General features: G+C 42.1%; 3 protein-coding genes and 1 long non-coding RNA gene across 4 annotated transcripts; 3 read left to right on the top strand and 1 right to left on the bottom strand.

Moving 5' to 3' along the window:
• Positions 1-13361: 13361 nt before the first annotated feature.
• Positions 13362-24915, top strand: LOC108172854 (uncharacterized). The gene is made up of 3 exons (XR_003771194.2): positions 13362-13617; positions 13817-13950; positions 24587-24915. It is a non-coding gene; the product is annotated as an uncharacterized lncRNA (long non-coding RNA).
• Positions 24916-41005: 16090 nt separating this feature from the next.
• On the bottom strand, positions 41006-41473 carry LOC114821367 (uncharacterized). The gene has a single exon (XM_029093446.2). The coding sequence runs from the start codon at positions 41471-41473 to the stop codon at positions 41006-41008; it is 468 nt and encodes a 155-aa protein (XP_028949279.2).
• Positions 41474-53107: 11634 nt separating this feature from the next.
• LOC139196642 (uncharacterized) lies at positions 53108-57181 on the top strand. The gene is made up of 3 exons (XM_070823026.1): positions 53108-53242; positions 54270-57014; positions 57118-57181. The coding sequence occupies exons 2-3, from the start codon at positions 54280-54282 to the stop codon at positions 57179-57181; spliced, it is 2799 nt and encodes a 932-aa protein (XP_070679127.1). The 5' UTR covers positions 53108-53242; positions 54270-54279.
• Positions 57182-57810: 629 nt separating this feature from the next.
• Positions 57811-58293, top strand: LOC139196641 (uncharacterized). The gene is made up of 2 exons (XM_070823025.1): positions 57811-58096; positions 58160-58293. The coding sequence occupies exons 1-2, from the start codon at positions 57811-57813 to the stop codon at positions 58291-58293; spliced, it is 420 nt and encodes a 139-aa protein (XP_070679126.1).
• Positions 58294-72089: the final 13796 nt, after the last annotated feature.

Below are 72089 nucleotides of genomic sequence, written 5' to 3'. Positions count from 1 at the left end.
TCCCTATAAGCCCTAGAACACACAACATAATGCTTCCCATAGAGTAGTTGTATTCGGCTAGGAGTTTATAGAAGATCTTGGTGTTGCCGTGCCCTGCCTGTTTTCGTGTTCAACTTCCATGGCCGCCGTTGGAATCAGGTCAGTGACTCCTTCGATTGTGTTTTAATTGTATAACCTTATAAGGCTAACAATTGGTATTAGAGCCACTGGTTATATAATTAAAACTTATTAGGTTTAATGTTATATAATATTCTCTTGAACTGCGTGTTTAATCCAAATTCTTATTGCATATACTCGGCAACATCACCATGCGATTTGAATAAGTTCAATTGTTAATTATGATCAGGTTGCTTAATTATTCAGTTTTAATCAAGAATATTTTTCACTAATATTATGGTTGCAGTCAAGGGAAATTTATTAAGAACTATGCTAATTGATACCTTGATTATTATCAGCAAGACAAGTTGCCTGATTATAGCACGAATCCATAATATTGTATGCGGTGTATTATATATAACCACATAGCTTTGCTTGCCAATTGGAAATTGAACTACGCTTAGAGGTGCTTTTGATCAAGCATGAATTAAATTATGGAATTGAAGCATAGAATTTATATAATATTCTTATAGTATTGAAGCATGAAATTTAAAAACCATATAGGAATTGGAATCCTATAATCAAATAGGAACGTAAAGAAGCATATATGTAAGGCGTGGTATTATATTATGTATTTTACAGTGGAAACCATGGCACTAAGAAGAATAACAGTTTTGTTCTATTTCAATCTTCATGCTAGTGTTTTGGTTGAATTGATTTACCATGTGCCACTGATGATCTCAATTTTTGTAAGCATGCTATATTTGTTCTGACCTTACTGAAGAGGTCCCTCCGATTAGCAAGCAGAACGAAGTCATCTACCAAAGCAAAATGGTTTGTTTCATTGACTTTGATTTCCATAATGGTTTATAGTATTTTGGTTGATATATATTTGGGTTGATCCCTGAAAGCTTAAATTGGTAATAAGATAAGATATAATTGCATGAGTGATGTACTAATTATTGTAGAGTATGTACATACATTGATTACCATGTATTGATGCAAAATATATAAGCACACAAATTAAACCCTCTTTTTATCAATTGTAGTAAAATATGTAAGTAGGGATCGTTCTAGGCCGAGGATTAGGAGGGATTGCTAAATCACTTGGAAACTGACTTGAAAACGTAAAAACAAAGTTTAAAACACTAACTAGACTCAAAGAATGCAAAACTATACTTTAAAACACTAACACAAACCAAAAGACTCAAAACAGCCCCTAAACACTCAAAACTACCTTAAACACACAATCTGGGCAGTTTTGGGACTCTAACACAAACTTGGACGAATTTTGGTTTTCTAATGAACTAAAACACTTAAAAACATAATCTAAGACAAATTCTAATTAATATGACTCAAAGAAATAAGATGGGGTTGATTTTGGACGAAAATAATTAAATTAAGACAAGAACAAAGTAAACAAATTCTTAGACAAATTTAAGTGAATCAAAACAGATTGTAAAATGAATTTGAATGAAACTTATGGATGGAAGGCTAGCTAGGAGGTTCTTCTCCACACATGTCACACTTGCATACAAAACGATTTCCAGTTGCTTTTCGATAAGCTATGAATACTCAACGCCCCAAATTAACCGTGAATTGCACTAATTAACCCTCAGTTTTTCCACAAGTTATTGGGTTGGATGATTGCATACGACAACCCAAAACATTCCCTACAAGTTCCCTACATGAATTGCATAATAGAGATACAAGCAAGAATCATTAAGTTCTATGAAAAACATAAGCATTGACGAGGCACTCGTTACTATGATTTGCATGAAACTTATGCCAAGAATTTACTTAACGTGATTGTGACTAGCAACCTTCACTACTTGTGAATATAAGTTCATAACGATTAGGTGAAACTCCCTTATATTCTAGCGTTAAATTCATCCATGAAAATTAAGCGTGCACTCTCAACCAACATACACAAATCATTTTTTATACGATCGGATAAGTAAATTGAATTCACAACTTATGAATCACAACTGGATGTAATCAAATCATATTGCAAGTATGAACATGGTTTCGAATCACCCCCTAACTAAGAGGGATTTAGTTCCTCATACTCACAAAGCAAAGATACATAAAATTAGACATTAAAATTAAAGGAAAGAAAACACCTAAAATGCTCCAACTTGGGTAGCAAGTGCATCCAAGAATTCTCCTTTGCTTGCTTGCGGCAGATTGCTTTGTGGACGGATTTTTGGGTAGTTTTATGATGTAGAATGGATGGGGAATGGTATGGAAAGGTTTAGGGTAAGTGTGGAGGAGTGTTTGAGGGTTGGAGGGTGGTGGAGAGCTAGGCAAAGAGGGTGGAAGAAGGTGGAGTGGCTGTTATGTTTTCTAGGCACTAGAATGGTGTTTTTGGGGTGTTTTGCTACCTAGGGTGAGTATGGACGAATTTCTGTGATGAATGGTGAATATGAGAGTGTGAACCCTTTGCCAAGGGGTGTAAATATGTATATATAGGCCCCAAAAAACCTTAGAGAATCAGGTTAGGCTAGGGAGAATGCATGGCAAAGAGTGTATGTGGTGTGCAATGGTCCAAGGGTGAAAATGAAGTGATGATGCAAAGTGTGAAGGGTAAAATGGAGTGGTCTTGAAGCTAGGGAGCATGAATGATTGTGTACATTGCATAGAGATGGAAAGGGAGGTGAAAATGTGTCAATAAATGGGTCAAAGGTGCAGCAACATGTGGTACACAAGGCATGGGATTCCAAATGTGAATGATGGAGCATCAATTGGTGCATGTTATGGTTGTGAAAGTTGTCTAAAATTTTGTGGGTGAAGGGAACAAGAGGTATCAAGCAATTAAGTGTAATAATTAAATGAATTGAAGCATGAAATCAGAAATTATGTAGGGGACAAGAGTGATCAAGCATGGCATGGGAATCCAAAGGGAATTCTATGTTGTTTTGCATGGCAATGAAGGCAAGTTGGGGTGACAAATTTTTGGGCTGAGTTCTTCATCTTTTGGAGCATAATTCTTCACATTCTTGGCCTCTTTAGTTCTCAAATTCATCCATCCACTTTAGCCCAAATATGTGACATGCATTCCAAGCTCCATTTTGCTCCAAAATGCTCCAAAATGCATCTTCTTGCCTACTTTGTCCATAAAATCTGAAAACACACGAAAATGACTTTAAACATTAAAATAACTAAGGAAACACGACATAAATGCACAAGAACAAGCCAACTAAGTCGCATAAATATGCTCCTATCATGTATCGGTTAAGTATGTCATAAATATGGATCCAATTATTATATATTTTGGCAATACGTATCTAAATGGGCATATGCTTATTGAATAAGAACTAATATTATTTTCCATGAATTGCATTCTATATGAATTGCTACGAGTGATACGTTAATGTGACAAGAAACAATTGTATAAGTGCCAGCAATTGTTGGATCAAGCAAGTATATATAATTTTCTAAAGCCAATTATGTATCTACAGTTCGCATAGCATGTATATGTATTTACATTTGTTCTAACCTTGCATTGGAGAATTTCTTAAGATTCCTCAGTGGAACAAGTCCAATGAAGAGGTTCGTATTACATCGGTATATGAAATTCTGGTATGATCTTTCCTTTTGGTCTTCCTGATAAATTATATAAGGAATGGTTATGTTTATACCATATTTAGGGCCTCGTATTTAGATCTCGTACAAATACTCAGGGGACTTAAATGTAATTATGGGATAAAGGAAGGGGCAAATATGTAATAAGTGAGGAGTCCTTATTCTATAAAAGGACCCCTCACCCTCACAATTGGGGAGGCCTCACTCTCACTCTGAGAGGCCAATTCCTAGGCCTGAGATCCCCTCTCTCACCCTCAGAAGCTCTCAGAAGCTCTCACCCTCTCCCTCTCTATTCCCTCAAATAAATACACAATCAGTGTGGACGTAGCCCAAACCTTGGGGTGAACCACGATAACTCTTGTGTCATTTACATTTTATGCAGATTCACGGTCGAATTTACGTTGTACCAAGACCATCCGGTTTTGTGCATCAACATTTGGCGCCGTCTGTGGGAAACGACACGAAAAGCTGTGTCGGTTCTCTTTCATTTTTTCACCTCGGCCGTGGATCTGCAAAATTTGACAAAACCCAGAAAGAAAAAAAACCACAACAAAGTCTCCCCGAAATCCAAAACACCTACGGATCTCCATTCCCATTTACCAAACAAATCAAAACACTCAAATCTCATTTCAACATTTGGTGTATAGTTGTATTCAAACGCAAACAAAATCTCCCCAAAGAGCCTCCCTCTACCGTAGAAGCAGATCTCCAAATTTACCATTTATAACCAAAAAAAAAAAAAAAAAAAACTATACCACTTTAAATCTGCTCCAGAGTGAAATTACTCAGATGCCACCCAACCTGCCCAAATCCTCAGTATTGAACCATCGTGTCCACATCGCCACCTCGGCGACGTCGAACACGGCGTCGTCACAGTACCAAAACCAAAAAGGAGGAGGATCTGCTTTCTCTTGTGAATGATGGAGCGGCGCCCGTGCCCACCGTGTGGTCGGTGGACCATATGGTCGATGGTGCAGCGCTTCGACAACCCGCAGGCGTACAAACATTTTGTCAAGAGTTGCCACGTCATCGAGGGCAGCGGTGATGTGGGGACGCTGCAGGAGGTGCAGGTGAAATACACGGAGTAGTCACCGAGTCAACCAAGATCCTCTCGGGTCGGATCGACGACCTCTAGTCATTTCGGGTCTGATCGACGACAGCGGCTTGGGCTGCACCAGTTCACCCACAAGTTCTCTGACCTGAAGGTCATGCGCAACGCACGTGACCTCTTCCTCTCTATCCCGAGACCCGACCTTTTCCTCTTCAACATCGTCATCCGAGGCTCTACCGCCAATGCCGCACCTTCCTCTGCGATTTCTCTCTACACTCATTTGCGGAAGAATACTAATGTTGATGGGTTTTGAGAGAGACATATCGCTTTGCTGATGGGTTTTGAGAGAGACAGGTCGCTTGGCTGCACGCCTATGCGATCCTGCTGCAGGCCCATATTCTTGTGAGAACAAGAATCTTATCTTTACCCTTATTCATCTCTCTCCGCCCAGCCGCTCCATCATCTTCCTAGATATCCAGAGACAGAGAGAGAAAGAGATGGAGTCTGACGTCCCACTCATCGAAATTACGGAAGAAGACGACTCGCTGCTCCAATTGACCCACGGTGACGCCGTTTTCAAGCAACATCGACAACAAAAAATAACCCATTAACGAGATCGATCGATTTACACAAAGAATGAGTCCAACCGCTGCTTCTGCTGCAGCGGCCATGAATGCATCAATTGATACTAGCAGTGGCGCTAGCGCTGTGGCTAATGCTAACGCAAGCCTTCATCCCAGTGCTGAATCCAGCAAGGGCGTCAATGGCCTGGACAAGCTCGTCCTCCATGATCCACGAGGCAGTTCCAGGAAGGTTAAAGTTTAATCTTGGGGTTCTAGCTGCGCCGCTCGCCCCGGTTAATCAAACGACGCGAAGACAGAGCTCGACGAGTCAACAATGTCCGTGACTCGAGCCTTCTGGGATCTTCCGAGTCGGTCCAGGGAATCGGCTTATGTTCCCAGTGCATCAAACTCTTTCTCCTCTCTCTCTCTCTGTGCAAACGCTGATGGCTGAGAAACCCAGATCGCGGATCCGTGACTTTCTATTTCGTATAGATTATTTCGCCCTGCAGCTTTACAGGCACGAGCTTGCTGAAGATCGGCGAGATGCTCTGTGCGGCGTGCATGCCAGTAATTGGCCTGATCAAAGAAAGGCCTTTGTGTTATTATTAAAAATTGCAATGGTCCTGAACTTATCTGCAGAATGATGTGACGCCTGCTTTGGGCCTGCCTCCTGTTTGCAAGGCCCCTGCCAATATCTCCAGATGTCTTGAATCTCTGCATTTGGATCCTAAATCACCGGAAGCTCAAGTTTTCTATCAACTAAAAGGTGCAGTTGAATCACATGACAACAGTGTCTAATCTGGGCAAAGTGTTGGGTAGTACCACTGCACATGATTTGCAGGTGCAAGTGCAGGTGCAGGACATCAGGAAAAAGAGGGAGTGCAGCAACATTAGTGAGGAACAGAAGAAGTGGAAGCTCCACTCCACCTTCCATCATACCCAACAGCAAAAGAAGAGACAGAAGGAATAACAAGAAAGTGGAACGGGTTTGGTGGGAAATATCCCACACCCCATTGTCGACCAAGGAAAAAAAAAGTGTTAGTGGAATGGTAAACAATTCCACAAAGAAGTGGAAGACTATTCTGCACCTAAAAAGAAATGGAGGGCACGACAAAAGAAGAAGAAAATGGAGGAAAGGAATAAAGAAAGAAAAAGGTGTTAGTGGAATTGTAAACAAATCCACAAAGAAGTGGAAGACACGGCAAAAGAAAAAGAAAATGGATGTCTGGAAAAAAACAGAAACAAAAGCAAAAGGAAAAGAGAAAAGCAAAAGATCTTCCTATTATTATGATTCCTTATGTCTGCCAGATAAAGAAACAGAGAGGGTGCAACAGAAAAACACTGCAAAAGCATGGAATAAATACCCCATCAGAATGATGTAATTTATTTTCCTTTTATTTTGGAAACATTTGTATAAACTCCATCAGAGGGTAATATGTATAAACCCCATCAGAGGGTAAAAAAAAAAAAAAAAAAAAAAAAAAAAAAAAAAAAAAAAAAAAAAAGGGCAAAGCCCAAAGTAAATGGGCTGGAATGTTGTGTAGAGGGCGAAAACCCATAAGCCCAAAATAGCTCCAACCAGGCGATCAAAAGTACGCCAAGTACTCCAAATTATACATGAGCATTACTCATGTCATTCATACATAGACATTCATGAGCATCACTCATGATAATCATACATAAACATTCATGACCATCATTCATGTCAACATTCATGAGCATCACTCATGTTAACATTCATGAGCATCACTCATGACAACATCCATGAGCATCACTCATGTCAATCAACATAAACATGCATGAGCATCACTCATGTCAAATCAGCTTCAAAGACTTCATTTACAAAGCTCTAGCTTCAAAAGCTTCATTCACAAGAGCTCTAGCTTCAAAGACTTCATTTACAGAGCTCTAGCTTCAAAAGCTTCATCTACAAGAGCTCTAGCTTCAAAGACTTCATTTACAGAGCTCTAGCATCAAAAGCTTCATTTACAAAAGCTCTAGCTTCAAAAGCTTCATTTACAAGAGCTCTAGCTTCAAAAGACTTCATTTACAGAGCTCTAGCTTCAAAGCTTCACTTGCAAAGCTTCACCTACAAAGCTTCACCTACAAAGCTTCAGTGCAGGGTATACAAATACCGCCTCTGAACAACCGCCACTTCGGCCCATACATGGATTCAATTTGAAGTCTCCAGCCAACAGACTCTATTGACCGAAGACTTGGGGGACTACATTATGTACCATATATTGGGCCTCAACTGGGCCTCATAAAAAATACTTGGGAGACTCTAGCCCATCACTTATGTATTGAGGAGCGAGCCCTTATTCTATAAAAGGGACTCCTTCACTTTTAGAGAGCACTCATGAAAAATACTTGGGGGACTCTAGCCCATCACTTATGTATTGAGGAGTGAGCCCTTATTCTATAAAAGGGAATCCCTCACTTTCATTAGAGAGCACCCATTATTTATGTACTGAGGAGTGAACCCTTATTTTATAAAAGGGACTCCCTCACCTTCATTAGAGAGAAACGCCGCCAGCTGAGCAACCGCCTCGCCGCGAGCATCAACTCTAGCCCATCATTTATGTATTGAGGAACGAGCCCTTATTCTATAAAAGGGACTCCCTCACCTTCAAACGCCACAAGCCAAGCCAACCAAGGCAACATAAGCTACAAGCAAAGCGGCCTCACAACATGTGCTACTTCTAGTTGAGCATCATTTCAGATTGGGCACCGCCTCATATCAAGCACCAGTTCAAGACGACATCTAGTTACTTCGGCCCACACATGGACTGAATTTCAAGTCTCCAGCCAAAAGACTCTCTTGACTGAAGACTTGGGGGACTACTGTTTATACCATATTTAGGGCCTCGTATTTAGATCTCGTACAAATACTCAGGGGACTTAAATGTAATTATGGGATAAAGGAAGGGGCAAATATGTAATAAGTGAGGAGTCCTTATTCTATAAAAGGACCCCTCACCCTCACAATTGGGGAGGCCTCACTCTCACTCTGAGAGGCCAATTCCTAGGCCTGAGATCCCCTCTCTCACCCTCAGAAGCTCTCAGAAGCTCTCACCCTCTCCCTCACTATTCCCTCAAATAAATACACAATCAGTGTGAACGTAGCCCAAACCTTGGGGTGAACCACGATAACTCTTGTGTCATTTACATTTTATGCAGATTCACGGTCGAATTTACGTTGTACCAAGACCATCCGGTTTTGTGCATCAACAGGTTATGTTGGATTCATGAAGTGTTATATTGTTCTTGCAAAATCCAACCATCTCGTGACGTCTTTCTGATTGTAGGAGACATAATTAGTCATATCCTATAATTTATCAATACTATTGGGATATGTTATGCCTATGATTGTAACAACATATATTACAATAGTGTTGCAGGGAAGCATACGCTAAGTTTTATACATGTCAACTATATACATGTATGTTAATGAATTTGATAAAATTCCCATACATGAAAGTAAGTCATACAGATTTTGGCAACATTTGTTAAGCAAATGGCGTGTATAGTGTTGCTTGTATGGCTAATTTGGTTCGAGCATGAGATTACATATTTTCAATATTGTCGTGGGTTTTGGACTATAGTGAATTGTAGTTTTGTTTCCACTAATTTTCACAAGATGAGAATGAACTTTTATGCCATTAATAGCACAAGAAATATGCATGACTAATCAATCAGGTTTGTCTACAATTTGCTTTCTTATCTCAATAGTCATTTAAATTATACATGACTAGTTAACTATAAAAATTGATGTATAATTTGTGGATTGACTGAGAATGACAGAAAGCATCCAGTGACAAGAACAAGGGTATTATACAAATGAATAAGGTTTGTAGTAGTTATGTGACAGTTCTCATTTGTATTTTTATTCTTATATGAGAATTTTGGTTGGTCATGTGATTATATATATGTTTACAAAGAAGTGGTGAACATATGAAGGCATGAGGTATGTAATCCATTCAAAGTATGTGGCTTAATTGACAAGCATGAATTTTCAAACATGTATTATTATTTGTGGTTTTTCCTATGCCTAAAGAATTTAAACAGTGCTTTGATTAGTAGTTTTTATATGCCATAAGGGGAGAAGAAAAGAAACTTTTCAAGGCTAATGTAGGGCATATATTGGAAATGTTTTCTATGGAAGAAAATAATTTTGGGTCCTTTTATTTAATTTGGTATTTACAAGGCTAATGCACGATTTTGATGCTAATGTTTTAGGAGCCTTGTACTACAGAAAGAAAGGTACAAAAGAAAAGGAACCTGTTTTGACTTAAGCAAACATTTGAGTGATTTAGCTTTTAAATTAAAGGAATGTATTGTTCTCTCACATTACATAAAGTATTTCTAATTGACTCTGTAATGATAAGTATTCACATTCTTGTGGTGAAAACTTGTTCTATATGTGATTAATCTCCTTCAAGTCTGCTGTCAGGTTTTTGGGATTAATTTAATATCAAAGGGAGTCATGAAGGAATTAGTGTCATTTGTTGGCAAGACTCGAAGCTCGAATCATGTTATCATAATTTTGTCACTTACAGTTAATTAATCCATGTGACTTCTTGTATTGTTTCAGGGCGGAGTTGACCAATGCCTTTTCAACTAAGCGAGATGCAACGGTTTAGTTGACGATGGGACTATGTTTTTGAGTTACTTCGGTCAACTTTGCATCTTAATTAGAATAAAAGGGATAATCTTCTTGCCTACATGTGTGGATTACTTCTTTTAGTTTAATTCAGATGGCATAGTATGGGTTTTATTTCACCGAAGTTGTGAAAATCTTCATCTTGCCTACAGGTGTTGAAGTTTTTTTCATGAAGGTACTTTTGTGACATAAAATCTAGTACTAGAAACTAGTTAATTTTCTTGCCTACAGGTGTAAATTAATTTAGTTTCATGAAGTTTATTGGGATAAAGTTCCATGCCATTAGTGACAAATATTTCCACAATGAGCCCCATAAAAGGTTATGGGTTGAAGGCATGGAACTCGGTTGCATCATGACGTATTTTGTATCTCTTCATGAGACTTGTTGATGCAAAGTATTGGACCCATGAAGGTTAATCAAGGATTGCTAAGGTACTCATTGTTTAAATCTTATGCTTGTAAATCTTTTCAATTTGAACTATGATGTCGGTTTAGAGGATGAAATTTGACTACTAAAGTTTCCTTTGGACATTGAAATTGAAATGATATGCAATTGAATTTGTTATGGATGCATAAATTCATGATAGATAACATAATTGTTTCTGGCCGATTACGTGTCTTGATTTAAATTGGGTAAATTACACGTCTAATGGTCACCAAATGACATGAATTTTGCATATGTTCAACATATAGATGTCTACTATGTGTCTGAAAATTTTCGTAATTTTTTGCCATGTATTTTAATTATGGTGAATTTACTAGTAACCCATGCTCGTATAGGCAGTCTTACTGGCAGATTGTGTTGGTCTTTTTGAGACGTGACTTTAGACTACTATTTTGACCCAAAACGACTCTATATTTTATTTTTTGAAGATTAGTATGTCTATTTTGATCAGTATAACTTTGGTAGCAATCAAGCTTGTAAATTAATTATGATAAATTATAAAGTAAGTGTAACTCATTGCTGAAATTCTGTTTGAGAACTTTATGTTGGTTGAGATGTCTATTTTATTATGTCTAAAATATAGAGAAATTTTCTTTAGGTACATCTCTGAAAGAATATATTAATGACTGTTTGCCCAAGTGGGAGAATTAGTGAACGAAAATTGAGTTTCACACTCATTAACTTATTTGCAAGTATAAACTCTGAAAACTTAGTGGGAGTTTTTGAGCATTAAGCGGATTTGCATGAATTTATTAAAGCATTATTCTATCTTCCATGTATTTGTGTTACTCGAATAATAATAATATGTTTAAGTTGCACAAATGGCTACTTAGTATATGCGTACATTTTTCTGTTACTTGCAATCATTTGGATTTCTTGGTTGATCATTCGTTTTGAGGCTCATAAGGACTTAGCATAAATGTGGACTTATTAATACATATAAGATGGTTGTTGGATGCATGTTTTTGTGTAACAGTGATGAATGCTTTCATGCTTAATTGTACCTTTCATTGAGGTAATATGCATTCATTGACTAAGTAAGGCTATTCCCAAAGGCATATTTTAAAAAATATGATTAAAGTATTGATTTGCAAATTAAGTGATGATGTTACAGATCAGTGGGAGTATGAGTTTCGTGTTAGTAATGCCTTACATTTGCAGATGACCTATAAGGTATGTATAGAATCCATGTATTCATTTTAATCTCCAGTTGGATTCATTAAGTCACATTTTTCGTGTGCTAGTCAATTATTTGATGAAATATATATCAGATGTCAAGTTGTTATCAAATTGCATATTAATTGTCATGACATGGTTTATGTACTACCTCAGTTGTGAGGATTTCCATCTTGCCTGCAGGTGTTGGAAATCACTATGAAAGTAACTGGTTTGGTGCATAGATCAGTGTCAAAAACATATTAATTCATCTTGCTCACAAGTGTTGAATTAATTTGTTTTATGAAGTTTTTGGGATATTTTACTTGAACATGTGCCTATTTGGTATTTTCAGTTGTGCCCGTTGGCTACAAACATTGTTTGTATTATTACTGATCTAATGAAAGTGATGCATGATTGTTTTTGAGATGTATTCAGACCTACAGGTTATGGGGGCTTCATTAGATGAAGGATATCTGCATTGGCAGATTTAAGGCTTCGAAGAAGCATAAAGTGTAACTTGTGAGTTACAATAAGGTGGACCTGAGATGATATAAAGTAAGACATTTTGGTTAATTTAAATTTTAATTTGAAGTTTCATCTCTTGATCATAATTTGTGTTTCATGTGAATGAGGATCTTAGCATGTGTGATTATGAAGGTTCTGGGTTGTGTCAACCCTACAACCTTGTTAGTTCCATGTTAAGAAATGCATTTGACAGAAATTGCATTAAGGACGAGATGTAATCACTCTTACATGGCCACTAAAGTGACATTAGTCTCCAATCTCAAGTATAAACATGAATATCACATTTTGTAGACCAAGTGGGAAAATGTTGGATTTATCCAATATAAATCAACCTTTAAGTGGTCTACTACATGTAATAGGAATGTAATATTGGAGAATAATGTTAATTGTGATTTGATCTCTTAAAGATATCAGTCCTATATAAGGTGTCTTATATTGGAAATAGGATTGATGGAATCCTTAATTGAATATGGTTATGATACTTGACTTGGAGGCTAATAAAGTAAGTTTAGGTTTCCTTTATGGATGGAAACCCTAGCTTTTAGCCTATATAAAAACACCGGTCCCTATAAGCCCTAGAACACACAACATAATGCTTCCCATAGAGTAGTTGTATTCCGCTAGGAGTTTATAGAAGATCTTGGTGTTGCCATGCCCTGCCTGTTTTTGTGTTCGACTTCCATGGCCGCCGTTGGAATCAGGTCAGTGACTCCTTTGATTGTGTTTTAATTGTATAATCTTATAAGGCTAACAAGAGAGGCTTATAGTTTGGTCCTAGGTTTCTATGAGCTCTCGGCAAAATCAATACACAATTAGGATAGAAGAAAAACCTGAGTTTCAAGAAATCAGTCATATTGTATGGTGATTGCTCTCAGTTTTGTTCTGTTTCTATTTCAATTGCTGCATACAGTGTGTAGGTGGGCAATATACTCCTTTGGTGTGTGAAAAAAAATAGAATGAATTCTGCTTATGAAAAAAACCAGAAATTTTGGTTCATTCGAAAATAGGATATAACCTTGTTTGTAGGAAATTTAAAACAACCAAGTGCTTGAATTTTGATGCTCTTGTACTCTATACTTTTTAACACTTCAACTTTCTGAGATTAATCTGCATTCTCTTTTGCTTGCACTATGTTGGCTCCAAAGCATGCAGATTTCAGTGAAAGAAGATAAATAGAAAAAGGAGTCTGTATTGTTATCGGTTAACCGCATGCATTCAGATTACTCATCCTTTAAGCCTGAGAAACGACAAGTGGAGAAAACTGTTCAAACTGTTTTAGCCACTGTCAGTGAAAGTTGGTCACTGCAAATGCTTGAAGTGGCTGAGATCTATAAATCAAGTGTACATGTCAATCTCATATTATAGCTTCTGTTGGGGTTGACACAGGAAAGCTTTATTGTGCTTCAGATGCCACGATATTGTGTTTACATATGTTGAAAAAGAGAACCTGGTTAAGCCGACAGATAAATCCATTGTGGTGTTGGATCCAATATTATGTGATGTACTATTCAAGGGAGCCATAAAAAAAAAGGTACAACGTACGCAACATAAATTCATAAGGGAGACTTAGGTGCAGCAATTGTAAACAGGATGCATGCCATCACGTTTTGACAAACTTTCTTCAATAGTGATAAATTCACGTTGCCAATTTTTGTTGTCTGGAAATAGTTTGTGATGTTTCAAGAATTCTTTCCTAGGTTTTCTTATGAACGAATGTTTCTCTTTTCCAGTAAGAAGGGGCATGAGGTTCAAGTTCAAGGTGGCGTGATTGTTGATCTCGCATAGCATATGAATGAACAATATGAGATCCCAAAGAAATACATAGAGGTTCTTGAGAAAACCAGGAGATGAGAGGTTGAGAGAGGTTAGTTATACTTGATTCTTCTTGATGGTAGTAAGAGATGTAGGGCAAAGCATTCTTATTAATATCTTGATTCAGTCTCTAGAAGCCTGTTAGTTATGCTTGTGCTTTTGTTATAATTAGGAGATAGTGGAAAGGAAAATGGAGATGGTAACAAAAAGAGGAGAAAATATAATAATACAAAAAAGTAGTTTTTAATGTAAAAAAATAAAAAGGAATTGTAGATTTTAAATTTAATTTTATCTATTCTTCTTCCTTCTCATTTTATCTATTTTCTTCCCTTTTCGTCCTCACTTCTTTGTGTCTACTTTCATCTTTCTCACATTTCCCCTTGATTAATAAGTAATTTATTGATGCGCCCTTTGAATTGTGATCGGTAGACCCATCTCCCCTTTGCCTTTATTGCTTTGTTGGTATAACCTATATATCATACGTGATGTGTGATTTGGTCTTTTGTTTTTCTGTTGTATGATTATTTGGAGTATGTGTTGTCCATCTAAATGTGATGCCACCTACGGTTTAGTACACGTATAAATTTGATATGCATTATCCTATGATAATGATGAAGTGCTCAATCAGTGATCCTTGTTATTACACGAACCAAAAACAGTTGACAATGATTTGTATTGGTACTGGTCAGCTATCATTTGTCCTAGGCATTGAATGAACTCATGGGTCTTGTAGTCTTCTATAGATAGATCTGCAACCATTGGTATTTAACTTCAACAGAAGACGTTTGATCGAAAATTTCATTTTTGTCCTATTCAGTTAAGTTCAAACTGAGCCATTGCATATGTTATACTTTTCTGAAGTTTGTGTTTAAGAAAAACCAAGTTCAAAGCTGTTTTTGAAATTACGGATGTGATTTATTATCCAAGATTCAATGAGTTGTAAATTTCGAAATTTAATTCAGCAATCAAAATTGTAGTTGTTGTTGTTTGGATTAAAACATAACTTTGGGCTCAAGAAAGGAGCTGGCCCAAAAGGAGGCCCAAAGGGAAGATAGTCGAAGCCCAGAAGGCAGAAAGGGCCTTTTCTGACTTGGTGCAGCTCATGAAGACCACTTGCTTACCTACCCAAAGGCCAAGTGGTATAGACTGATTAGCTACACAGCCCATAAAGTACTTTATGATGGCAGTCCATGTAAAAAAGCCGATGAGTCATCACCCTCAAACCGCATTCGGGCAAGGCTGCTGCTACAAGGAGCCAAGCCGAGTTGTCTATATAAGAAGAAGGAGAAACCAGGAATAAGGACACTCAAACAAACAAACAAAAGCAAAAACTCTGCTCAAAACCAGATTTGCCTTCAAAACAAAGCTGTAGTCAGCCTTCATCCCTTTCGGGACAAGCCTTCATCCCCCTCGGGATAACCCTCTCTTCAACCCTTTGTAATAGCTCTGCTACCTTGTTCAACCTTGCTGTAGTATCGATTCATTTTTTTGTAATATCTCTCTCTCCCTCTAAGCTTTCAGACCTTTGACAAAACTACAAAGATAGGAACCTGTAAGACGAGCAACCTTACCCGATAAGGTTTAACCTTGCCCGACCTTCTTTGCTTTGTTTTTGTCTTTTCAATATGTTGTATACTTCCAGTTATATGCAAGTTATTTCTAGCAATATGACTATTAAAAGGCTTTCTCAGTACTTGAATCCGATTTGAATATATCGTCAGTGTTCAAACCAGATCCAAGTCCTAAGCCCTCGGGCATGTAGATCTGATCAGTTAAAAGTCCTTGGCCTCAAGGCATAAAAAAGAACCTTATGTGGACTTAACCCATCCACGACATTCCTTGATAAACGAGAAGTCCGAAGTTACTTGGGGCGCAAGTAATCAACCTACCCTCTAGTTTTCCTTCTATTATATCATGATTACTATAGAAAGCTTGAGCATGGAATGGATTCTAATGGAAAGCCTCAAGGCCAACATCTAAGGCCCCACAAAGGCATCCATTTAGATTCATTCCGTTCAGCGATCTAAAGAGTCTAAGTATAGGAATGAACTCTGATAGGAAGCCTCAAGGCCTACATCTAAGGCCCCACAAAGGCACCTATTTGGGTTCATTCTACTTCTTGGACTCGGGTAATCAGAAGTATAATAGTTAGAAAACTCGGGCAATCACGAGAACAAATATGATGTGTTCAAGCATCGGTTTAGTTATTGATGGGAAGCCTTAAGGCCTACACCTAAGGCCCCATAAAGGCACCTGTTATAACTAACACGGTTTCTTAGATACATACATACATGCAACTAAAGCAATATCCATTTTACATCTGCCATGCTAAAGATGGCAGTGGCACGCCTGAGCACCTAAATGTTAACCTTGATTGTGAGCCTCAAGGCCTACACCTAAGGCCCCACAAAGGCACCTCTCAAAGTTAACGTTGTCCTTCTCTTTCAGCCTTGCCCGAAGAGCCTTGCCCGAAGAGTCTTGCCCGACGAGACTTGCCCGACAACGCCCGATAGCAAAGCAGAAGCCCGACAGCAGCCCTCAAACCGACGCCAACCTCCAGGGGAGCTGTGTGCTCGTCGGCCAGGAGACATCCCCGACGGAAATTCCTGACGCGAACATAGTTTTGGCACGCCCGGTGGGATCTCAAACTTCTTAATCTTGCATGTCCAAAAAGAATCCGAATGAAGGTCTTCTACAAATGGCAGATCAATCAGAAAACCCTTCCTCCCTATCAGGACAGGTGGTCCTAGAAAGCCCAATCGCATCTGAGAGATCGGAAGGAAAGGGAACTAATGAAGAACTACAGGCTACAATGATCCAAGTGCTAAAAAGCATGGAGAGAATCTCCTTGGAAACCAAGGGAGAAGTGAGTAGGCTCTGTACACTAACAGGGAATCTACAGAGAAGACTTGATTTGAAGTTCTCTACTCCAAAAGGGGCTCAGGGAGGTGGGATGAGCCAAGTAGTTATGAGAAATGAACCAGTCATTCCCTTATTCCCACTACTAGAAGAAGAAAAAGATAGGGGGAAGAAAAAGGTAGTTCCTGAAGGGACTCAACTAGTGATGGAGCCAGTTCTGGAGAAGGAGCTTCCCAGCTTCCCATTATTATCATTCAATAACAGGAAGCCAAGCGAGCAAGAAAGAACGAGGTATGGAATGCCAACTATGATGGGAGAGACCAGAGGAAAGGAGGGCTCCATTACTTCAGATAAACCCCCACCTTATAGGCCACCCCCGTTGATGAATAAAAGTGGAGAAACTAGTTGGAGGAAGCCCGAACCAAGGAGGGAAGCAAGTGCGGGCAACGACTGGAGCCCAAAAATCGAATCTGCTCTCCTCGGGCATAATGATATTCTAGCTACTCAGCAGCTGAGGGAAGAATTAGCTGAGTTGAGAAGGACGGTTGCTTAAAATGCTCAACCGCGAGCTCGCCCAGTGTTCAGGATCACTTACCAAAAACCTTATCCTGAATATATTGACGAGCTAAATCCATTCCTTCTCAACTTCAAGATGCCCGCATTCCCAACATTCACGGGTGAAGACAGCAATGTGTCCTCCAGGGACCACATTTTCAAATTCTCCAATCATTGTGTGGCATATGAGGACAACCTGAATTACAAATTGAGATTGTTTGGGAATTCCTTGGCAGGGTTAGCATCTCAGTGGTATTCTCTATTGCCCCCTAACTCTATCGCCAACTGGGGGCAAATGGAGATGGCTTTCCATGAACAGTTCTACAGAATAGAACCAGAATTGACTATCAATGACCTAGTTGAAGTCAAACAATACGATCATGAGTCTACTGAGGACTTCATGATGAGGTTCAGGAAAACAAGGATGAGATGCCAATTTCCCGTTAACCAAGCGCAGCTCATATCGATTGCTCAAAGGGCTTTGAAATTACCTTTGAGGAAAAGATTTTATGATGCACAGTTTAATGAGCTGCAAGAATTGGTAATTGCTGCCACGAAGTATGAGAGGCTGTTGCAAGAAGAGCAACAGGTGAAGCACACTTCCAAAGTTCCTCATTTTTACAAAAATAAGGCTGCAATTCATCGGGTGGAAGTGGGAGAAACCAGGCCAGAGCATGAGGGTGGCCGTGATGAAGAGGACGTGGACGTGTGTGCCGCTGAGATGACCACACCTTTCAAGCCATTGACGGTAAAGGGGCTAGTCCAACCTGTCAAGGATCAGAAGGTCGTAATGAACGATGGTGGTTTTGTCCCCATGAAACCACCCAAGTATCAGAGTTATTCATTCGATCTGTCCAAGGCACCTGAGATCTACGAAGAACTGGTGTGGGCAAGAGTAATCTTGCCCGACAATGCCAAAAAAATGCCCAAGCCGGAAGAACTCAGGGGGAAAAAGTATTGTAAGGTGCATTATACCTTCAACCATTCCATAGTTAATTGTGTCCAGTTTAGAGATTGGATACAAGATCTTATAGTGAAGGGGAAGCTGTTACTCGACTTGCCCCAAGCCAGTATGATGGTAGATACTAACCCTTTCCTTGAGGCTCCTATCAATATGATCAACCTCATTTTACCAGAGCCAGGGTCACCATTTGGTACTGCAGGGAAAGGAAAGGGCCCAGGGTGTCCCAACACCTCTGCATAAATAAAGTACCATGAAGGGGATCAAGGGACCAAGATCAGGTCCTCAGATTGGTATTATCAGGGGAAGGAGAAGAAAGCAAATAAGGGGGGCAAAGAGCTGCCCAAAGTCAATTCAAAACAATACCAAAGAGCAGAGCAGGAAGCAAATTACATAGTCATTCCAATAAGAAAAGAGTTACAAATCATCCTATTCTAAAAAATTTACATCTTCACATAGGGTGATTATTCGAGAATGATATGTTTTCATAATGGCAAATATCCTACTGGGTTCGGCCAAAACAATATGGTTATTTACAAGTTGAGACCGGGCACGCTCTAGCTCCGAATTTGACTTCTCCACTCCCTCAATTTGATTTTCAAGGGTATCCAGAAGAGTCGCTTGTTCTGCTTTAAGAGCAACCAATTGCTCTTCCAGCTGTTGGATTTTAGAAGTAACAACTCTGACCCTTTCTTTTGTCTGCAAGCTTTCTTCCATCAACCGATCAACTTGGGTAGAGGTGCTTGATTCTTTCTCCATGAAGCATTTTGCCTGATTAACCTGTCTGTCCGCTCTCTGGTATTGTTCCCTAAGGGCTCTCAGGTTCTCAAAGAAAGATAGAAAAGAATCATGTTGAGGTTTTGATAGCCGACCGGCTTTGAAAGACTCAGTTATGATCTTTTCAAAATCACAAAAAGCCTTGAGGCTGAATGAAGCGGTGAAATCTTTCTTTGCCCATTCCTGAAGGACTCGCTGTTGCTCTGAAGAAATGGGGGTAGCTGAAGATTGTTTTGAAGATTTCAACCGTGTCTCAAGCCGTCCAAGTGCTTCGAATGGTCTAGGCAACTTAGCGGGGCTTGGAGATGCGAAAGAAGGAGGATCCTGCACTGCAGCTTTCTCTGATGAAGGAATGCCCATTGAGGGGGCAATCTCTGCCTGCCCGATCTGCTTAATTCCAGAAGGGGGAATCGCAGTACCTCCAGAAGATAAGTGAGGATGGGAGCGCTTTGATTTACGGACCAGATGAGGGGAGAGAGTTTCTCTTGGAGCTTGCTGCAGAAAGCCAAAAGACCAGGTCAAGACAATTTGAGTATAGTTTGAGGAAAAAGAAGATTTGGAAAAATGAAACGTACCTGACTCAGCCCTGGGGTTTCACCAGGAAGAGGACTAATTCCTGGTTGGCGGGAAGATTCCTCACCACCAGCAGGAGAGTGATGAGCTGCACCTGAACCTATACCAGTGCCCTAGAGGTACCCAGAGATAGCAATAATTGTCAAAAAATAGAGCATAAGAGAGAGAACAAGAAGAGAATACTCCCATACCTGAGTTTGGTCTTGAGGAGGAGAAAGAGGTTTATCAACTGTCGGGCAAGCAAATACCCGCGAACTTGCTACCTCTGAAGCTACAGGGATCTCAGGAACTATGGGTTCATTATCTAAAATCACTATTGAAGGGGGTGGTTTATATACTGGAGAAGGCTGTGGAGAATGTGAGTAAAAGTTAGTTAGGAAGCAATGTGCAGAAGTTCAATATGGAATATGTGACTCACCAAGTTACTGTCCTCATCCACGAAGTGCAGCATAACTCCTGTGGATGGATCGAATTGTGAAGAAGGGGTTGCGTCCAGAGCAGTAGAAGAGGTCATAGACCTCAGAAGAGGGCCGTGACAAGGCAAGGAAGCAGATGCTCCAGCCTAAAAATATTCAGACATTAGGTCCAGAAATTGGAAAGTTATTTAAGAATTAGAAGAGAAGAAAAATCACCTCTGAAGGGTCGACCTGGGAAGGAGGTAGGCTTGTCTCTCGGGCAAATTGTGGAGAGGCTTCGGGCGGAGAGAGCTTTTCTTTTCTTGCGACCTGAGTCAAATAATCAGATTTAGAGTTATATGAGAGCAAGAAGGGGCCTAAAGAAAAATATATAAATCATACCTCAAGTTCTCTGAGGGCAATATTTTGCAGTTCTTCGGCCTTTTTGAGCATTGCAGCTCTTAGTGGTTCCTCCTTAGAAGCAAGGATTGGTCTTTTAGATGCTTGGGGTCCTGTTTGCCGGTAAAGGAGACAATTAGATAAAGGGGAAAGGTAACAGTTTGATGAAGAAAAACAGAAACTCACTTGAGGATTGTTGCTTCTTTCTGCCTGCCTCAGGAACTGGAGCAGATGGGGCTAATGACTTAAGAGGAGCAGTAGTTCTTGCTCTCTTACTTTTTCTAGTAAGAGTTGGTCGGGTGGTTTTGGGTAGGGGTACTGGATCAGGATCTGAAGTCTTAGGCACGGCCGCTTTCTTTCGCTTAGGCGCTTTAATAAGTACCTCGGGTGTTTCTCCAGCTCCTGAATTCCCAAAGGATTATGAAGCATCTGCACCCTCCCCAGCTTCTTGTCTCCCAGCCTCTGCGGCAGCTCCATGAAGAATTGCAGCATCAGCAGAGTCATCCTCGGATTCAATGACCTCCGATTCAACATCCACTGGAGCTGTAGAACTCAGCAAAAGTAAGGATAGAAGGATTCCAGAAAGGAAGCAAAATCAGATTAAAAGAGAAGTACCTATCAGAAGTGATCGATTCTTCTCTTGGATCATCTCCTTCCAATTCTCAAGTTCGCCCGAGCCAGGGTATGACTTAAGTGAAAGTTGGCTGAAAAGGCGATCGTGAGTTTCTTTCAAATCTCCTCCATACTTCTTAGTCCATTTGTCTTCCCACCAAGAAGAGAAGAGCGAGGTGCACTCAAAATTGAGAATGATGGACTTTCGGGCCGCTTGACTCATTACGTCAAGACTACGTCGGGCAGCTCGGAATGTCACTTCAGATGGAGTTGGTAACCGGAATGAAGTGCCACAATGGACAGAGTTGAAGAACGGGACAGGAATGGCCTGTCTAAATCCTAACTGCCTGCTGCAAAAATTAGGATGGTACACTTCCAAGCCTCGGTCATATCTATTGCCTCGAACTCCCCAGGCTAGGTCTCTCGATTGAATGCAACTAATAAATTTCTCCCTGCAAAAGGGGGTAGCATCCTCGCCAGGGGCATCTTGAAAGACTTGGTTAGAAAACCAAGGATATCTTCTCAAGACCGACGCACCCCATTCTAAATCTGATCGAGTCCTACAAACTCTGAAGAAATAGAAGCAGGCAAAAGTGGAATGATCTATAGGGGCAGCTTCAGCCAGGATTCGGGCAGGGGCCACTCCCTCAGGGAACTCCAGATTAGCAGCCCGAAATTCCGGAAAGTACCATTGAAGCCAAGTTTGTATCATCCATATAGGTCCATTCAAGTTGGTCTCAAATGGCTCACCTTGAGTCATTTCGAAAAGAAGATGATAAAGATGGGAAAGAAGGAATGGACCTGTAGCTATATCATCAAAGTTGTGGAGAGCTTCTACTAAGGGGATCCATTCAACCCTCACCCCTTTAGATTTGTTGGGGAAGATGTGCTTGTTGAGCCAGTACAAGAGGAAATACATGTGCTTCTGATCTTTATCAACCCGAGGTGAGCCCACTCCAAAATTCTCTTTTACGAAGGGGATAAATCCTTTGAAGGAGGTCCCATAACTCTTGAAAGTTGCAGAGTTATAGTTCAAAGAGAGGAAGGCAACAGATGAACTGGAGCTTCCAGTAGAAGATGACTGAACCCAGTCTTGAGTGACGTCCACTATCCTGCCCGAGGGCCTTAAACCAAAAACTTGAGCCATGTCAAGAATGGTGGGAGACATGGGGCCCATACGAAAGTCATAGGTATTCGTGCCCGAATTCCAGAAGAGGAGGGTAGAAACAAGCAGTTCGGGCTTGGGAATAATAGAGGTATTCGAAAGCATGATTAACTCATAAATCCCATTATTCATCCATTTCCTCTTAAAAGTAGGCTCTAAATCATCAATCCATTGAGCCCAGGCAGGATCATTCATCAGAGGAAAGCCTCGACGATATGATGACCATTTGGAGGAAGAGATGCCCGACCTAGCTGAGTAAGGATTTGGGGAAAACCAGTTATCTCTATGCATGTTGCTCTCCACCACTAGAGGGACCCGAGAAATCCAGGCGGGACCCAATGATTGTACCCCATGTGCCTCAAAGAAAAGCTCGGAATGCAGACCTGCCCGAGGGCGATGCAGCCCATTGAGTAGACGACGCAGAGTGGCGATTCCTCCGCCAGATTCGTAAGAGGGTTGGGATTGGCTAGATTCCGCAGTCATTTAAGGAAGTTCGAGAAGGGAATAGCAGGGAAGATGACGAGGGCGAAACCTTAGAGAAGGATTTCTTGCTGTGAATACAGGGGATCGAAGAGTTCAACCGCAAAGGGTTCGTGGGTTTTATAAAGAGCTTTTTCAATCAATATTGGCGCCTGGAATTCCAGGCTAAATATTGATTGAAGGGGGCACTGTTTGGATTAAAACATAACTTTGGGCTCAAGAAAAGAGCTGGCCCGAAAGGAGGCCCAAAGGGAAGATAGTCGAAGCCCAGTAAAAGCCCAGAAGGCAGAAAGGGCCTTTTCTGACTTGGTGCAGCTCATGAAGACCACTTGCTTACCTACCCAAAGGCCAAGTGGTATAGACTGATCAGCTACACAGCCCATAAAGTACTTTATGATGGCAGTCCATGTAAAAAAGCCGATGAGTCATCACCCTCAAACCGCATTCGGGCAAGGCTGCTGCTACAAGGAGCCAAGCCGAGTTGTCTATATAAGAAGAAGGAGAAACTAGGAATAAGGACACTCAAACAAACAAACAAAAGCAAAAACTCTGCTCAAAGCCAGATTTGCCTTCAAAACAAAGCTGTAGTCAGCCTTCATCCCTTTCGGGACAAGCCTTCATCCCCCTCGGGATAACCCTCTCTTCAACCCTTTGTAATAGCTCTGCTACCTTGTTCAACCTTGCTGTAGTATCGATTCATTTTTTTGTAATATCTCTCTCTCCCTCTAAGCTTTCAGACCTTTGACAAAACTACAAAGATAGGAACCTGCAAGACGAGCAACCTTACCCGATAAGGTTTAACCTTGCCCGACCTTCTTTGCTTTGTTTTTGTCTTTTCAATATGTTGTATACTTCCAGTTATATGCAAGTTATTTCTAGCAATATGACTATTAAAAGGCTTTCTCAGTACTTGAATCTGATTTGAATATATCGTCAGTGTTCAAACCAGATCCAAGTCCTAAGCCCTCGGGCATGTAGATCTGATCAGTTAAAAGTCCTTGGCCTAAGGCATAAAAAAGAACCTTATGTGGACTTAACCCATCCACGACAGTCCTTGATAAACGAGAAGTCCGAAGTTACTTGGGGCACAAGTAATCAACCTACCCTATAGTTTTCCTTCTATTATATCATGATTACTATAGAAAGCTTAAGCATGGAATGGATTCTAATGGAAAGCCTCAAGGCCAACACCTAAGGCCCCACAAAGGCATCCATTTAGATTCATTCCGTTCAGCGATCTAAAGAGTCTAAGTATAGGAATGAACTCTGATAGGAAGCCTCAAGGCCTACATCTAAGGCCCCACAAAGGCACCTATTTGGGTTCATTCTACTTCTTGGACTCGGGTAATCAGAAGTATAATAGTTAGAAAACTCGGGCAATCACGAGAACAAATATGATGTGTTCAAGCATCGGTTTAGTTATTGATGGGAAGCCTCAAGGCCTACACCTAAGGCCCCATAAAGGCACCTGTTATAACTAACACGGTTTCTTGGATACATACATACATGCAACTAAAGCAATATCCATTTTACATCTGCCATGCTAAAGATGGCAGTGGCACGCCTGAGCACCTAAATGTTAACCTTGATTATGAGCCTCAAGGCCTACACCTAAGGCCCCACAAAGGCACCTCTCAAAGTTAACGTTGTCCTTCTCTTTCAGCCTTGCCCGAAGAGCCTTGCCCGAAGAGTCTTGCCCTACGAGACTTGCCCGACAACGCCCGACAGCGAAGCAGAAGCCCGACAGCAGCCCTCAAACCAGCGCCAACCTCCAGGGGAGCTGTGTGCTCGTCGGCCAGGAGACATCCCCGACGGAAATTCCTGACGCGAACAGTTGTAGTTATCTTTTTCTTTTCTAAAAGAACCTAGGAGAAGTAGCACCAGGAATTGTACTAAAATCTTGCTCTTTCAGGTACTATTCTGAAGGGAAGGGGATTCACATTGGAAGCCTTGTGCAAAGCAATGTCCCATCCCATAGATGATAACCAGTTACCTGAGGGTTTAATTTCTTTATCGAAATTATATGTGGAAAGATAGGAGGAGGTATCATCCAACTTTCAACTTTGACAACCTTGTGCAATACTTAAGTTATTTGTTTTCTTGTTGTCGAGACCTGAGAGCACATACTTTTAGCTTAATAACCGTAGCATAGTGTTTCGAAAACGACCTTCGAAGTTGTATATACCCTCCAAAAACGAACCAATAGAAGAAAGCTATAATTTTTGGTAATTTCATCTCTCATATCATATGTTTGCACTTTTATCAGGTGTTGGAATTAAAATTTAGAAGGTGAGACGGCTTTCTGTTATTAACTTACTCTACATGTTTGCATGACTACTGCTGCTTAATCAAGATATATAGCTGTTGACCCTAAAAACTACCAAGCCTAGGTGGCCCGCAGGCCGAGTAATCTATGAGCTAACTACGTCCTTCTGTTGAATGCGGGGCGTGCCAACAAGTCGGCCGAGCTCAGCCGAGGAGTAAAATATGTTGATGTTGCGTTGGGTGCGCGGCCAATTTCTGGGTTTTGCGATTGTGACCGAGGAAGGAACACGTCTCGGCCTCTTAGGTTCTCGAACTTGAAGACAAGGCTACTATTCTTACGAAGTTCACAAATCGTCGTTGTCGGATTCGGTCACAGTGATAGTATTCGTCAGAGTAAACTCACGCCGAATCGACACCCAAGTGTAAGGGCATAAATACTCAAAGCGAATATAAGTCTTAACAGTAAACGTGGTTCGGTCGTTGGAATGCAGAACTCTAAATCCCACTTATGAGTATCCAATCATAAAATAACTCGGCGTGCAATGTGCCGAGCCGAATAAACTGTAACACCTCACTTCGCCGAGAAAACTGATGAGATGATCTCAACCAACAAGGACTCGGAAATCCTTCTCGATCGAGACTTGGATAGATAACCAGTCACCCTCGACACAATGCTGTTTATCCAAATTGAAGATGCTGCGAGGTCGGCTGATTCTACGGCGACAGTGCTATCTATGCCGACTGAAGATATCACCGGTTGCCTTCACAGTGCTGTTTATCCAAACTGAAGGTGTGTCGGCGAAAAGAGAAAAGGAAAAAATCTCAAGGTTGTTGAGAAAATTTGCGCAAGGCAGTTGTGTGTTGAATTGAAGGGGCTTGTTTCGATGTCTTCCCTCCCTATTTATAGCGGCCAACCTGTATTGAATCCTAATCACTCCCGGATTAAAACTCATTCTCATTATCCAATTTCATTTCAGCCAATCCTATTCCTACGAGGACTCCAAACGTAACTCGTTATCAGACCGTATTCAATCTTAGCATCCTGATCCCATTGAGACTCCCTCTCACAACAGGACCCGTCCACATTCCACTTTCCGATAGGATATGGCCAATTTCGACCATGCGGCCTATGGGCTAAATATCTCCCATTGACACCTGTACACAACTTCTGGGCCGAGAGAGGATTTAAACCCGGCCTATCCAACATTGGGCTGAGTTAACTTTAACTCGGCCCAAACAATATTTTGGGCCCAAACAATAGCTCTCTTGGCTCTCTCCAATGATCCTTGACAACTGCTGCTTAATCAATTGAAACTGCACGAAATTAATCCCTGAGTTGCTCAGTCAACGCGAAACACTCTTCCAACTCCAGATGAAAGTAGATGTGTGAATTGCATTTGGATAAATAAAACAGCAACTCAGCTTCTTTCCCTCTTTTCTTCAACCCCTCGTAGTACCTCTTCTGTCACTTTTGCAACGGATCAAATCCTCCAACGAAAACCGTTGTCGCGGGCTGGTCATGGTGCCATCCCATAGGTAAAAACAACCTCGACATCCAGTCCGAACGCTCCACGTTCACCACTGGCATCCCCGTCGGGTTCTGTTTGTTCTTCTCCCCGCAAAACAGTTGTATCGATAACATCCCAATCACCTTCGAACTTTCAAACATGTGTTCACTCGCTCTAAGGTGCGCTATGTTTGCTCCAGCGCTGTCTCCCACGAGAAAGCACTGCTTTAGATCCACGCCCTCAAAGTCTTGATTGTGGTTATCCACAAATTCAAAGGCATCAAAAGCGTTTTTGTATTGGCTTGGATACAGATGCTCGAGTGCGAGGCGGTAGTTAACGAATACGATGCTGAGAAGATCATGGGCGAGCCGTTGGAAGAATTAGTCGTAGTTCATTCAGTTGGCAGCCATGAACGCAAACGCGCCCCGTGGAAGAAGAGTGGCAAGGAATGACAGCGGGGGATCCAGAGTGCAGAGGTTGCAGGAAGAGTCGACGATTATTATGTCAGATCTTTCGAGAGGTGTTTTCAAAGGAGGGGATTTGAAGTCTAGGAGGTTCATGAAATGGCGGTGATGGTGCCGTTTGAGCGGCGAGAGGGGTTTGGGGCCATGGAAGTGTTGGAAGTTTTGAGACTCTTGTCCCACATTGGTGAAAACAAGATTCCCAAGTACCTTTATATATGTTTTGTCTTCTACAATATTAGTTAGGTGTTGGACCATTGGGAATGAGGATTGAGGCTTGGGCCGGCCACCAATTCTTGGATTGGGCTTGATGATTATACCATAATATTAATATAAATTAATATTAATTAATCTGATCAATTAGTTTTAATTTCGAATTAAGTTTTTAATTAAATTAATTAAAAACGTTTTGATTAAAGATACAACCTTTTGTAGAGAGTTGTAAAGCTTCAGATACATCCAAAAGGTATTTGAAGAGGTATGAAAGAGCCTATATAACTGGAGTCCTCAGTTCATCATCAATCATCTTTTCTTCTTCCTTTTCTTCCGTACAAACTTTCCAGAGAGAGTAAACACACAAAGAAATTCGCTAGAATTCTATAACCTAGTGCAGGTTGTAGGATTAGGTAGTTGTATCCTGGTCTAGCAGACGTTATAAAACCACAAGCACAAGAGTGGGACGGAATTACTGTTCGAAGGACATAGCTTTTACGCTAGTCTCTACCTTCTGTAATCAAGTTAGTACTGTTGATATTCTTATATTGATTTCTGTTTTTATTGTATACTTTTCATTCTGTACAGCAAGTACTTTTTGTGAAATAAAATTGTGAATTTCAAGTTCTGTTTATTTCTGTTATTTTGTTTATTTCTGAACTGTTCTCCAACAGGAAGTACTATTTCTCTAGCTTCTAGCTTTGACACTCTTACTAGTTACTGGAAAAGCAATGATTGAAATGAAATACATGCGTACATACACAATAAAGATGGCTATATTTATATATAATCTGATCTTAAGTTTTAGCAAACTAACTACTTTGTAAGTCAAATTTTGTAATTTGTCGGCTGAGTTGCAATTGCATTAATTATCTTGGTATGGTCCTGATGGAAGTTAATACCTAACACTTCTCATGAGTCATGACCTGGAGATGCTCCATACCAGGTTTAATCCCACATCCTTCAAAAAAGGAACTCATAAATTCATTGACATATCATTCTCTATAATTTGGCAACCAAGTGTTTTGAGGAAGACTTCCTTCAAAGCATTGAGTTACCGAGTATTGTTTTTTTTTTTTTTTATCCTTATTATAGGGTAAAATAATGTCACCTTAGTGAGCAAAAGAAAAGTGATTCCTCATTCTCGAAAAGTAGAGATGTAGTATTATTATTTTGTTTTTTCAAACTATTCGAGTTTTTCCTTTTCAAGTTATTCGAGTGGGGTGGGTGCATGCACCAACTACTATGAGGTAGGTGGGTCGGTCGGTCGGTCTCCAAACAACCTATCCATGTGCGCACATGGTTGCCAATTCCTATATCCTGTAATTGTTGCCTCAAAATTATACATCAACAAATAATTAACAAAAACCGAACTCCTCAAATCACAGATTAACAGACGTCAACTTCTTCTCCTTGTTCCCCATCAATCGTGATCCCCCCCCCCCTCCCCCCATCTCAGATTCTGAAAGCCTTAGCCATGATGATTTTGTCTGTAACAAAAGCAGCAGCAGCCATTGCCACATTCATATTCCTGTCGTTCTTGGCATCTTTGTGGATCCTCCTCCCTTTCTACAACTACAACGACCAGATCGCATCCTTTTCTCTCATGCCAGTTTTCGGAGTTTTTCTAGTATCCGCACTGGTTGTTGTCGTGGCACGTGCCACCATGATGGCGTGGATCACGGTGCTCGTGCTGCTCACCTTTGCCGGAAATCGTCGTCTGGTTTTGGTGCGACGTGGAAGGCTGATCACCTACGACGTAGCAATCTACTTGTTCCAGATTGTCGTCAAAGAGAGAGGCCTCCTGGCCGTGGTTTGTGCAACCATTTTGAGTCTCATGGCCATGCTTGGCCTAACATTTTGAACATCACATCTTAGTTAATTTTTTTTCACTCTTTTTTCTCTTCGTGCACACTTCATTCATTTCTAACATGTTGATGTAAGTTAAAATCTCAAGGGATATAAATAAATAGGATGTACATTAAAACAAAAAGAGAGTGTCTAAATCATTTCTCTTTTTCTTTAACAATTTTGTAACTAGTATGTAAATAACTTTTTCAAGGGATGAATCGAGAGTGAGTTTTACTTTTTGGCTATGCTATAATATTAGAACACTTTAATTGAAATTTAATTTAATTTTGCTTAATCATTGCATGAAAATGCTAATAATTAAATGCATATGAGTGTAGCCAATCTACATGAAGTACTAGATAATATCTGGGTAAAAAAACTTCTTGGTCGCTCTATGTATACCCTAAATTTCTTTTGTTCATTAACTTCCACAATATTTGCAATCTGGGAGACTAGCTTATTAGACGGATGATGCTTGTGTTCTTCCAATAATGGAAGCTACTTTGTTTCCCAACTTACGATTAACGAATCTTTACAGTTTGAACATTATAATCAAAACTGTTCATTCTCTTTATCATCATTTAAAGACCATATATCCATAAAACAAAAGGAAAACTAATGAAAAAAACTTTAAAACTTTAAGTTTTAACGAAAAGTCACCTAATAACTGTATTTAATGATAACACTACTAAATTAAACAGTTTGCGCGACAAGGAATATTTTGTTGCGCAAATCATTATTAGGTCTCACAAAAACTATGGCGACTAGAAAATTGTCGCGCATATTTTGTCGCGCAAAGGTCGTGAAAAAAGACATTGCGCGACGAACAATTTCAAACTTGTTGCGCAAAAAAAAAATGGTGTGAAGCTTTACTACTCGTCACACGAAAGTTATACTGACGAAGGTTTTCGTCGTACAATATAAAATGGTACAAGTGCGCTTTGTGACTAGTTCGTCTCTAAAAGTTTGCGCGATGAAAAATGTTAGAGGCGCGTGGTAATGCACGACAAAGTTATAAGATGTGCTTAATTTTGCGTGACGACTGGTAGGCGTCACACAACTGTAATTTAAAAAAAAATAGAATAAAAGGAAAATTAAAAAAAAAAATTCATACTAATGACAAAAAAAGGCAAATTAATGAATAACAAACAATTTTTATTTATAATATTGTTTGGACCCAAATTTACACCATCGGTCCGTGCAATCAAGGCTGTTGAGTAAGCGTAGCTCCTAACCGTTGGATAGAAAAGTGAAGATAATTTTGTTATTGTTAAAGGATATGTTGTGGTTTTAATCATGATATTATCTTTTAATAATATATCAATTTATCTAAACTAAATATGATCGATATCATGGTGTTTTTTTGGAAATGGGTTTCTCTGCATGGGATATTATTAAATGAGAATGGTTATATAATAATCATTAGTCAGAAGAAGAATTGCCATTCATTTGCAATTCTTCAGTGGGACATGAATACACGTGGAAGGCAAACAACATGATCAAGGTAGTTTTTTGGCAGTGCCTCCTTTATTGCCAAGTCTAGGAGATAATGATGGCATCTAAAAGATAGGATGTTGCTTATCTGGAGAAATCTTTGATTGAGACTCTAACTGACCAATTTGAATTGAAATCAAATCCTGCATTAGTGTGAAGTTGCACCACACATTTGTTTCTATAAATACAAGGCTACAAACAACAGGAAGGACCCTTTCAATTCAACACCCAACTGCCCTGCGCAAATTCTCTCAACAACCTTGAGACTTTTTGCTTTTCTTTTTTTCACCGACACACCTTCAGTTTGGATAAATAGCACTGTGAAGGCAATCGGTGATATCTTCAGTCGGCATAGATAGCACTGTCACCGTAGAACTAGCCGGTCTCGCAGCATCTTCAGTCGGCATACATAGCACTGCGTCGAGGGTGACTGGTTATCTATCCAAGTCTCGGTCGAAAAGGATTTCAGAATCCTTATTGGTCGAGGTTATCTCATTAGCCTTCTTGGCAAAGTGAGGTGTTACAAGTTATTACATTTGGCACATTGAAAGCCGAATTTGATATTGAACTTCGCAGAACTAGTAGCCTTGTCTTCAGGCTCTAGAACCAGAAGGCCGAGAGTGTTCCTTCCTCGGCCACAATCATGAGATTTAGAAGTCAGCAGCGCACCCAACGCAACATCAACAAATTTTACTTCTCGGTCGAGCTCGGCCGACAAGTTGGCACGCCCCGCACACAACCGAATGATGTAGTTAGCTCATAGATTACTCGGCCTGCGCGCCACGTAGGCTTGGTAGTTTTTAGGGTCAACATTTTGGCACGCCCAGTGGGACCCAGTGCTAATACTAGGAAGTTCATTTGATATATCAAGATTCCAATCTAGCTCAACGTAGCCGATTGTATGAGCTCCTAGAGGAATTGAAAAAACACAATGAGGAATGTAAAAGGTCTTTGGAAGTGGAAAAAGTTCTTCGTGGCCACAGAGAGATGCAAAAGTCATTTGCTTACATGTTGAGAATAAAAGCTCCTGTTACCCTGCAAGAGCAATGGGTAAATGAAGACAGGGCTCGATTTAATGCCTGGCAAGATGATGACCATTTTCCTTACGTTTCTGATTATAGATCAATTACATTGGAAAAATGGTTAAGTCCAAAGGCTGGGGGGCAATTTTTCGCTCTGGCCACAAACAACATTCGGCCTAAGAAGATTGTCAAGACGGCCGAAGAAGAACCTAGGCCACCTGTTTTGTCGGTCGAGACTGAAAATGTGGTAGGCCTAGAAGAAAACGTTCAAGTTTCTGAGCCAAAAATTGACTTAGAAAATGATCCGTCAGAGGAGTGTTCCAAAGACGAACAAGGCCAAGACATGGTCTTAGACGCAGAAACTACGTTAATCGATATGATTATCGGTGATAAAGCCGATATGGGGAAATCCCATTCGGTTGAGTTATTTGAGTTAAAAGCTTAAATTAATGAAGTAATTATGCATGGGGGGCATAATAGTTATTTAGCACATTCAGTGGCCAAAGATGTCAAATATTTTGCTTTGAAAATATTTGGAGACCATTTCTTATTCGGCTTGGTGCAAAATCCGATTGGAAGTTTTGATAAACAAAGATCCCAACTCCGAATCAAGCATCGTTGGCCTCCTCCTGATTATGGTTTGACCGCTTTTATTTTCGTCTGCTAAAAAAAAAAGATGAATAAAATATTTTCTTAACCATTCGGTTTCTCAGCCGATACTTAAGAAATTAGGGGGCCAACACAAGATGGTGTGGTAATCCGAAAGATGGTGTGCTCTGGTTAAAAGCTGTTTCTTTATTCAAGCTAAGAAAAGACGGACGTTTGTAGTTAGGCCTTCGTGTAACCTGATCTTCACTAGACGAGATCAACTTGGGAGTTGGCCGAATGAAACAGCCACATAACATGGCCGAGGAAAGTTGGACGAACACAAAATTGTTTAAAGCTCCAGAGGTCGTGCCAACGTTTGCCGAGCTCGGCGAGCACGAGTTGGTGCTCGGCAGTGAACTTGATGTCGTTCGGCTGATCTCTGCGTGGCCAATATGTGAGTCAAGGTTGGCTTTTCAAAGATTGGTTTTGGTAAAAGGATGAGTAATGTGTGGTTTTGTTGATCCTAAAAACTACCAAGTTTACGTGGCGCGCAAACGGAGTAATCTATAAGTTAACTACGTCCTTCGGTTGAATGCAGGGCATACCAACTCATCGGCCGAGCTTGGTCGAGGAGTAAAATTTGTTGATGTTGCGTTAGGTCACCCTATTGACTTCTGCGTCTTGCGATTGTGGCCGAGAAAGGAACACGTCTCGGCCTCTTGGGTTCTCGAACCTGAAGACAAGGCTACTATTCTTACGAAGTTCATGAATCATCGTCGTCGGATTCGGTCACAGTGATGGTATTCGTCAGAGTAAACTCACGCTGAATCGACACCAAAGTGTAAGGGCACAAATACTCAAAGCGGATATAAGTCTTAATAGTGAACATAGTTTGGCAGTCGGAATGCCGAACTCTAAATCCCACTTGAGAGTATCCAATCATAAAATAATTAGGCGTGCAATGCGCAGAGCTCAGTAAGCTGTAACACCTCACTTCGCCGAGAAGGCTAATGAGATGACCTTGATCAATAAGGATTCGAAAATCCTTCTCGACCGAGACTTGGATAGGTAACCAACCGTCCTCACCGTAGTGTTGTTGATGCCAACAGAAGATGCTATGAGATCGGCTGATTCTACGGCGACAGAGCTATCTATGCCGACTGAAGATATCACCGGTTGCTTTCACAGTGGTGTTGATGCCAACAAAAGATGTGTCAGCGAAAAGAGAAAATAAAAAATCTCAAAGTTGTTGAGAGAGTTTGCGCAGGGTAATTGTGTGTTGAATTGGAGGGGGTTGAACAATGCACAACCTCATCTATTTATAGCATCAGATACTTCCTAAGTAGAGTTAATCCAAGTAGTTAAACCCTACTCGGATTAGGACTTTTTCTTCTAATTAAACACCATCTCGAGTACTCCTACTCCCATCAGGATTTTGGACCTAACCTTTCTATCAGGTCGCATTCAAAATGTGTCTCGATCTCCTCATCTCACCAGGACTCCTTACCACACTAGGATTTCTGTTAACTGCAGAACTTCCCCTACCTCTTCCATATCCAGGCCGTTCCTTTTCCTAAAACGACCCTAACCATGCGGCCCATGAACAAGACGACCCCTAGCAGTTTTTTTTCAAATAAATCCTTTCGGGCCAAGAATGATTCTACACTCGGCCCAAACCAATATTTTAGGCCTAAACATTGCCCCCTTGTTTCTGAGGTCTTCGGCCTGAATTCTCTGGTCGAGCTCCGACCTTGAAAAAGCGAATTTAAACCTAAGAATCCGAATACTCTATTTCCAAGGTGCATTAATGGAGCACGATTGCATGTCCTTGATCCCGCCAACCAGTCCACCACGTGGCATCTTCTGACCCGACTTCCTCATAATAATGACGCTTAAAGCGTGTGGTTTACTGAACCATTTCGTTACGACCCTATTGCTGAACACAACCACACCACCTTGATCCACGAACCCTCTAACATCGTGCAGACGCCAAAACGTCTTTTCGCCATAAATCTTCCAGCCACACTCAATCGTGCGTCCCCCAGAACAGGAAATCCTCAGTCCTTTCAACCGGATTCCCTGAATGTTTGTAATGATTAGCGAATTCTTCGGTCGATTTTACCCCTTATTTTGAATTTCAAACGTTTGACCTTCTTCCTTTCCACAAGCCTATAAATATCGAAATTTTCCATTTGTACTTTACGCTTTCAAATTCTCTGAAACTTCTTGCCATTGTTCTCCAGAAAATCCCCTTTTTTCAGTTCTTCGTCTTCACCCTAACCCAGAAAATTCTTTTCTTTTCATCCCTTCAAACCACTCACGATGGCCTCCTTTATCTCCAAGCTTTCTAAGGAATGTGACCAATGCCAGAAAATCATTGATCGAAGTTCAATCAAGACCATACGTTTTGAAAATGACATGAGCACCCCTCACCAAATTCTTGGTCCTTTTTCAAAAGCGGCGGTGCCACTAACTTTCACCATCCTTCTCAAAGAACACTGCCTATCATCCCTGCTGCAAGGATTTGAATGGTTGAAGTGGGATTTGGCAAGGCCTCAAGGCTCTTGGCCCTCGACCACTACAACCTGGGCAACCTGGGTTGTACGAATGGAAAAACTCTTTGGCGAGCAATGGAAAGCCCTAGGCATCTATGACGCCATTCATCTTTCATATATGGACATCGTCTTGGACAAAGAACTCATCTTAGCAGCCTTATGTTTCTGGTGTTCGGCCACCAACACCATGGTCCTCCCTTTTGGTCCCGTCGGTCCCACCATTCTCGATATTACCGCTATTTTGGGGACTTTCCCATCTGGAATCCCAATTGATGCCGCCCTCTCTAGGTACCCGTCAAACCTTGACCTGAAGACGCTCTTCAAAAAACGGGCTCTTGAGACATTGAGCGGTGAGGATCAAGCACCCTCAAAAGAAGAAGTTCAGAAGCTTCAAAAGAACTTCTTCAACTACAACACCCTCTATCTCCATTTTGCCAGCCGAGGAGAAAAGGCTCTGCGAGAAGGGGAACACGAGGCTTTCCTCTTCTATTGGTACAACAAATATATCTGTTGTACCAAATCTAACAAGTGCCTGGTCGAGAACATACTAGTGGCCGAAGCCCTAGCTAGCGGTTACACTCTGGATAGAGACAACCTAACACAAGATCGACCCGTACCAGAACGGTCCCTTCTGGATCTTGCAACTCTGGCTACAAGTTTACTTCGCCTCTCTTCGGCCCGAGATTGTCGATTTCTTGCCTACGGAAGCTCTTGGTCCTTAGCTGGCTTCCTGGCCAACACCTCATCACCAAGCCGAAGAGGTATTTAGATACTTTTTAATCCTCAACGACCTTTCTGACGACGAGTTCTTGATATGTCGTCGTCGAGAATACCCTTCATCAATTAAGCTTCCTACATCAGCGTGGGGCGCGGATGAATATGCTGACCTTCATCAGTCCTGGGGGTTATTTGTGTTTACCCGCGACCTGCCCCTCAGCTGTGATGGTCGCCAAACGGGCTGGGAAGTGTGTCATCCCAACTTCCTCGCTCGACAGCTTGGCTACCTCAAAGGTTGCCCGGTCCCCCTTCTCTCCTCACGATCCGTCCTAAGCTGTGGACGCGAACCTGGTTCTTCAAAGAAGGAATGTAAGGATGCTAAAAGGGAGTTTCAGGAACAGTGCCAAAAATTCCACCTTCGACCAACCGTTCCAGAATCTCTTTGCACTGACACTTTCGGTGATTGGTGGGAAGAGTATACCCAACACTTTATTAGTGTTCCGGTCGAAACCGTTTTGAACAAGATCTTCGGCGATCGACGTAAGAAGGCCTCTGCCCTCCAATCCCAAGGTAATGGTTTATTTCCACCCTTTTCCTTCAACTTTGAACTCTACTGATTTGCTTTCACTTTCTCAGGTAGTCGATCACTGAAAAAGGTGGAAGTGGTCGCTGTGGCTGCGGCTAAGAAAAAATCGATCGTCTCTAAGAGGGCTAGGACCACTGTGCAGGCCTTGCTGAGCAAACGGCCTCGTCAAGAGGCCGAGTCGGCCATCGAACTCCATCAGCCCGCCAAACGGGTCAAAATGCTGGCAAAGAAAGGAGAATGGGAGATTCATGTTATCTCCAGTCAAACTACGGGAGCGACGATTCCTAGTGTTTCCCCTTCTTCCCCCATCGTCCAAGCCTCGATAGAGAAACGGCCAACTTCCACCGAAGAAATAGCCCAAGTACGACTTGTTTCTAAGGTCACTAAACCAGCTGGTGCTCCACTGGTCGAAGCGTCTGTGGTTTCAGGGTCGGCCGCTGCACCTGTCCTGGAAGAGGCAGTCCCCTTGGCTGAGAGAACTCATCCTAAAAATCCAAAACACGCGGCAGTCGTTCTAGAAGAGAACGACGGGAGCGATGAGATTCCACTGGCGGGTCACCTTCAACCACGTAATCAACCTCCCCCTACATCCGAGGCAGCTGTCCAAGTCGGCCCTTCTGCGGTCGACCGTGGTAAACGACCTGCCGTAGAGCCAGAAGAGAGTGACGGGAGCGACGAGATTTCATGAGCGGGTCACCTTCAATCACGCAATCAACCTTCCCCTGCGTCCGAGGCGGCTGTCCAAGTCGGCCCTTCTGTTGGAAATGTGCCCTAAATCCAATCATATGATGATACTTTACGGACATTTCACATGTTAAACTAATCTAGTTTAACTATAAAAGGCAAAGATTATTGTTTGAGCCGTCTCATATAAATGTTATATGCTTAAACGATAAAGTCCAAGGAATATGTGATTGGGAGAATGTAATCTAATGAAGTTAGATTCATGAGACCATTCTTTCGTAGACACATCCTAAATGTTCCTGATCATAGGATTGCCAATTGGGCATTGACAGTCCGTCAAGATCGGTACGTGCTATGTCTTCTCTCAGGGAGAGTGACTAGTCTCGAGTCATTGGTGTGTGTGACATCAAGACAAGTACGTAGGTGCTCAGTAGAGAATGAGTTCACTGAACGCGATCAACGAAGAGTTCTCATACTCATGTCACATGAGAACTCATGGTTGGGATAATGCAAAGTAGTCCTTTGACCTGAGGCATCACAGTTGTCTTGTGGTTAAGTCCTTGATCTTTGATTATGTCAAACGTCATTCCATTGGAGTGTCCACGACATCGTTGGGGTTAAGCCACTTAGTCATGGAGGCAAGTGAATGCGCAACAAGGGATCTCTAACCTTCAAACTGTTTGAGGGAGAATACTCTATGATATGATTAAGAATCTTTGGCCAAAGTATGAATGAGATTTAGGAAAACGTTCCAAATCACATTCAAGGTAATCATATAAGCACACAAATCACATTGGATAGTAGACATGAATAAATAAACTATCAAACCAAACAATGTGGTCAAGAGTATTGTATTAGAGAAAGACCGTATTGCATTTGTAATCCCAAACTGAATAGGTTTTCTCTACCTCTTCTGATTAGCTTGGGTAACCATGATATGCTGCAAGGTGTCACTCATGGTTTGTGGAAGCCCTAAATGTGTGTAATCACTAAAGGGAGAATTGAAAGTAAGTTTCAATTCACAATCGATGTAAAATGGTTTTAATCGCCCACTGCCTCGCTAAAAGGAACCTAATGGATCGCACACCGTGTAAGGAGGAGATTGAAGAAACAATGGAGATGAGTAAGAATGATTAAATGGTTTAATCATTTATTTATGGCAAGGATTAATTAATATGTTAATTAATCAAACGAATAAGTTCGTTAAAGACCTCGGGATAGTTTTGGATCTTAAGGCCCAATGGGCTTCGAACGTCAAGCCCATTAACTTAAGTTGTATGACAACTTAATGAATAATGATTCACAAAGGCCCAAACAACCCAAAAATACCCCAAGGCCGGCCATGATGTTTAGGGTAGTGAACTTGGACTTATTTACAAGTTTGCCACTCAAATGAATAAAGGTATAAATATGACTTTATAGCCAAAATTCATTAGGGTTTGTTTTGGAGAAAATTGGTGAGAACTTGTCTCTCCATTTCTCTCTAAAGAGGCCGGCCACCTTGGGGGTGCATCTTGCAATCCCACTACTCCAAGGTCACTCATTTCTTCTCCAATCTCTCCTTGGTGAAGAGACTTAGAGGTTCTCAATTTTGGGAACTTGGAGAAACCTATTCTTCCATCCAAATCCATAGGTTTTAGATGCAAGGAATGAAGGCCCTCTCTTTGGGTGATTAGCCTTTGCTTATGCAAAGAGCAATCTACAAAGGTATAAATCTCAACTCACTTTGTTTTGAGTTGATTAATGGTTCACCAATCTACTAGGCTTTGAATTTCTTGGTTAATGTTTTATTTTTGAATGCATGCAAGCATGATTCCGCCTTTTAATTGTTATTAGCATGCTATAGATGTTATTCAAATGAACATGTTTTCACAAAATCTTCCTTCACCTTCTGCAGCCGATTGTGGTAAACGACCTGCCGTAGAGCCAGAAGCGATGGTGGAAACGCCCGTTCACCCGCAGGACCAGGACCTCAACATTTCTCCCCAAGAAGCCACTTTGGCCTTTGTAAGTACCCCTACCGCTTTTCCCTGGTTATTTTTCTGCCTTAGAGCTCTAACCATTAAAATATTAAATGTCAGGTGCCTGCCCACTCTTTTCATCGAAAATTCTATACGCCGAAGGGTGTTATCTATATTTCTTGGCCGCCTCAGTGGCCATCGAACGTATATAACCTCCATTGGCCGCGTGAACTGAGAAGCAGTCTAAGACACTGGGCTCGGCCATTAAGTTCTTTAGGTTCGAGCAACGAACCTGAGGACATGGCCTAAGTCTCCTCTCGGCAGGTTCAAAACAAAACCTTCTTGCTATCTTTTTCATGATTTCCTTGAGCTTAAACTGATTTTTGTGTGCAGCCTTCATGGGAAGTCGAGTTCAAAACTCTCTCGTTAAGCACTATCGGAGCGGCTGGTCCTTCGACCACTACAACTAAACCCGCTGATTCAACTGCTCTGGTTCGGTTGCAAGAAGTCTTGTCTCTCTCGACATCGCAAGTCCTTGAGCGCAAAGGTCTTGATTTGTTAGGTGCATGCCTAAACGACCTCAGAGCTAATGGTCAAATGAGCGCCGAGGCTATCGTTCAAGCATCGTCCACCTTGGAGCGAGTTCAGGAAACTTTTAGTGTCCTCGAGAATGCTCTGAGGGCTAAACAAGATCTAAAAGCTGCCGTGGCCATCCAAGACACTCTTCGTCCGAAGATCGATACTTTAAAGGCAAAAGGAGAAGCCTTGGCCGATCTCGACTGTCAAATGGCCGAATTGGCAAAACAAAGGTCAGATATTGCTTCTGAGCTTGCGAAGGACTTCGAGTCGGGCGGCAAAGATTGTTTAACCGAATATGCGATGAGCACAAAGCGAATCGAGCAGTTGAAAATGGACAAGAAGAACTGACAGGCTGAGGTCATAATAAGCGAGGTCCGGTGGCTGAAGCTGAAGGCACTTCTCGGAACTCTTCTTCCTTCGTCGCCTTAGAATATTTTGATTGTAACCCATCTTATTCATGAAATAAAAGAAAACTTTTATTCTTGCATCTCCTATGTGATTGGGTAATATTTCTTTAAAAACTTTCCATTAATTGGCAACCTGTGAATAACACCTGTTCGATCTTTAAGATGGTATGCCCGCTTGCCGAGGACTTTATGGATGACGAACGACCCTTCCCAGTTCGGTGACCATTTGCCGAACCTGGGGTCTTTAATCCCCACGGGTAGAACAGTTTGCCAAACTAATTCCCCCTCGCCGAACGTTTTTTGTTTGACCCTTCGATTATATGCTCGCTCGACAATTTTCTTTTGTGCCATTAGGAGGTTGTAGGCGTCAAGCCGATCTTCTTCCAAATCTTCTAACTCTTGTAACATGGCCTGGTTGTATCCGGCATCGGACAAACTACTCTGCTCGATCACGCGTAACGAATTTACACTTAGCTCGACTGGCAACATCGCGTCATGTCCATAGGTTAGCGCATATGGGGTGGTCTCTGTTGCCGACCGAGGTGAAGTCCGGTATGCCCATAAGGCTTCATTCAATTTTAAATGCCACAAGCCCGGTCTTTCTTTTATCATTTTTTCGAAAATACCGATCAAAACCTTATTACTTGCTTCGGCTTGTCCATTCGCTTGTGGATAGTATAGTGTGGATTGCTCAAGCCAAATTTTTAAGCTTGCCATATACTCTTTGAACCTTTCGGCTGTGAAGACTGTGCCATTATCAGTTATGATCGTTTCTGGTACACCGAACCTGGTCACAATATGTTCCTCCACAAAATCATAAACCTCATTGGATGTTAATTCGGCGTATGATTTTTCTTCAACCCACTTAGTGAAATAATCCGTTGCCACGAGTATCCATGCATGTTTTGCTGCTCCAGAGGATGGTGTGATTTTGTCGATCATGTCCATTACCCATCCTTTGAACGGCCAAGGTTTAGTGACCGAATTAAGTAATTCGGCCGGGGACCTTTGGATAGGTCCATGAAGTTGACACTAGATACATCCTCGTGCATACTCAATACAATCTTTCAACATGCTTGGCCAAAAGTAACCGTGCCAACGAAGTAACCAACGCATTTTACGTCCTGATTGATGGGCTCCACAAATTCCTTCATGTACCTCTGTGATTGCTTGGGCAGCTTCTTGTAGGTCAAGGCATAACAATAATAAACCGTCCTCGCCTTTTCGATACAACTCATTCTGGTATGAGACATAGTTTGTGGCATGGACCTTTGTTTTCCTGTCATGTTTGCCTCTGGGGTTATCAATGTATTGCATAATTGACCTTCTCCAGTCGTTTGGTAGTGTTTCAACCGCGCACACCTCTACAGGATCCTCCCATTCCAACAACGAAGGTAAAGATATTACCCGTGTACGGATGACTTGGTTTCGCTGAAGGACTTATTGATTAACCAGAGCTGGACATGATTGCCGTAAAACGGGTATCATTGGTCCACTCTTGCCCCCCAGGAGTTGTGCTTCGGAGGCTATCTGAGCGAGTTCGTCTGCGATGGTGTTCCACCCACGGGAAATATGATTGAATGTGATACCATCAAATGACTCGGCCAAGTAACTGGCCACCATGTGATAGGGCGCCAGAGTACAACTCATGCATCGAAAAGTGCCATTAAGTTGGTTAATCACAAGCTCTGAATCCCCAAAGACGAGGACGCGGGCAGCGTGCAAGTCATGAAGTACGCTAAGGTTGATAACAAGAGCTTCATACTCGGCTTGATTGTTGGTACAATCGAAATCCAACTTGAGGGAAAGAACCAACGATGTTGGTGGGGAGACTGGAGTATGATCCCCACACCGGCCGATGTTGACGTGTTGGAACCATCGAAATACATCGTCCAATAATTGTCCCATGCTTCCACCATTCTGATTTCAACATCGGTGCCCCCGAACCCATATGGAGAAGGGTGGTGGGCTAAGAAATCGGCAAGCGCTTGTCCTTTGACGGCCTTTTGTGGGACATACTGCAAATTGAACTAGGATAGTGCCAGCGTCCATTTCCCGATTCAACCTTTGACTATTGGCCGGGTAAGCATATATCGAATAACATCGGTCTGGGGGATGACCTGCGTAAAGGATGGGAGCATATAGTGCCGGAGTTTTGATACGGCGAAGAACAAAGCCAAACAAAGTTTCTCGACGGGCAAATAATTGATCTCTGGAAGGTTGAGGTGTCTGCTGAGATAGAAAATAGCTTGTTCTCGCCCAACATCAGTATCTTGTGCAAGAAGGCAGCCGATGGATTCTTCGACCGTCGAAATGTAAAGCTTAAGGGGTTTATCACTCCGAGGCGGTACGAGGACAGGTGGAGTCGCAAGAGCAACCTTGATTTGTGTGAAAGCCGCTCAATGTTCTTCACGCCACTCAAACTTGTCTAAATCTTTAAGTTTCAAAAGCGTGGAAAATGCTGTCATTTTGCCAGCGGAATTAGCTATGAAGTGACGAAGAAAATTTATTTTCCCCAGCAAGGACTGGAGTTGTTTTTTTGTCGTCGGGTGTGGGGCGTCAATAATCGCACGAGCTTTGTTCTCGTCTACCTCTATGCTGCAATGGTGGACAAGAAATCCTAAGAAGTTACCAGCCGACACACCGAAAGCGCATTTGGCCGGGTTCATCTTAAGGTTATGCCGACGTATGCGACGGAAAGCTTGCCGAAGATCATCAATATGCGTTCGGTGACTTTTTGATTTGACCACGACGTCATCAATATATACTTCTACGGTTATGCCGATCATGTCATGAAAAATAGTGTTCATCGCTCGTTGATATGTGGCCCCATCATTTTTTAGACCAAATGGCATGACTACCCACTCGTAGGTTCCAAGTGCCCTCGGGCAGCGAAAAGCAGTTTTATGAACATCGGTCTCGGCAATGAATATCTGGTTATAACCGGCATGTCCATCCATGAATGACAATATCTCATGGTTAACTGCTGTGTCGATTAGCAAATCTGAAATCGGCATGGGATATGCATCCTTAAGCGTTGCTAGATTCAAATTTTGAAAATCAATGCAGATGCGTAGGGCCCCATTTTTCTTTAATACCGGTACGATATTCACCAACTGTACGTATTCAATGCAGTCGACGTATCGGGCAGTGCGGATGAATCCGGCATTCAAGAGTCGAACAATTTCGTCTTTAATGTCGAGCTGTACTTCGGTCGAGAACCGTCGAGGAGGTTGTCGAAAAGGCTTGCATCCAGGTTTGATACGTAATTCATGCTCGACAAGGGCTCGGTCAAGGCCAGGCATCTCATGATAGCTTCACGCAAAACAGTCTTTGAACGTATGAAGTAATTGACGGAGTTCAACTTTCATGGTATGGGGTAGGAACTCACTAATAAACAACGGCCGAGGATCGTCTGATGTCCCAACATTGATTTCCTCTAAAGGATCTTTAACTTGGGGCCGATTGTCTTTGAGTTCGGTCGGTGCGGCCTGAACTTTGTCCAACGATAGTACTGGGCCATTCTCTTCCTAGGCCAGGAATTCGATTAAGTTGATGCCTGAATGCGGGTGCTTAGAAATTGCATACCAATGGGCCAGTAGGCGTTCCATCGTGGATGAAACCGCGACCCAACGCCTTGCGCTGTTGATGTCAATCATTAGTGGTTGGGAGCAAATTAGCCAAACCGAGTCTCGTCGAATCCTGGTGGACAATCTCGACGCATACCTCGATGGCTTTCTGGATTGAGATCCTAGTCGACCGTCCATCTGCATTAAAACCTTGTAGGGTAATATAGTCGATGTGATCATCATAATAGCGGGCCTGAATCATGTTGGTTTCAAACGGCTGAGTATCAGCTGGGTGGACCACCACCGATTTACCATCCCAAAAAATGAGGACTTGGTATAAAGAAGAAGGAATGCAATTCGTTTGATGAATCCAATCCCTACCGAGCAAAGCATTATATTCGGTTTTTTAGTCAACGATAAAAAATGCAGTCACGTGATTGCGACCTACAATGTTGACCTCTAGAGGAATGACCCCTTTGGTCTGAGACTTGTCATCGACAAAACTACTCATGGTGATTCCTGAAGGAATGAGTTCGTCGGTGGATCATCGTAATGCTTTCATGACAGATACAGGCATGATATTGACTGTCGCTCCGCAATCGATGAAAATCTTGGAGATTGGGTAGCCTTCAATATGGGCCGTGACATACAATGGTTTTAAATGTTGAAGATTAGTCGAGGATGAACGGGGAAAGAAGATGTCCATGGCTGTTTTAAGTTTATCATCGTCGTTAATTGATTCGTCTTCAGAAGTAGTGACGAAATTAACCTGTGTTGCCTCCTCGGCGACCACATCGCCGTCCAAAGAACTTGGTTGGTGCGTAGTCAACTGAAATTCGGCAGGAAGGACATGGACCATGCTGATTTCAATATTTTCAAGGACTGAAGGGCCCATTGGATCCTGGTCGTCATCTTCCGGAGTAGGGAGGACTATATCATTGTGTGTTAGAGAATTAGCGGCCAATTCGCTGTGTGTCCCAACATATTCAGGTGCTTCTGCCACACAATCTGACGTTGTATCCTGTTGACTGTCATCTTCGGACTTGCATGCATCTGGCGTCGGATTATGTTCTTGTCGTATTTGGCAAGCTCGTTCATCATAGGCGATCCGGGCATTCCTGGTGTCCAGGTAAGCATCCAGACGTGCCACCCGTTCTGTCTCATCGGCTGTTAAACCAAACAATGAGACAGCTAAAAAGACCTCGAAGTGATATCGAAGGTGTTCAAGGTCGTCGAGAGAAAAAGGGAGCTCGGCTGTGTCAATGTCCGTGTATGGATCGACCTCGAAGCTGAGAACCCTAGCCTCTCGAATGTGCTGGAATCTGGCTTTCATCGCCGGATCGGTGGTTTTTTGGATGATCTGCTCAGCATCGGGGCAAGTTAATGCCAGGTCAAGAGCTTCTTGGCAGGCCTTGGGCAACCCATATAAATCATTGGTGGAATATATCTTGTGAAATTCTTTCATATATTTTAATGATTCGCCAAGGAATGGGGGATACAGATTTCGTCAAACTTTGATAGAGGTTCTATCAACGGTAACGAAGGCAGTTGGCTTTCGGCCTTTTTCTTGAATTGCTCGAAACGAGCTTTCATTTCCCCGGGCCGAAGAAGAAGTTTGATGCGCTTCTTGGCTGCTTCAATGGTAGTTTCAGAGTCCCGATTAGTTTTCTTATGTCCTTGTAATTCAGCCATGATTGTTGGGGTTGGCCAATCATCTGCGCTTCCTGCCATCTCTTTCGGTTGCCATTTAGTGACCGAAACAGGCTATACAGCTTGTCGTCGAGCCAATTAATCTATACGCTGACGTCGACATTTTTGGGATTTGGATAGCGTGGTATACATGCGGATAAGAGAATTGTAGTTGTACCAACGTTGGTCGCGTGGTTCAAGTGGCCTGAAGGTTTTTTGATTTGCTGATGAGCTCGAACTACTGAAATTACGGGAGTAATAGTCTTCGTTGTAAAATGGTGTGTCGAAATCAAGGCGCCGTCTGACCGATGTAGGTCCATCTGTCTGTTTTCTTGGGCCGAGCCTGTCGAATACTTTCTGGTGCTGGTCTTCACTAGGTTCATTTGAAGGTTTTACTGTAATCGCCGATTGGTGTTGTGATGTCGACATCTGCATTGGAGACAGTTTCCCCTTGACCTCAATTAATACAACGCGTGGCTTACAATTGCTACACAGAACTATCGGCCCGCCATTCCCATCTTCGCTGGAGTCTAACATGAACTTGACTATGGCAGGTTCTGAGAGTTCGGAGGGTGGTGCATTAGAAAACAAGTCAATCTTGAGTCAAGGTTGGGAACCTTTCTTTAGGATCTGTGGTACTATTGGCCCACCATTTTCTTCGTTGTTGTAGTTTGACATTGGTTCAACTATAGCTGGTCCTGATAGCTTGGTAGGTGGCGCGTTGGAAAATGGATCTATCTTGAGTCGAGGCTGGGAGCTTTGCTTCCGGATGTGTTGTACTGGGGTAAATTCGACCTTCTCTTTTCCTTTGCTTTTGGGCAAGCAGGCGTCTACCATGTCGACTGTCACTGAAGGGAATGGATCCGTATCAACCGCCATGCGTTTTTTAGGAAACTTTAGCTTGCCTTTGTCAATCCAACTCTGGATATCATCACGAAATACGAGACAATTGTTTATGGCATGTTTGGTCGAGTTATGATATTTACAATATGTCTTTCCTTTAAGCTCTTCTGTCGTGGGAATGTTATGCCCTAGCCGAAGCTTGATGATCTTTGCTGATAGCAATTGATCAAAAATTGCTTCGGCCTTTGTAATATCAAAGGTGTAAACTTTTGAAGTCTTCGCCGTTCCTTCCGTGGTCGAGCGAATTTTGGCATCCTTGGAATTAATTTGAGTCAACGCCTTGCAAATGTATGGTTTATCTATTACTATCTCGGCAGCGTCCACGCTGACGTACTGAGACTCTTCACCTTCGGTCGATGCATAACTGACTGTGGGATTTTTGTATATCGTCCCTTAAGATGGGGATTTCGAGATCTTTTCATCTCGGAGCAAATAATCATATTGCTCGACATGGTGGGCTAGTTCATACATATCCCGAAAGTTTGCCCCCAAGAATTTCTTTTTGTATTCCACATCGAGGCCGTTCAGAGCGAGTCTGACAAATTCAACTTTGGGTAGAGGCACTCGGTACCAATTCCTGGCCGATTTGAATTTGGTAAGATAATCCATTGGTGACTCATCAGATGCTTGAGCCATCCTTGCTAATGAAGAAACTAACATTTCCATCCCTGGCCAATAAAACTGCTCTTGAAATTTCTCGACTAACTCCTCCTAACTTTGGATGGAATTAGGAGGGGGGTTGATATACCATGCAAATGTTGAGCCAGTCAACGAAAAGTTGAGCAGTCGTAGCTTATGAAAGTCATTATTAACATCTCCGCATTGCGCGGTAAAACGAGCTACATGTTCCAACGAAGACAGGGACGATTCACCGATAAAAAGGCTAAAATCTGGGATTTTGAAACCTTTAGGGTATTCAATTTTTTCCACATAAGCTGGATACGGATGGATAAATTTAGAGAACTTCGGCCCTTTTTTCATGGTCGAATCGATCATTTGCTGAACCTCAGTCATATCAACAGGTGTTGCTTCTACTCTATTGTCGAATCCGTCTAACCTACTATTCGATCCTCCTCCTTTTTTCGAGTCAATTGGTTTGAGTCAAGCAGGGATTGACTCAGCCTGTTCAATTGGTAATAGATTATTTCTTGGTGGCAAGTGCTGGAAAAGATCGAAAGACATGTCGTCGCTGACCTTACTAACCAGTATTTCGAGCAATCTGGTTTGTGTCTCACTGGTATTGCGTATCACGTCATGCAGTTTATCGATTCCTCGACTAAGCGTCTGTTCAACTGTTTGAGACTGCTCGTCAAGTCGTTTTCGAAGAAACGATCTTATTGGTGGATCAGATCCTTCACCACCATCCTCGTCACAATCCTCCACTATACCTTCATTGAGAACGCAGGTGATTCTGTTAGGGATTTCTAGACTGCGAAGCTGACCACCGAGATTAACTTCGCTTTCTCAACGAGTTGGGCTTGTGGAATCAAGTGTCACGACGTTAAGGGGATTCTGCGCCTGTGGCACACTTTGTCCTATGTTCTGAATTGGCAAATCGGTTGTCGATTTTCCCATAGCTATTTTTTTTTACCGATCGCGTTTCAATTGGCATGAACTTCGTAGTTTAGCACTGGGTCCCACTGGGAGTGCCAAAATGTTGACCCTAAAAACTACCAAGCTTACGTGTCGCGCAGGTCGAGTAATCTATAAGTTAACTACGTCATTCGGTTAAATGCGGGGCGTGCCAACTCGTCAGCCGAGCTCGATCGAGGAGTCAAATTTGTTGATGTTGCGTTGGGTCACGCTACTGACTTTTGTGTCTTGCGATTGTGGCAGAGAAAGGAACACGTCTCGGCCTCTTGGGTTCTCGAGCCTGAAGACAAGGCTACTATTCTTACGAAGTTCACGAATCGTCGTCGTCGGATTCGGTCACAGTGATGGTATTCGTCAGAGTAAACTCACGCCGAATCGACACGAAAGTGTAAGAGCATAAATACTCAAAACGGATATAAGTCTTAATAGTGAACGTAGTTCGGCCGTCAGAATGCCAAACTCTAAATCGCACTTGAGAGTATCCAATCATAAAATAACTCGGTGTGCAATGCGCTGAGATCAGTAAGCTGTAACACCTCACTTCGCCGAGAAGGCTAATGAGATGACCTCGATCAATAAGGATTCGGAAATCCTTCTCGTCCGAGACTTGGATAGGTAACCAACTGTCCTCACCGCAGTGCTGTTGATGCCAACGGAAGATGCTACGAGATCGGCTGATTCTACGGCGACAGAGCTATCTATGCCGACTAAAGATATCACCGGTTGCTTTCACAGTGTTGTTGATGCTAACGGAAGATGTGTCAGCGAAAAGAGAAAATAAAAAATCTCAAAGTTGTTGAGAGAGTTTGCGCAAGGCAGTTGTGTGTTAAATTAGAGGGGGTTAAACAATGCACAGTCTCCTCTATTTATAGCATCAGATACTTCCTAAGTAGAGTTAATCCAAGTAGTTAAACCCTACTCGGAGTAGGACTTCTTCTTCTAATCAAACACCATCTCGAGTACTCCTACTCCTATCAGGATTTTGGACCTAACCTTTCTATCAGGCTGCATTCAAAATGTGTCTCGACCTCCTCATCTCACTGAGACTCTTAATCACACTAGGATTTCTGTTAACCACAGAACTTCCCCCGCCTCTTCCTTATCTAGGCCGTTCCTTTTCCTAAAACGACCCTAACCATGCAGCCCATGAACAAGACGACCCCTAGCAGTCTTTTTCAAATAAATCATTCCGGGCCGAGAATGATTCTACACTCGGCCCAAACCAATATTTTGGGCCTAAACAGGTTTTATATATATATATATATATATATATATAATTAGCAGTGTCACCATGCTTCTTTTATGATCATTGGCACTTAAATGGTAGGCCTTCACGTGGCTTCAAAAACTCCATAAGGCGTGAATGGCTTTCGGCGGAAGTTTGAAAGTTTGAATAACCGCCGAATGATTTTTGGTGGTCATTAGGTGCATCCATGCAGCATCCGTCCTTAGTGGTCGAAGTGAGTGCAGCCGTTCACAAAGAACATAATAAAGGGTGCAACATTGTGTAGTGCTGATTTGCATGCAGAATATCATCCTGTCAGTAAGTGCGGCTATTCGCAAAGACCCAATAATCATGTTTCCAACATGTGGGACTCAACCGCATTGTAATATTGAAGACTAAACAGAATGGCATGAGCACTACGGTCGAATATTAACCAACAAACCTCATCGCCGAATACAAATATATTTATTCGGCAAAAAGCATCGTGGTGTATTTGGTTATGCCATGGTGGGCTCTCACCAGCGTTAAAATATATATATATATATATATATATAGATATGCAAATGTTTGAAATTGAGTTTACCAATTCAGTTCAATTTTTGGTGGTCCATTCGGTGGCAAACTCCTTGGTGGTCTCAATTTAATAAAGTTTATGGTGAACTTATTCTGGTGGTCTACATCAGCCAAGTCAAATACAATCACGTTATTGGGTGGAAGCATGCTAATCCTTTTTGGTCTTGGACTCTAAGCGTTGGAATTTTCCCAAGAATATGAGACCAGGTCCAAGAGCATTAAAATTCTAGAAGCTGCGGAATTTATTGGAAGAGAAGGCCATAGCAGTTTTCCGCCGAATGATTTCTATTCGGTGATGGTTTTGCTGTTTTTCTTTGGTCATATGGTTTTGCAGTTTTTGCTTCACTTCTCGATCAATTTTTTTTATAATATGAGTAGGCCTGGTAGCATGAATTCGTTACCAAGTTTAACCACATAGTAAGCCGAGCTTGGTGAAGAAGAAGGTCTCATCACTACAGTCAGCAGTTCGAAAAGGTAATTATAGTCGAAATTTCTGGAATTATTATGATCATGTTGACCCTAAAAACTACCAAGCCTACGTGGTGCGCAGGCCGAGTAATCTATAAGCTAACTACATCCTTCGGTTGAATGAGGGGCGTGCCAACTCATCGACCGAGGAGTAAAATTTGTTGATGTTGCGTTGGGTGCGCGGCTGACTTCTGCGTCTTGCGATTGCGACCGAGGAAGGAACACGTCTCGGCCTCTTGGGTTCTCGAACCTGAAGACAAGGCTACTATTCTTACGAAGTTCACGAATCATCGTCATTGGATTTTGTCACAGTGATGGTATTCGTCAGAGTAAACTCACGCCGAATCGACACCAAAGTGTAAGGGCACAAATACGCAAAGCGGATATAAGTCTTAATAGTGAACGTGGTTCGGCCGTCTGAATGCCGAACTCTAAATCCCACTGGAGAGTATCCAATCATAAAATAACTCGGCATGCAATGTGCCGAGCTCAGTAAGTTGTAACACCTCACTTCGTCGAGAAGGCTAATGAGATGACCTCGATCAATAAGGATTCAGAAATCCTTCTTGACCGAGACTTAGATAGGTAACCAACCGCCCTCGCTGCAGTGTTGTTGATGCCAACGGAAGATGCTGCGAGATCGGGTAATTCTACGGTGACAGAGCTATCTATGTCGACTGAAGATATCACCGGTTGCTTTCACAGTGCTGTTGATGCCAACGGAAGATGTGCAGCGAAAAGAGAAAATAAAAATCTCAAAGTTGTTGAGAGAATTTGTGCAGGGTAGTTGTGTGTTGAATTGGAGGGCTTTGAACGATGCACAGCCTCCTCTATTTATAGCACCGGATACCTTCAAGGTCGAGTTAAAACCCTACTCGGATTAGGACTTCTTCTCCTAATCAAACTCCAACTCGACCAGTCCTATTTTCACTACAATTTTGAACCCAGTCCTTTAACGAGCCGGATTCACTTCCGGGTTATTAATCTCGCTGAGACTCCTTATTGCGCAAGGGTTTGACTCATGTTGCAGCATGACTTAACTGACCTAGGTTTGGAAGCCCACGAACTAAACGATCCATGGTAACCTTGTCGTAAGGCCTTCCGGGCCGAGAATGATTCTATACTCGGCCCAAACTAATATTTTGGGCCCAAACATTGCCCCCTCGCTTCTGAGGTCCTCGACCTGAATTCTCTGGTTGAGCTCCGACCTTGAAGAAGTGAAATTAATACTCATAATCCAAATACTCTACTTTCGAGGCGCATTTATTGAGCACGATTGCACGATCTTGATCCTGCTAACCAATACACCACGTGGCATCCCTTAACACGGCTAATCCTTAATAATGACGTTTAAGCGTGCGACTCCCTGAACCGTCATACCATCATGACCTTGTTGCTGAGCACAACCATGCCTCCTTAATCCGCAAACCATTCAACATCGTGCAGACGCCAAAACGTCTTTCACCATAAATCTCACCGCCACACACAATCGTGCGCCCCCAAAACACAAAACCCTTGTTCTTTTCAACTGGATTCTCTGAATGTTCATAATGATTAGCGAACTCTTCGGTCGATTTTACCCTTCATTTTGAATTTCGAACGATTGCCCTTCCTTCCACAATTCTATAAATACTGAAGTTCTCTCATTTGTACTTTACGCTTTCAAATTCTTTGAAATTTCTTGCCATCACTCTCCAGTGAATCCCCTTCTTCCAGATCTTCGTCTTCAAACCCCCTAACCCAGAAAATTCCTCTCGTGTCGTATTTTCAACCCACTTACAATGGCCTCCTTCATCTTCAAGCTTTCCAAGGAATGTGACCAATGCCAGAAAATTATTGATCGAAGTTCGATCAAAACCATACATTTTGAAAGTGACATGAGCACCCATCATCAAATCCTGGGTCCTCTCTTCAAAGCGACAATACCACCAACCATCATTGGACTTCTCAATGAGCACTGCCTATCACCTTTGCTGCAAGGGTTTGAATGGTCGAAGTGGGACTTGGCAAGGCCTCAAGGTTCATGGCCCTCAACCACTACAGCCTGGGCAGCTTGGGTCGTACGAATGGAAAAAATCTTCGGCGAGCAATGGAAAGCCCTAGGCATCTACAACGCCATTCACCTTTCATCCAAGAAAGTCATCTTGGACAAGGAGCTCCTCCTAATGACCTTATGCTTCTGGTGTTCGGCCACCAACACCATGGTCATCCCTCTCAGCCCCATTGGTCTCATCATCCTCCACATTACTGCCATCTTGGGGACTTCCCCAACTGGAATCCCAATCGATGCCGCCCTTTCTGGGTACCCGTCGAACCTTGACCTAAAGGTGCTTTTCGATAAACGGGCCCTTGAGACGCTGAGCGGTGAAGGCCAAGCACCCTTGAAAGAAGAGTTTGACAAACTTTACAAGAACTTCTTCAACTATAACACCCTCTATCTCCATTTTGTTGGCCGAGGAGAAGAGGTTCTGCGAGAAGGGGAACACGAGGCTTTCCTCTTCTATTGGTACAACAAATTTATTTGTTGTACCAAATCCAATAAGTGTCTGGTCGAGAACATGCCAGTGGCCGAAACCCTAGCTAGCGGTCACACTCTTGCACTCAGCCCAGCCATTCTCGCCCATCTCCTACGCTGCTTGGCCGAAACGACCTTAGATAAGGTCGACCCGTACCAGACTGGTCCCCTCTGGGTCTTCCAACTCTGGCTGCAAGTCTACTTCGCCCCTCTTCGGCCAACGATTGCTGATTTCTCGCCTAAGAAAGTGCTTGGCCCTCAGCTGGCTTCTCGGCTAACACCCCCTCACCAAGCTGAAAAGGTGTTCAGATACTTTTTCACTCTCGACAATCTGTCGTCGTCGAAAATACCCTTCGTTGATAGACGCATATTTATGCGACTTAGTTAACTAGTTTTCTTGCATTTACGTTATTAGTTCTTAGTTATTTTAGTACTTTAAGCCATTTTCGTGTGTTTGTAGGTCCAAAGGGCTAAGGTAGCAAGAAAGTGCATTTTGGTGCATTTTGGAGCAGTTTTGAGCTTGGAATGGATTACATATGATATGAGCAAGATGGATGGACGAATTTGAAGACAAAAGAGGCTAAGAACATGCTAAAAAACTGGTGAAACAAATACAAGTTGCAAGAAGGGATAAATTTCTAAAAGGATTGGCCAAAACTTCACTCAAAACACATCAATGCCGTGACTTTTACTTCCACCTCCACCAGAAATTTGAGTAATGATGCAATGCTTAAATCACCATGACATGTGAGTGGATGATGCAATGCTTAGCTAACCATGACATGTGAGTGGATGATGCAATGCTTAGCTAGCCATGACATGTGAGTGGATGACTCAAAACCTACCCCAACAACAATTCCCACTCTTGCCGTGACTTACCTACCCACCTCCACCAAAAATTTGTGCTTAAACAAGTCCATCATCTCCCTATAAATACCATGCAGCAACCTCATTGAATTCATCCAGAAATTAACCATTCTCCAAGCCTTTCCTTGCCTCTCCTACATATCTAAACCCCTTCCCATCCATTCCTCCAAATAACCAACCCTTCAACATCATTCCAACCTTGTTGTGGCGGCAAGGAGAAGGAGAAAAGTCCTTGGACGCGCTTGCTATCCAACATGGATCGTTGGAACGTTTAGGTGCTTTCTTCCCTTTGTTTTTCAATGGTTAAATTTGTTTATCTTTGTTTTGTAATAATGAGGAACTAAACCCCCCTTGGCTAGGGGGGGATTCAAAACCATGTTTATGCTTGCTATATGATTTGATTACTTCCAATTGCGTTTCTTGAATTGTGAATTCAATTTACTTATCCGTTCGTATAAAAACTAATTTGTGTATGTTGGTTGAGAGTGCACGCTTAATTTTCATGCATGAATTTGACGCTAGAATATAAGGGAGTTTCACCTAATCGTTATGAACTTATATTCACAAGTAGTGAAGGTTGCTAGTCACAATCACGTTAAGTAAATTCTTGGCATAAGTTTCATGCAAATCATAGTAACGAGTGCCTCGTCAATGCTTATGTTTTTCATAGAACTTAATGATTCTTGCTTGTATCTCTATTATGCAATTCATGTAGGGAACTTGTAGGGAGTGTTTTGGGTTGTCGTATGCAATCATCCAATCTAATAACTTGTTGAAAAACTGAGAGTTAATTAGTGCAATTCACGGTTAATTTGGGGCGTTGAGTATTCATAACTTATCGAAGAGCAATTGGAAATCATTTTGTATGCAAGCAAGACATGTGTGGAGAAGAACCCCTTAGCTAGCCTTCCATTATCCATTCAACCCAAATTTGTTTAAAATCTATTTAAGTTTTTAGTTTATTCGTTTTTACTTTCAACTTCACCAAACTCAAATCCCCCTTTTACTTTCTTGTTTTAAAATCTTTTGTTTACATTTTTAACTTTGTTTCTTTTTGTTTTTGAGTCAGTTTAGAGGTTTTAGCAAGTCCTCCTAATCCCCGGTTTAGAACGATCCCTACTTACATACTTTGCTACAATTGTCAAAAAGAGGGTTTAATTTGTGTGTCAAGTAATTCTCGCATCAAATTTTGGCGCCGTTGCCAGGGATTAGCAACTTTGCTAAATCCCCATTGTTTCTTTTTATTTCTTTTTTGTGTGTTTTAATTTTAGTTTTAATTTTATTTGATTTTGTTTATTTCAGGTACTAGTTTATGACTCGTAGTTCTCAACCAGTTCGTGCACATATATCGGAGTTTGACGACAATTTTGAACGAACTTTGAGAAGGAAAAGGAAAGTACCAGAACCTAATCCACCTAGTTCTAGTTCTGAATCCGAATTTGAAGAAAAGGAGGAGGCAAAAAAAGACATGGAGGTGGACAATCGAACAATCAAAGAACTTTCAGCCTCGGGATTGGACAATGCCGCGCCTCTATGTATCCAATACCCCGCAGCAGCCCGAGGAAAGACAGAAGAATTTGAATTAAAGTCAAGCTTGTTACACCACATTCCGAAGTACCATGGGTTGTCCATGGAAGATCCTAACAAGCACTTGAAAGAATTTGAGGTAGTGTGTTCGAGCATGACCCCCGTCAATGTCGATGGGAGTCTTTTGAAGATGAAAGCCTTCCCTTTTTCTCTCTTGGAAAAGGCGAAGGATTGGTTGTACGAATTGGCGCCCGGAACCGTCACATCATGGGAAAGCATGAAACGGGCCTTCTTGGAGAAGTTTTTCCCAACTTCTCGAGTCATCCTCCTACGGAAAAGGATAAGTGGAATTCAACAAGAGGAAGGTGAATCTTTTCCTACTTATTATGAACGTTTTAAATCTCTTGTTGCTTCTTGTCCACAGCATCAGATGAAGGAGGAACTTCTTTTGCAATACTTCTACGAGGGGCTACTACCTATCGAACGTCAAATGCTAGATGCCTCGGCGGGAGGAGCCTTGGTGGACAAGACCCCCACGGCAGCAAAGACTTTAATTTCCAACCGTGCGTTGAATGCTCAACAATACGAAGGCGTTGGACAAAGGAGTAACCTACGACCACATCAAGTCAATGAGGTAAGTGCCATAACTGAACTTCAAAATCAAATGGCTAACCTTACTACTTTGCTTTCTCAGGTAGTGGAAGGTCCAAAAGTGCAAAACGTGGCAGCTTGTGGCGTGTGTTCCATGCAAGGCCACCTTACGGACAAGTGCCCACAGTTGATAGAAAATGGAGGGTGGGAGACCCTCAATGCCGTAGGATTTGGCAACCAATACCAACCAAGGAATGACCCCTTTTCCAATACTTACAATCCCGGTTGGCGTGATCATCCAAATTTCAAATGGCGAGAACCCCAACAAGGCCAACAACAAAGCGGATTTAGGCAACAACCCCCGGGTTTCTATCAAAAGCCGTTTGCACCAACTCAACCCCAAGCACAACCTGCCCAAAAATCAGGTTCGTCTATTGATAATGATCAAATTTTTAATTTACTAACTTCTATGGCGCAGGGAATGCAAAATAGGGACAAAAGGGTGGACGAGTTGGAGAAACAAGTAGGGCAAATTGCCGAGTTCATGGGGCAGTTTCGAGAGCAAGGCAGGTTGCCTAGCTCAACCATTGCAAATCCAAAAGGAGGCTTTGAATCTGCCAAGGCAATCATGTTAAGAAGCGGGAAACAAGTTGGAACAGCCCCACCACCATCCAAATCAGCCCCAAACAAGGTGGAGGAAGTGATAATTGAAGAGGAGGAACAAGGGTTGGCCACGGCAAGGAAAGAGGTTCCTTTGCCGCAAGTCTCCATGGCTCCTAAGCCATCCAATCTGCCAAATAAAGGTACAACCGTGTCCAATTCCATTCCTACTAATGATTTTCCTTTGAATGTCCCCTTTCCTAGTAGGTTCAAGCAAACAAAGAAAGAAGAAGCTGAAAAGGACATTCTAGAGACGTTCCGGAAAGTGCAAGTCAATATACCTCTCCTTGACGCAATTAAGCAAGTACCTAGGTACGCCAAGTTTTTGAAGGAACTATGTACAACAAGAAAGAGAATTTCAAACAAAGAGGTTGTCCAGGTAAGTGAGAATGTTTCCGCTGTTTTGCAAAGAAAATTACCTCCTAAATGCAAAGATCCGGGAAGTTTTACAATTCCATGTGTTATAGGCAATACTAAATTTGAACATGCTATGTTAGATCTAGGAGCTTCAATTAATGTCATGCCATACTCAATATATGCATCCATGAACTTAGGAGAGCTTAAAAACGATGGTGTTATAATTCAATTAGCCGATCGTTCTAATGCATATCCGAAAGGAGTTTTGGAGGATGTATTGGTGCAGGTGGATAACTTGATATTTCCAGCGGATTTCTACGTTTTAGAGATGGAGGACTCACCAAATGTCACCCCATTGCCGATTCTACTTGGGAGACCATTCATGAAAACAGCACGCACCAAGATCGATGTGTTCAAATGGACGTTGACAATGGAATTTGATAGGGAGATTATTAACTTTAACATTTCTGAAGCTATGAAATTTCCTAAAGATGATCATTCTTGTTTTTCTATTGATATATTGGATGAATTGGCGCAGGATTATCTTGATATGTTGGAAGACGATCCACTCGAAACGACAATTGCACAAGGATTTGGCACAAAACCCAACATGGCCGTACCAAATGATGAACATGCCGAGCTTGTGGCTGCCTTGGAATCATTGCCAAAACATCATGCATTGAAGTACTTGCTCACCAAAAAGGAGGCCAAGCCACGGCTAATTCGGTGGATGTTGCTACTTCAAGAGTTCGACATAGAGATTCGTGACAAGAAGGGAAGTGAGAACGTAGTGGCTGACCACTTGAGCCGAATGGTGCATAATGAGGAGGCTTTGCCGATTTTGGAGACATTCCCCGATGAACAATTGATGTCCATAAAGGTTAGTGAGCCTTGGTATGCTGATTTGGTGAACTTTTTGGTGACAAAAAGAATTCCAAGCACTTACACTAGGCACCAACGTGATAAACTTAGGCATGATGCACGGTTTTATGTGTGGGATGACCCATATTTGTAGAAATTTTGCCCGGATCAAATTGTTCGTCGTTGTGTGCTTGATTCTGAATTTCGTTCAATTTTAAGTTTTTGTCACACATATGCATGTGGTGGGCACTTTGGCACACAAAGAACTGCCCTTAAGGTATTACAATGTGGATTTTATTGGCCTAGTATTTTTAAGGATGCTAGAACTTTTTGCTTAACATGTGATAAATGCCAACGAATGGGTAACATTGGTGCTAGGGACCAAATGCCGCAGGTTTCTATACTAAATGTTGAAATTTTCGATGTTTGGGGTATGGATTTCATGGGTCCCTTTCCTTCTTCGTATGGTTTTATATATATTTTGCTTGCGGTTGATTATGTGTCAAAGTGGGTGGAAGCAAAGGCCACCCGGACTAATGATTCTAAAGTGGTTGCAGATTTTATTAGAACTAACATTTTTGCAAGGTTTGGCATGCCACGAGTGATCATTAGTGATGGAGGGTCACACTTTTGCAACCGGACCATTGAGGCGTTATTGAGGAAATACAATGTCAATCATAAGGTTTCTACGCCTTATCATCCTCAAACTAATGGCCAAGCCGAGGTTTCCAACCGTGAGATCAAGCAAATCCTAGAGAAGACCGTTGGGCCAACAAGGAAGGATTGGAGTTTACGGTTAGATGATGCACTTTGGGCGTATCGTACGGCGTACAAGACACTCATTGGAATGTCCCCCTTTCGGCTTGTCTACGGCAAACCGTGCCATCTCCCCGTTGAGTTGGAGCACAAAGCTCATTGGGCCGTCAAGAAGTTTAACATGAACCTCGATGAAGCAGGAAGTCACCGGAAGTTCCAATTGAATGAGCTTGATGAGATACGGCACGAGGCATACGAGAACGCAAGCATTTACAAGGAAAAGACCAAGGCGTTCCATGATAAGATGATTAGAGGCAAAACGTTCGCAATTGGACAGAAAGTGCTATTGTTCAATTCCCGTTTACGTTTGTTTCCCGGTAAGTTACGTTCCAAGTGGATTGGACCTTTTGTTATTACTAATGTTTTTGTTCATGGTGCAGTCCAAATCCAAAGCTTGAAAACGGGACACGAATTCAAGGTGAACGAGCATCGTTTGAAGCCGTACTACGAGAACTTTAAGGAGCATACCGTGGATGACATTCCCTTACATGCCGTGGACTCCATTGAGGAGTGAATGGGTTCTTCGTCCAGCTGTACGACGTTAAAGCAAGCGCTACTTGGGAGGCAACCCATGCATGCAACAAAGGAAGACCTAGAGAACACTCCAAATTCCTGATTTGCGTTCCTAAACCCTTCTCTTTGTTGTTGTTTTCATTTATGCCATGTTAAATTGCTTAGTTGCTATTTTGTTTGTTTGTTTGTTATTTGTGTTAGTTTATGCTTGAAACATTGAGGACAATGTTTGATTTAAGTGTGGGGGGGTAACCAAAGTGTTTTGATGCAAATTCGTGGGATTTTATCACCCTTAACTTAAAGACTTGTTCCTTGCTTTTTTTTAAGTGTTTTTAAGTTGTTTTGATGTGTTTTAGTGTGTTTTGAAGTAAAAATCCGAAAATCACATAAAAATTTGAAAAATTTGTTTTAAAAACCCAAAAAGGGTTGTTTTTGTGTGTTTGTTTGCGTCTTAGGGTACCTTCCAACACAATAATGAGGATTCGGTTTGTAATTGCATAACTGTTGAAGTAAGTTACAAACATGGATGAAAGTTTGACATGCTCTTTGGTTTATGCTTAGTTGTAATTATAGTTCATGAATTCACATGTAGTCAAAAGAAAAATTAGTTTTTGTAACATGCTTGAAGGAAGAAACTCAAACTAACGCTACAACCCTGAGAGACTTGAGCTTTTAACGTTCTTTGGAGAGTTAATAATCTGTGCATTTGTTGTCTTCTAAAGTCGTTGCATGATCTCATTATTCTTTGATTGGTTACTACTTAGAAGGCATTTTATCATGTAGTTCCAAATGCTAGAACTCATGCCCATTTCATTCAAAGCATGCTATTGATCTGCATAACACATATTCAAGATGAAGTTGTGTAGTGACCACCACCAAAGCCAAATTGTCGTGTATCCTATTTCATTATGTGTTTAAGTTTAAATCCATTGAACCTTGTTTAGCCTTTTCTTTGTTAACCCACATCATCCTCACCTAGCCTAGATTAGGACTATCCATACCCTCGTTCTTAAAGTATAGTAAGCATGTTTCAAATTGAATTCCTTTTGATTAATGTGGGCAGAAAATAAGTGTGGGGGAAGTGTTTATCATGTGAGTTTTTGTGCCATAGGCAAGAGTAAAAAAAAAAAAATAAATAAATAAATAATGAAGAAAGGGTCCAAAACAATGAATTCGGCCCTAAGAAGTTGTTTAAATCTTCCCCTTGTGTTTTAAAGTTAATTTCTGCAATCTAAGTGAATTCTAAGTCTCAAATTTACTACTTTGCTTACTAATGCTTGAAGAACGTTTGTTTTCCCTATCCTTTCTTTGTTAACCATTCCCCAAGCCCCGTTACAACCCTTAACTTCTATCTTGAGTGTTATGTATTTCAATATGTGGAGTTTGGGATTGGTTTGAGCATATGGTGTCCCTGGTTCTCGCATCTAAGTAGTAGCGTTCCATTCATGAGATCATATCTATAAATGCTTAATCATTCCAGAAAATTGCTTCTTTTATAACATGTGTGAGTGTTCATTTCCATGTTTACATCAATCTTCTCACATATACTTAGTATAGGGAGTGTAGTTAGAAAATCTGTGTGAAAATAAGAGTGTATCCAGTAAGGAATTGAGTAGATTATCTAAGGCATGTTACTACGTCCATAATGTTGTTTTAAACGATTAAATGTGAGCTAGTGAATGGTAACTATGATTAAGTATATGCTCAAGAGTAGGGATGACTAAAATCTGTGGGAATAATGATCTTTGGCATGTTATGTATCGTTGGAAATCCCTGTAGCAAATGTTGGAAGGTTAGGTTATGTTTTATTTGTTTTATTTTGCTCGAGGACTAGCAATAGCTAACTGTGGGGGAATTTGATAGACGCATATTTATGCGACTTAGTTAACTAGTTTTCCTGCATTTACGTTATTAGTTCTTAGTTATTTTAGTACTTTAAGCCATTTTCGTGTGTTTGTAGGTCCAAAGGGCTAAGGTAGCAAGAAAGTGCATTTTGGTGCATTTTGGAGCAGTTTTGAGCTTGGAATGGATTACATATGATATGAGCAAGATGGATGGACGAATTTGAAGACAAAAGAGGCTAAGAACATGCTAAAAAACTGGTGAAACAAATACAAGTTGCAAGAAGGGATAAATTTCTAAAAGGATTGGCCAAAACTTCACTCAAAACACATCAATGCCGTGACTTTTACTTCCACCTCCACCAGAAATTTGAGTAATGATGCAATGCTTAAATCACCATGACATGTGAGTGGATGATGCAATGCTTAGCTAACCATGACATGTGAGTGGATGATGCAATGCTTAGCTAACCATGACATGTGAGTGGATGACTCAAAACCTACCCCAACAACAATTCCCACTCTTGCCGTGACTTACCTACCGACCTCCACCAGAAATTTGTGCTTAAACAAGTCCATCATCTCCCTATAAATACCATGCAGCAACCTCATTGAATTCATCCAGAAATTAACCATTCTCCAAGCCTTTCCTTGCCTCTCCTACATATCTAAACCCCTTCCCATCCATTCCTCCAAATAACCAACCCTTCAACATCATTCCAACCTTGTTGTGGCGGCAAGGAGAAGGAGAAAAGTCCTTGGACGCGCTTGCTATCCAACATGGATCGTTGGAACGTTTAGGTGCTTTCTTCCCTTTGTTTTTCAATGGTTAAATTTGTTTATCTTTGTTTTGTAATAATGAGGAACTAAACCCCCCTTGGCTAGAGGGGGATTCAAAACCATGTTTATGCTTGCTATATGATTTGATTACTTCCAATTGCGTTTCTTGAATTGTGAATTCAATTTACTTATCCGTTCGTATAGAAACTAATTTGTGTATGTTGGTTGAGAGTGCACGCTTAATTTTCATGCATGAATTTGACGCTAGAATATAAGGGAGTTTCACCTAATCGTTATGAACTTATATTCACAAGTAGTGAAGGTTGCTAGTCACAATCACGTTAAGTAAATTCTTGGCATAAGTTTCATGCAAATCATAGTAACAAGTGCCTCGTCAATGCTTATGTTTTTCATAGAACTTAATGATTCTTGCTTGTATCTCTATTATGCAATTCATGTAGGGAACTTGTAGGGAGTGTTTTGGGTTGTCGTATGCAATCATCCAATCTAATAACTTGTTGAAAAACTGAGAGTTAATTAGTGCAATTCACGGTTAATTTGGGGCGTTGAGTATTCATAACTTATCGAAGAGCAATTGGAAATCATTTTGTATGCAAGCAAGACATGTGTGGAGAAGAACCCCTTAGCTAGCCTTCCATTATCCATTCAACCCAAATTTGTTTAAAATCTATTTAAGTTTTTAGTTTATTCGTTTTTACTTTCAACTTCACCAAACTCAAATCCCCCTTTTACTTTCTTGTTTTAAAATCTTTTGTTTACATTTTTAACTTTGTTTCTTTTTGTTTTTGAGTCAGTTTAGAGGTTTTAGCAAGCCCTCCTAATCCCCGGTTTAGAACGATCCCTACTTACATACTTTGCTACAATTGTCAAAAAGAGGGTTTAATTTGTGTGTCAAGTAATTCTCGCATCATTCGTCGATCCAGCTTCCTACATCAGTGTGGGGCGCGGATGAAGATGCTGACCTTCATCAATCCTAGGGGTCTTTCGTGCTTACCCGCGACCTGCCTCTCGGCTGTGATGGTCACCGAACGGGTTGGGAAGTGTATCATCCCAACTTCCTTGCTCGATATCTTGGCTACCTCCAAGGTTACCCGGTCCCCCTTCTCTCCTCACGGTCTGTCCTAAGCCGGGGACGCGAACCTGGTTCTTCAGAGAAGGAATGCAATGATGCCAAAAAGGAGTTCCAGTAGCGATGCCAAAAATTCCGCCTTCGACCGGTCACTCCAGAATCTCTTAGTATCGATACCTTCGGTGATTGGTGGGAATAATACACTCATAGCTTCTTCAGCGCATCGGGCGAAGATGTCATTAACAAGATCTTCGGCAATCGTCCCCACAAGGCTCCTGCTCCCCAACCTAAAGAGGCTACCCATGGTATATAGCTTCCTTTATATATTTATATATATATATATATATATCCTTATTGTTATTGACTTGGCTTTCAATTCTCAGGCAGCCGAGCGTCGAAAAAGGTAGAAGCGGTGGCTGCAACTGCAGCCAAGAAAAAGGCGATCCCCTCTTCCAAGCCGAGCAAATAACCCTAACAGGAGACTGAGACGGCCGCTGCAGTCCCTCGTCCTACAAAACGCGTCAAGAAATTGGCAAACAAAGGGCAACGAGAAATTCATGTCATCTCTAGCCAAACGACGGGAACAGCCACTCCCGATGTTTCTCCATCCACCTCAGTTGTATGTATCCCGACGGTCGTGCAGCTGGCTCTGACAGGTTAGGCGCCCAAAGCTCGTCTTAACCCTCCAGTCGTGATCGGGCCAAGGACTGCTCCACTGGTCGAGCCGTCTGTAGTTTCGGGGTCGGCTGCTGCACCTGTCCTGGAAGAGGCGGTCCCCCTGGTCGAGAGAACTCCCCCTAAACATCCAAAACACACGGCAGTCGTTCTAAAAAAAACGACGGGAGCGACGAGATTCCACTAGCGTGTCGCCTTCAACCACGTAATCAACCTCCCCTTATATTCGAGGCAGCTATCCAAGTCGACCCTTCTGCAGCCGACTGTGGTAAACGACTTGCCGTCGAGCCAGAAGAGAGCAATGGGAGTGACGAGATTCCGCTGGCAAGTCGCATTCAACCCCGCAATCAACCTCCCCCGTGTCCGAGGCAGTTGTCCAAGTCGGCCCTTCTACGGCCGATCATGGCAAATGACCTACCGTAGAGCCCGAAGCGACGATAGAAATGCCCATTCATCCACAAGACCAGGACCTCAACATTCCTCCCCAAGAAGCCACTTCGGCCTTCGTAAGTACCCCTACTGCTTTTCCTTGGTTATTTTTCTGTCTTAAAGCTCTAAACCGGGAAAATATTAAATGCCAGGTGCCTGCCCATTCTTTTCATAAAAAATTCTATGTGCCGAAGGGTGTTATCTATATTTCTTGGCCGCCTCAGTGGCCATCGAACGTAGATAACCTCCATCGGTTGCGTGAACTGAGAAGCAGTCTAAGACACGGGGTCCTTCCAATTTGGCGACCATTTGCCGAACTTGGGGTCTTTAATTCCTACGGGCAACACCTTTTGCCAAACTAATTCTCCTTCGCCAAATGTTTTCTGTCTAACCTTTTGATTATAGGCTCCCTCGGTAATCTGTTTCTGTGCCACCAGCAGGTTATAAGCGTCAAGTCACGCTTCTTCTAAATCTTCTAACTCTTGTCTCATAGACTGATTATATTCGGCCCTGCACATACTACTTTGTTCAATCATTCGCAAAGAATTTATGCTTAACTCGACTGGTAACATTGCATCGTGTCCGTAGGTTAGTGCATACGGGGTTGTCCCAGTCGCCGATCAGAGCGATGTTCAATATGCCCATAAAGCCTCATTTAACTTTAAATCCCATATGCTAGGCCTTTCCTTTATTATTTTTTCGAGAATGCCGATCAACACTTTGTTACTTGCCTCGGCTTGCCTATTTGCTTGTGGATAATACAGTGTAGACTGTTCAAGCTAAATTTTCAAACTTGCCATATACTCTTTAAACCTCTCAGCTGTAAAGATTATGCCATTGTCAGTTATGATCGTTTCTGGTACGCCAAATCTGGTCACAATGCGTTCTTGCACAAAGTCGCAAACTTCTTTAGACGTTAGCTTGGCATACGATTTTGCTTCGACCCACTTAGTGAAGTAATCGGTTGCTACCAGTATCCATGCGTGCTTGGCAGCCCCGGAAGATGGTGTGATTTTACCGATTACATCCATGGCCCATCCTCTAAACGGCCATGGTTTCGTGACCGGATGTAATGATTCAGCTGGGACCCTTTGTATAGGACCGTGAATTTGACACTGTATGCACCCTCATGTGAACTCGATACAATCCTTTAGTATTCTTGGCCAAAAATAATTGTGTCGTCGAAGCAACCATTGCATTTTACGTCCGGACTGATGAGCTTCGCAAACCCCTTTATGGACTTCTGTGATTGCTTCAGCACCATCTTGAGGGCCGAGGCATAGCAGTAATAGACCATCCTCACCTTTTCGGTATAACTCATTTTGATACATGACATAGTTTGTGGCGTGAACTCTTATCTTGCAATTGTGTTTGCCATTGTGATTGTCAAGATACTGCATAATGGGCTTTCTCCAATCATCTGGTATTGCCTCAATGGCGCAGACATCAATAAGGTCTTGTCGGTCTAACAACGAAGGTAAGGACATGACTCTTGTGCGTATCACGTTGTCGCGTCAGATGATTTGCTGGTTAACCAAGGCCGGGTATAGCTGTCGTCACACGGGTATTTCTCAGCCTAGCTTGCCCCCAGAAGTTGTGCACCAAAGGCGATTTAAGCCAACTCGTCTGCGTCGGTATTATGAATCTGGGAAATATGTTTAAATGTAACACCGTTGAAGGATTCGGCCAAATAGCTAGCAACCATGTGGTAGGGTGTCAGGGTACAACTCATGCACCGAAAAGAACCATTAAGTTAGTTAATCACAAGTTCGGAGTCACCGAGGATGAGGGCACGGGTTGCCCGCAAGTAGTGAAAGATACCAAGGCCGATGATAAGGGCTTCGTATTCGGCCTAATTATTTGGTGCAATCAAAATCCAGCTTGAGCGAAAAATACCAACGATCGTGGTTTGGGGATTGAATGACAACTCCAACGCCAGCCGAGGATGAATTACTTGAGCCGTCAAAGTACATCGTCCAGTAGGTATCGCGTGTTTCAACCATGCCGATTTTGACGTCGTTGCCCCCAAAATCATATGGGGAAGGGTGTTGAGCAAGGAAATCAGCCAGTGTCTGCCCTTTGACAGCTTTCTGGGACACGTATTGCAAGCTGAATTCGGACAGCGTCATTGTCCATTTCCCAATTCGGCCTTTCACTATTGGCCGAGTAAGCATATAGCGGATGACGTCGATCTGGGCAATTACCTAGGTGACCGACGGGAGCATGTAATGCCTAAGTTTTGATGCGGTGAAAAATAAAGCGAGGCAAAGCTTCTCGACGGCAAAATAATTGATCTCTGGTTGGTTGAGATTTCGACTAAGATAAAAAATAGCATGCTCTCGTCCAGCGTCGTTGTCTTGCATGAGAAGGCAGCCGATGGACTCTTCGGCCGCCGAGATATATAGCATAAGAGGCTTACTGCACCGAGGTGGGACGAGGACAGGTGGTGTCGTAAGGGAGACTTTGATTTGTGTAAACACCGCCTGATGCTCATTTTTCCACTCAAATTTATCTGAGTCATTGAGTTTCAAAAGCGTAGAGAACGCTTTCATTTTACCCGCCGAGTTAGCTATAAATCGGCGGAGAAAATTTATCTTACCGAGTAAGTACTGTAGTTGTTTCTTCATCGTCGGGGATGGGGCATTGATGATTACGCGTGCTTTATTTTCATCCATTTCAATCCCACGGTGATGCACGAGGAAACCAAGAAAATTACCGGCTGACACACCAAAGGCACATTTGGCAAGATTCATTTTGAGGTTGTGTTGATGCATGCGGAGGAAAGCTTGTCGGAGATCATCCAGATATGTCTGCCGGCGTTTAGACTTGATGACAACATCATCGATGTAGACTTTGACGATGGTTCCAATTAAATCATGAAATATGGTGTTCATTGCTCGTTGGTACTGTTGGAAATGTGCCCTAAAGCCAATCATATGATGATACTTTACGGACATTTCACATGTTAAACTAATCTAGTTTTACATATAAAGGGCAAAGATTATTGTTTGAGCCGTCTCATATAAATGTTATATGCTTAAACGATAAAGTCCAAGGAATATGTGATTGGGAGAATGTAATCTAATGAAGTTAGATTCATGAGACCATTCTTTCGTAGACACATCCTAAATGTTCCTGATCATAGGATTGTCAATTGGGCATTGACAGTCCGTAAAGATCGGTACGTACTATGTCTTCTCTCAGGGAGAGTGATTAGTCTCGAGTCATTGGTGTGTGTGACATCAAGACAAGTACGTAGGTGCTCAATAGAGAATGAGTACACTGAACGTGATCAACGAAGAGTTCTCATATTCCATGTCACATAAGAACTCATGGTTGGGATAATGCAAAGTAGTCCTTTGACCTGAGGCATCACAGTTGTCTTGTGGTTAAGTCCTTGATCTTTGATTATGTCAAAGTCACCCCCTCGGGGTGTCCACGGCATCGTTGGGGTTAAGCCACTTAGCTATGGAGACAAGTGAATGCGCAACAAGGGATCTCTAACCTTCAAACAGTTGAGGGAGAATACTCTATGATATGATTTGGAATCTCTGGCCAGAGTATGAATGAGATTAGGGAATGCGTTCCAAATCACATTCAAGGAAATCATATAAGCAAACGATTTACATTGGATAGTAGACATGAGTAAATAAACTATCATACCAAACAATGTGGTCAAGAGTATTAGATTAGAGAAGGACCGTATTGCATTTGTAATCCCGAACTGAATAGGTTCTCCACCTCTTCTGATTAGCTTGGGTAACCATGATATGCTGCTAGGTGTCACTCATGGTTTGTGGAAGCCCTAAACGTGTGTAATCACTAAAGGGAGAATTGAAAATAGTTTCAATTCACAATCGATGTAAAATGGTTTTAATCGCCCACTACCTCGCTAAAAGGAACCTAATGGATCGCACACCGTAAAAGGTAGAGATTGGAGATTAAACGGAAATGAGTAAGAATGATTAAATGGTTTAATCATTTATTTATGGCAAGGATTAATTAATATGTTAATTAATCAAACGAATAAGTTCGTTAAAGACTTCGGGATAGTTTTGGACCTTAAGGCCCAATGGGCTTCGAACGTCAAGCCCATTAACTTAAGTTGTATGACAATTTAATGAATGAAGATTCATTAAAGCCCAAAAGCCCAAAATCCCCTAAATGGCCGGCCATGATGAAATGAATTAGGGTTTTGGTTGTTTAGGTCACTTAAAGAAGTGACTATATAAATGATTTTATAGCCAAATATTCATTAAGTGATTAAGGGTTTATTTTGGGGGAAAATTGGTGAGAATTGTCTCTCCATTTTCTCTCTAAAGAGGCCAACACCTTGGAGGGTACATCTAGCAATCCTACTACTCCAAGGTCACTCATTTCTTCTACAATCTAACCTTGGTGAAGAGACTTAGAGGTTCTCAATTTTGGGAACTTAGAGAACCTATTCTTCCATCCAAATCCATGGATCTAAGAAGCAAGGAATGAAGGCCCTATCTCTTTGGGTGATTAGCCTTTGCTTATGCAAAGAGGAATCTACAAAGGTATTAATTTCAACTCACTTTGTTTTGAGTTGATTAATTGGTTCACCAATCTACTAGGCTTTGAATTTCATGGTAATGTTTTGTTTTTGAGTACATGCAAGCATGATTCCGCCTTTAATTGTTAATTGCATGCTATATGATGTTGCTCAAATGAACATGTTTTACATAGTGGTTTTTGAAGGTTTCTTTTCAACCCGCATCTTAGGGCCAAGCCTATCAAAAACCACTTGATGTTAACCTGCGTCGAGCACCTTTCGCTATGTTACGGCTGTAAGCTGTTCCATCATAGCCGGAGATGACTCTTCCTTCAGCTCGGTGCTGACATTTGCTTTACACTTTCTGCATAAAACCGCCGACCCATATTCTTCATCAGTGCTGTAATCTGTCATGGGCTTGACAAAAGCGGGTCCCGTGAGAGCTGTAAGTGGTTTGTTTGAACGGAAATCAACATTGAAACGTGGCCAAGAATTCTGATTCAGAAAGCGTTGCGTTGTAACGACCTCTGCCTTCTCTTTTCCTTTGTCCCTAGGTAGGCGAGCATCTACCATATTTACTGTTGCCGTGGGAAATGGGTCGTTATCAACACTCATTTTCTTCTCCAGAAATCTGAGTTTGCCGTTATCAATCCAGCTTTAGACGTTATCTCGAAACACGATGCAGTTATTTGTCGTATATTTGCTTGAATTATGGTACTTGCAATATATCTTTCCTTTAAGCTCTTGGGCCTTGGGAATGTTATGCCCAGGCCGAAGTTTGATGATCCTCGCTGATAACAATTGATCAAAAATTACGTCGGCCTTTGCAATATCAAAAGTATAAACTTTTGACGTTTTCGTTATTTCTTCAGTGGCCGAGCGAGTTTTGACATCCTTAGAGTCAATTTGAGTCAGCGCCTTGCAAACGTATGGCTTATCTATTACTATCTCAACTGCATCCACGCTGACACATTGAGACTCCTCACCTTCGGTCGATGCATAACTGACAGTGGGATTTTTGTAGATCGTCCATCGGGATGGAGCTTTCGAGATCTTCTCTTCGTGGAGCAAATAATCATATTGCTCGACATGCTAGGCTAGTTCATACATATCCCGAAAGTTTGCCCGGTGAATTTCTTTTTGTATTCTACGTCAAGACCGTTAAGAGCAACTCTAACAAATTCGACTTCGAGGAGAGGTACTCGACACCAATTCCTGGCCGATTTAAATCTGGTAAGATAATCCATTGGTGACTCATCAAATGCTTGAGCCATCCTTGCTAATAAAGACACTGACATTTCCATCCATGGCCGATAAAACTGCTCGTGAAATTTCTCGACCAACTCCTCCCAACTTTGGACAGAATTCGGTTGGAGGTTGATATACCACGCAAATGCTGAACCGGTCAACGAAAAGTTGAAAAGTCGTAGCTTGTGAAAATCACTACTGACATCTTCGCATTGCGCGGTGAAACGAGCCACATGTTCTAACGAGGATAAGGATGATTCCCCAGTGAACAGGCTAAAATCTGGAATTTTGAAACCTTTAGGATATTCGAATTTTTCCACATAAGCTGGATACGGATGGATAAATTCAGGGAACTTCGGCCCTCTTTTCATGGCCGAATTGATCATCCGCTGCACCTCGGTCATACCAACGGGTGTTGCTTCTACTCTATAGTCAGATCCGTCTGACTTACTATTCGATCCTCCTCCTTTTTCCAAGTCAATTGGTTTGAGCCGAGCAGGGATTGACTCCGCCTATGCAATTGGCAACAGATTATTTCTTGGTGGCAAGTGCTGGGAAAGATCGAAAGACCTGCCGTCGCTGACCTTACTAACCAGTATTTTGAGCAATCTGGTTTGTGTCTCATTGGTACTGCGTATCACGTCATGCAGTTTATCGATTCCTTGACTAAGCGTATGTTCAACCGTCCGAGGTCGTTTTCGAATAAATGACCTTGTTGGTGGATCAAATCCTCACCACCATCCTCGTCACAATCATCCACTATCCCTTCATTGAGAACGCAGGTGTTTCTGTTAGGTATTTCTAGACTGCAAAGCTGACCGCTGAGATTAACTTCCCTTTCTCGACGAGTTGCGCTTGGGGACTCAGGTGTCACGGTGTTAAGGGGATTCTACGCCTAGGGCAAACTTTGTCCTATGTTCTGAATTGGCAAATCGGTTGTTGATTTTCCCATAGCTGTTTTCTTTTTTACTGATCGCGTTTCAATTGGCATGAACTTCGTAGTTTAGCACTAGGTCCCACTGGGCGTCCCAAAATGTTTACCCTAAAAACTACCAAGCCTATGTGGCGCGCAGGCCGAGTAATCTATAAGCTAACTACGTCCTTCGGTTGAATGCGGGGCGTGCCAACTCGTCGACCGAGGAGTAAAATTTGTTGATGTTGCGTTGGGTGCGCGGCTGACTTCTGCATCTTACGATTGCGACCGAGGAAGGAACATGTCTCGGCCTCTTGGGTTCTCGAACCTGAAGACAAGGCTACTATTCTTACGATGTTCATGAATCGTCATCGTTGGATTCGGTCACAGTGATGGTATTCGTCAGAGTAAACTCACACCAAATCGACACCAAAGTGTAAGGGCACAAATACTCAAAGCGGATATAAGTCTTAATAGTGAACGTGGTTCGGCCGTCTAAATGCCGAACTCTAAATCCCACTTGAGAGTATCCAATCATAAAATAACTCGGCGTGCAATGCGCCGAGCTTAGTAAGCCGTAACACCTCACTTCACCGAGAAAGCTAATAAGATGACCTCGATCAATAAGGATTCAGAAATCCTTCTCGACTGAGACTTGGATAGGTAACCAACCGCCCTCGTCGCAGTGCTGTTGATGCCAACGGAAGATGCTGCGAGATCGGCTGATTCTACGGCGACAGAGCTATCTATGCCGACTGAAGATATCACCGGTTGCTTTCACAGTGCTGTTAATGCCAACGGAAGATGTGTCAGCGAAAAGAGAAAATAAAAATCGCAAAGTTGTTGAGAGAGTTTGCGCAGGTTAGTTGTGTGTTAAAATGGAGGGCTTTGAGCGATGCACAGCCTCCTCTATTTATAGCACCGGATACCTTCAAGGTCGAGTTAAAACCCTACTCGGATTAGGACTTCTTCTCCTAATCAAACTCCAACTCGACCAGTCTTATTTTCACTACAATTTTAAACCCAGTCCTTTATCGAGCCGGATTCACTTCCGGTATATTAATCTCGCTGAGACTCCTTATTGAGCCAGGGTTCAACTCGTGTTGCAGCATGACTTAACCGACCTAGGTTTGGAAGCCCACGAACTAAATGATCCATGGTAACCTTGTCGTAAGGCCTTCCGGGCCAAGAATGATTCTATACTCGGCCCAAACTAATATTTTGGGCCCAAACAAATCCACAATAAAGAGAAGAAATGGGAATACACAGCACCGCACCGAGAGGACACCAAATCCTCTAGTCTCTGAGAATTCGATTGGTGCGTCAAAAATCTGTTTAAGACACCCAGTCAGTTGCTCAGTGCATCAATCTGTTTTTGAACGTGGTCGCACTATGAGCCGAGTCGACGATATCATCAACCCATCGGTGCCGATCTCAACGTTCACCATGGATGGTAGTTTTCCCATTCTGCTTCACCAAACCACTTCATTTTTGGCGATACAAGGGTTCTTGGCCCCTTTTGCTTTTAAGTTTCGGCCGAATAAGAGGAACGATTGATGTAATTACAAGGTTTCTAGGAAAGTTGTCGAGCCTTGTATAGAATTGTGGTGGCCGAGTGAAACCATAGCGTTGGCAGAACAGAGATGTGATGGCTATTGGATTAATTAAAGGCGCGGAAGAGATATATATTCAGCCAACTACTGTCTCTCGGTTAGTTTCTCATGCAATAGTCTGTGACTTAGTGGTTTATAAATCGTTTGCTGGCAAGATTCGATCAATGGCATTCATTTAAAGAGTGGTGCTCAACGGTGAAGTGGTACCCATCAACAGGTCTTTGAGGTAGAGTCTCGGCCAGTTGTTGCCTCTCGGCCAAGGATATTTTCATCAGCATTTGGTGGCATTTAAAAATGAAAAATAAAAGTTCGGTGGCAACCATATTTTTGCTACGGCCAGGAGAGATGGCACGCAAAAGATTATATTGGTTTTAAAAAGAGATAAGGGCAGGTTCATGATATAATTGAAAAGCCACCCACATCAGCAGTGGTAGGCTTTCACGTGGGTTATCCGTTTCATTCGGTGCGGCATTCCTTAGTTGGAGTTTTTCTTTTGCCGAGAGAAATTTTTATCTTCTTCGACAATACCACGAGATTTTGCTGGGCACATAACTAATTTCCTTAACCATTCGGCTTGCGAGCCGAAGCTCAAAGAAACTGGGGGGCAATGTTTGGACCCAAATTTACACCATTGGTCCGTGCAATCAAGGCCGTTGAGTAAGCGTAGCTCCTAACCGTTGGATGGAAAAGTG

Source organism: Malus domestica, chromosome 05 (genome assembly GCF_042453785.1).
Source record: "Malus domestica chromosome 05, GDT2T_hap1".
Lineage (NCBI taxonomy): Eukaryota > Viridiplantae > Streptophyta > Magnoliopsida > Rosales > Rosaceae > Malus > Malus domestica.
Note: the sequence above shows the minus strand (reverse complement) of the source record. Positions and strands in the feature narration are given on the sequence as shown.

Excerpts from the sequence above, each read along its gene's own strand:
- LOC114821367 (XM_029093446.2), bottom strand. The coding sequence starts at position 41,473 with ATGGGACAATTATTGGACGATGTATTTCGATGGTTCCAACACGTCAAC.
- LOC139196642 (XM_070823026.1), top strand. The coding sequence starts at position 54,280 with ATGACTCGTAGTTCTCAACCAGTTCGTGCACATATATCGGAGTTTGAC. Across the intron at positions 57,015-57,117 it reads TGGTATGCTGATTTGGTGAA|AAATTTTGCCCGGATCAAAT; the intron begins CTTTTTGGTGAC and ends CCATATTTGTAG.
- LOC139196641 (XM_070823025.1), top strand. The coding sequence starts at position 57,811 with ATGTCCCCCTTTCGGCTTGTCTACGGCAAACCGTGCCATCTCCCCGTT. Across the intron at positions 58,097-58,159 it reads CCGTTTACGTTTGTTTCCCG|TCCAAATCCAAAGCTTGAAA; the intron begins GTAAGTTACGTT and ends TTCATGGTGCAG.